The sequence below is a fragment of the Helianthus annuus genome, chromosome 9, assembly GCF_002127325.2.
Source record: "Helianthus annuus cultivar XRQ/B chromosome 9, HanXRQr2.0-SUNRISE, whole genome shotgun sequence".
NCBI lineage: Eukaryota > Viridiplantae > Streptophyta > Magnoliopsida > Asterales > Asteraceae > Helianthus > Helianthus annuus.
In genome coordinates this window covers 126,963,289-127,035,377 of record NC_035441.2, presented here as the reverse complement: position 1 = coordinate 127,035,377, position 72,089 = coordinate 126,963,289, and the positions used below count along the sequence as shown (strand labels likewise).

Here is a 72,089-nt window from a genome sequence, read left to right as displayed (position 1 = left end):
TAATCATGGAGTTTGATTCCTTGACTTCTCCATGGAGAAATCAGACCTGGAATTGCTCCGAAATTGACCAAAAACTTTCTGTTTTGTTACATCCTATGCAAACTTCATCCAACTTGTGTTTAACACAACTCAAGCCAATGTCCTAATGCTTACAACCATTCTTATGGTTGGTTAAGCTTAAAAACGTGGTTGAGACATCTAAATCAGGGGTTAAAACCTCATAAACTTTCTGATTTTAATTAGGGTTTTACCCACAAGTAGTGTTCAAGTATGAAACTTGATGAATGTGTGATGGTTGGACTAGCTTGGGCTATCCTTCATAAGAATCCACTCATTACTTGATGTTTTGCTATAGATTAGTTGTTGTTAATACTATAATACTTGTATGTTCATGACCCTCCTTGTTGTTTGTAACAACAAGTGTAGTGGTGAACAATAGAGGTGCCTAAATGGAGACTTGTTCTTCCTACCTCATGTATGAACTCTATGACACAAAGAGGTGCCTAAATGGAGACATCAATCTCCTACCTCATGCTTGAATCATAAGACTTGTAATCTATATAATATCTAAGCTATCCTATATACATATATACCTAAGTAACTAAACTTGATGATAACTTAATAGTTACTTGTCAAGAATATGTTACATCATCTATGACCATGCTCTTGTTACGACTCTAATGGACCTTTGAATCCATGAAATCATACCAACTCTTTTGAGTTCTAATAGTGTCAAGAACAAGGGTTATGTGTACAAGATGATTATTTTTACTTATGTTATTTTCTATACAAATTAAACTCCGAATCTATAATCTTCCGTAAACGCCAAACTCACACACCTTGTTTGCCTCGTGTAGAAGGACAAGGTGCTCCGAATTAATCCATCCACCAACTCACTCGCGGGATTTCAAGTAGGAAAGCTTGCAACCACCGTGAGTATACTCGTATTCCCCTTTTTACTTTTACCACTTTTGGGGTGTAACATGTTTATCTATCAACAAACTTACACATGAACATTTTGCTTAAACACATGAACATTCCTATAACATGCTTGTATACGTGATGGCTTGATGCTTTAAACTTGGATTAATCTTATTTATTGAATTTATCATTAACTTCGTACGAGCCAAACCGTGACATATGTAGCGCTATAGGATTAACGACCCGCCTCTTTATCTTCGGTTATGTCATGAGCATATTGCGTTTCCTTGGTTTGATATGTTAGATACATACCATGTTTAAATGTTTATCTTGAATCACATGCTTGCTATGAGGAATTGTTCACAACTTACCTTTTGCTATGTATGTATCAAACTTGTATACTCGCCTTTGCTTTTGCATTGAATTGTATTTTTAAACATGTTACAGGTTGATGATGACGATGCTATGAAATGAAGTAGCGTTGATGCCTAGATACACATATAGATGTTTAGGTTTAATATGTTGTATCAATTTTGCTTATGTTGCTATGTATTACTTTTGGAACTTGTTGTCATTTGAGTTTATGTAATGTTGACTATTTGAAGTTATGAAATGAAATTGGGATTATTTAAATACTTGCCACAATTATTAGCGTTATGATGTCTCGAGCAATCTTCACACTTCGTCTCATCCCGATGTTTCCGCCATTGGTTGGGGTGTGACAGATTGGTATCAGAGCCATAACTATAGGGAATTAGGAAAAATGCCATACTTTTGCCCTAGTCTATAGTTTTAGGAACTTTGTCTCTTATTTGTTGTTTAAAACATTTGTACTCTACCTTATATGCTTCCTAGCTACCCTTCTTGTCATTCAATTTATTTGCCTTTCCTAAGGCTAACACGAATACACCTATGCTATTTTATACTCTTGTAACATCAACGAGACAACTTTACCAAAATAGGCGTGAAACCTACAATTTGGTAAACGACTCTCACTCTACCTTTAATCTATTTTTGCACGAAATTTCACCATTAAGCTAGGAGTGACATCCACAACTTAATGGTAATTTCCATTTCAACTCTAGTGGACCCTTGTCAAAGTGTCAAAATTTTATTTTTGGCCGACAAGTACCAACCACATTTAGGGTACGAGATCGTCAAGTTAGGGGTGAAACCCGCATCTTATCGATTAAGTCCCATTCCTTGATTTTTATTCTCGCCAAAGTCCCGAATGTTCCAATCATTTAGAGATGTGTAGTAACCGGAAGGGTAAGATACCGTTAATTGCTTCTCGATGAGAGTATCTTACTTATAGGCCAAAGCACAATATCTCTAAATCGAAAGGACTTTCGACCCACTTTGGAATTGTCGACGTTTCTCTACCCGAAACAATCCTATGTTTTATTGAGCCTCTCTTTTATGTATCTCAATTTATATGTGATTTTATACTTGAACGTTCATTCGTTTCGAAATGTTGTTTTAAACAATTCGCACGTTACCGCAATCACAAACAATAATAATTCTCGTGAACAAACTAAATTTATATTTTTTTTCTCGCAACTTATGTGTTATACTTGTTGAATGCATCTTGGAAACTTATGCTCTATGTGAACTTTACTTGATACATGAACATTTACTTGCTTGTACATACACAAACCTTATTTTCAATTAATGATCAAGTCTCATCCTTTCCTTCTCTTGCAATCTTTTAGATGTCGTCTCGCTCTTCCAAGAAGCAAAAGTCAAAGAAGGGTTCAACTTCCACCGCCATGTCTCAAAAAGATTGCATGAAATTTATGGCCAAGCAATTTGCTAAAGTCCTACCCGACATCGTTAGCAAGATTCAAACCGACTCACTGCATGGCTCTGTTGACTCAAAGGCAGACAAACCCATACCGACCTTCCAGTTTAAGCAATTCATGGCTTGTAAACCCTTAGAGTTTACTGGCAAGAATGGCGCTACCGCCATGATGAACTGGTTTGATGCCATCGAGCTTACCTTCTTGCAAAGTGGTTGCCCTGACGAACTAAGAACCTTGAATGCAACTGAGGTGTTTCGTGAAAAGGCACTCGAGTGGTGGACGACTGAACGCAACAAAAGAGGAAACGAGGTCGCACATGCTATGCCTTGGGATGATCTTAAACAACTTATGAAAGACCACTTTTGTCCCCCTCATGAACTCCAAAAATTGGAGAACGAATTTTGGAACCTCACTCAGAAGGGGAGTGACATGGATGGCCTGATTACGCGCTTTAAGCAACTCAGTGTTCTCTGTCCTGGACAAGTTGAAACCGTACCCAAAACCGTAGCCAAATTCGTCCGTTGTGTTGCACCTTCTCTGACAAACCACCTTGCCTCTGCCAATCCCCAAACCATTGAAGATGCCTTTCGTATAGCCACTGAACTTAACAACAACTGCGTCCTTCATGGAACCTTTGACAAGGTTTCAACAAAGAGTGCACGCCAAGCTACAATTGACTCTCCTGATGAGCCCAAACCCTCCCAGTCGTCTAAGAAAAACCAAGGCAAGAAGCGGAAGGCTTCGAGCCAAAATTGTGCGGTCGTCACTCCGCCAAATCCACAACCCCTTCAAACCGTGCCTGCTTTTGCCAACAATGAACGCAAGGTTTATACTGGAACGCAACCGAAGTGTGGCAAATGCCAGTATCACCACCCTCCAAACGCTCAATGTCGAAAGTGCGACAAGTGTGGCCGAGGTGGGCATACCGCTCCATATTGCCGCTTCCCACCTCATGCCCATCAAAACCAAGCCCTTTTAGCTCCGAATCAAGTCGCCCCTGCGCGAGCATGCTACACGTGTGGTGATACCAACCATATGGCCAACGTGTGCCCTCAACGATACCAACCACAACAACCTCGACAGCAGCAACCGCAGCCTCAACAACAACAGCAGCAACAGGTCCAAGAACCCGCTAGAGGTCGAGCCTTCCTTCTCACCCCTGCTCAGGCTCAAAACGCGAACGACGTCATTACTGGTACGTTTCTCATTAACCATGTCTATGCTTCATGCTTATTTGATACTGGTGCCGATAAAAGTTTTGTGTCGTTAGAATTCGAGTCCTTGCTCAAGTGTAAACGCTCTAAGTTGCCAAAATCTTTCGCTGTCGAAGTCGCTAATGGTAAAACCGTCGTTGTCAATTCTGTTCTCTCCAATTGCTCGTTGATTCTAAACGATCATACGTTTTCAATTGATCTCATACCTATGCAAATGGGTAGTTTCGATGTCATAGTAGGTATGGACTGGCTTAGGCGAGTTCGTGCTGAAGTTGTCTGTTCCGAGAAGTTTATTCGCTTACCTCTTCCAAACGATGACTCTCTACACGTCTATGGTGAAAAGCCTTTGCAAGGCCTTAAGCTTATGTCGTGTATCAAAGCAAACAAATGCTTACGCAAGGGTACGTTCGCCTTTCTCGCCCACATTGTGGAAAAGAAGGACAAAGGCCCAAGCATAAGCGACGTTCCTGTTGTACGCGACTTTCCGGATGTATTTCCCGACGATCTTCCTGGTCCGCCTCCTGCTCGTTCTGTCGATTTTCGCATCGACTTAGTGCCTGGCGCTACGCCTGTCGCTAAGTCTCCCTATCGTTTAGCACCCTCTGAGATGCAAGAGCTCTCGAGCCAACTTCAAGAGCTTCTTGACAAAGGCTTTATACGCCCTAGTACTTCTCCTTGGGGCGCTCCCGTTTTGTTTGTCAAAAAGAAAGATGGATCATTTCGTATGTGTATTGACTATCGTGAGCTCAACAAGCTTACCATCAAAAACCGATACCCCCTTCCTCGCATTGATGACCTCTTCGACCAATTGCAAGGCGCAACCTGCTTTTCAAAGATCGATCTTCGTTCTGGGTATCATCAACTTCGAGTACTCGAAGAAGATGTACCTAAAACCGCTTTCCGTACGCGTTATGGTCATTACGAGTTCGTGGTCATGCCCTTTGGTTTGACCAACACACCTTCTTTTTTCATGGATTTAATGAACCGCGTGTGCAAAGCATACTTGGACCGTTTCGTGATCGTCTTCATCGACAATATTCTCATCTATTCCAAGACGCAAGAAGAGCATAAGCGACACTTGCACCTTATCCTTGAACTCCTTCGTACTGAACGTCTATACGCCAAATTCTCCAAGTGTGAATTTTGGCTAAAAGAGGTTCAATTCCTTGGTCATACTGTCAACGAACTTGGAATTCACGTTGACCCCGCTAAAATCGAAGCTGTGAAAAATTGGATCGCACCTAAATCTCCGTCTGAAATTCGCTCGTTTCTTGGTCTTGCTGGTTACTATCGTCGTTTTATCTCCAACTTTTCAAAAATCGTTGTTCCTTTGACCTCCTTGACTCAAAAAGATAGACCTTTTGTTTGGGGTCCCGAACAAGAGGAGTCTTTTCAAACGCTCAAGGACATGCTTTGCAATGCTCCTATCCTAACGCTTCCTGATGGTAACGATGATTTTGTCGTGTATTGCGACGCTTCAAACCTTGGCCTTGGTTGTGTCCTTATGCAACGTGACAAGGTTATCGCTTACGCATCGAGACAACTCAAAATTCATGAGAAAAACTATACTACCCACGACCTTGAACTTGGTGCAGTCGTTTTTGCATTGAAGATTTGGCGACACTACCTTTACGGTACTAAATGTGTGGTCTTCACCGACCATAAGAGCCTTCAACACATCTTCAACCAAAAGGAACTGAACATGCGTCAACGCCGTTGGGTGGAATTGTTAAACAACTACGATTGCGAAATCAAATACCACCCAGGTAAAGCGAATGTAGTAGCCGACGCTCTTAGTCGTAAAACTCATGTCAAAAGTATCCGTTGTTTCCAACTCGTCCACGATCTTCAAAATCGCATACGTAACGCTCAGTATACATCCGTTAATGAGGGTAACCTCTACAACGAGATGCAATGTGGTGCTGAAAATGGTCTCGTGTCCAAACCTGATGGCATTTTATACTATCTCAATCGTATCTGGATTCCCAACCGTGATGATCTTCGCAAATTCCTGATGAAGGAAGCCCATAACACGAAGTATTCTATTCACCCTGGTGCCGACAAGATGTACCATATATGCGTACATCCTATTGGTGGCCTGGAATGAAGAAGGATATAGCCACTTTCGTCTCAAAATGTCTCACATGTTCCAAAGTGAAAGCTGGACATCAACGTCCCTCTGGCTTACTCAAACAACCAAGAATTCCTATCTGGAAATGGGAGAGCATTGCCATGGATTTTATAACTAAGCTTCCTCGCACTACTGCTGGCCATGACAGCATTTGGGTAATCGTTGATCGATTGACCAAGTCAGCTCACTTCCTCCCTATTCGTGAAGATTTCAAAATCGAGAAATTGGCTAAGGTCTACATGAAGGAGATAATCTGTCGTCATGGTATTCCCATCGACATCATTTCTTATCGTGATGCTCGTTTTACGTCTCGTCTCTGGCAAACTTTTCAATCTGCTATGGGTACTAAACTCAACCTTAGCACTGCCTTCCATCCTCAGACTGACGGTCAAACCGAGCGTACTATCCAAACCTTAGAGGATATGCTTCGTTCATGCGTAATAGATTTTGGTGGCAACTGGGATTCACACTTGCCCTTGGTCGAATTCTCGTACAATAACAGTTATCACGCGAGTATTCAAATGGCACCTTTCGAAGCATTGTATGGTCGCAAGTGCCGTTCGCCTATTTGTTGGCACGAGATTGGTCAAGCCCAAATCACCAGTCCCGAGCTTATACAAGAGACGACGGACAAGATTTTACAGGTTCGAGACAACTTATTGAAAGCCATGAGCCGACAAAAGAGTTACGCTGACAAAGGACGCAAACCTATGGAATTCGAGATAGGTGACTTCGTGCTTCTCAAGGTATCCCCTTGGAAGGGCGTGGTTCGATTTGGCAAGAAAGGGAAACTCGCACCTCGCTACGTTGGTCCTTTCAAAATTCTCGAGAGGATTGGCGAGGTTGCGTATAGACTGGACCTGCCCGAAGAACTCAGCAATGTACACCCTGTCTTCCACGTGTCCAACTTAAAGAAATGTCTAGCTGACGAAGGACTCCACGTTCCTCTCGAAGACATGCAAGTCAACGAAACGCTTCACTTTGTGGAAAAACCGGTCGAGATCATGGACCAAGGAACCAAGCAATTGAGGCGCAGTCGAATTCCTATTGTCAAAGTTCGATGGGAAGGAAAACGTGGCGCTGAATTTACTTGGGAGCTCGAAAGCGAAATGAAATCGAAATATCCTCATCTTTTCCCTACATCTTCCTAAATTTCAGGACGAAATTTCCTAAAGGAGGGGAGACTGTAACGCCCGGCTATTTTGTACTTTCCCTTTATAGAAGGTTTTGTTCGTAATCTATTTTTGGAAACCTTGTATTCTTGTAATCATTTCCTTTCTTTGTAATCTTTATCAAATCGAGACTTGGATCATTAATGGAACTGGTATTTTGTTATGTATACGTTGTACGCACTCCAATTAAGCTCGTATGTCCAACTTCGGGAATCAATCTATGTTTGATCATTTCTCTTGGAAACTATGTGTGGACTTGCAATTTAACTAAACTTATGCTTTGAACGTGTTTTAAACAAGAACGACACTTGAATTGATACTTATATGCTCGATTATACTTGGTTTATATTCCTCATGCATAAACATACCTTAATCTATGAGTTTGTGACAAGAATGGCCCTTAAAACATCATAAATCATCAACTACACAACTATAGGGGCCAAAATTGTAAAAATGAAACTTATTTGCCAGAACCAGGTGGCGCGCGGCCCGCGTCCACTAGCCTGGATATCCCAGGCAGGCCGCGTGAAGCTCGTATCTGCAGAACCCTTGGACAGTCGCGACCAGCCACCATTTTGAGCGGGATTTTTGAGTTTAAACCGTGTTTTGGCTCTTGTAATCACCTCTAAACAACCCTAATCACCTCCCTATAAATACCCAAGCTCCTCCAAGCACTTGGACACTTTCACCACTCTCAAATCTCACCAAAAAGCTCTCCAATTCAAGCAAGAATCTGCATTTTCGGACAGATTCACACACTTGCACTAAACTTGGTATAACTTGCTCATTTCTTGATGAAAACACTTGATTCTTCTTCCTATTTGCTTGGTTAATCATGGAGTTTGATTCCTTGACTTCTCCATGGAGAAATCAGACCTGGAATTGCTCCGAAATTGACCAAAAACTTTCTGTTTTGTTACATCCTATGCAAACTTCATCCAACTTGTGTTTAACACAACTCAAGCCAATGTCCTAATGCTTACAACCCCTCTTATGGTTGGTTAAGCTTAAAAACATGGTTGAGACATCTAAATCAGGGGTTAAAACCTCATAAACTTTCTATTTTTAATTAGGGTTTTACCCACAAGTAGTGTTCAAGTATGAAACTTGATGAATGTGTGATGGTTGGACTAGCTTGGGCTATCCTTCATAAGAATCCACTCATTACTTGATGTTTTGCTATAGATTAGTTGTTGTTAATACTATAATACTTGTAGGTTCATGACCCTCCTTGTTGTTTGTAACAACAAGTGTAGTGGTGAACAATAGAGGTGCCTAAATGGAGACTTGTTCTTCCTACCTCATGTATGAACTCTATGACACAAAGAGGTGCCTAAATGGAGACATCAATCTCCTACCTCATGCTTGAATCATAAGACTTGTAATCTATATAATATCTAAGCTATCCTATATACATATATACCTAAGTAACTAAACTTGATGATAACTTAATAGTTACTTGTCAAGAATATGTTACATCATCTATGACCATGCTCTTGTTACGACTCTAATGGACCTTTGAATCCATGAAATCATACCAATTCTTTTGAGTTCTAATAGTGTCAAGAACAAGGGTTATGTGTACAAGATGATTATTTTTACTTATGTTATTTTCTATACAAATTAAACTCCGAATCTATAATCTTCCGTAAACGCCAAACTCACACACCTTGTTTGCCTCGTGTAGAAGGACAATGTGCTCCGAATTAATCCATCCACCAACTCACTCGCGGGATTTCAAGTAGGAAAGCTTGCAACCACCATGAGTATACTCGTATTCCCCTTTTTACTTTTACCACTTTTGGGGTGTAACATGTTTATCTATCAACAAACTTACACATGAACATTTTGCTTAAACACATGAACATTCCTATAACATGCTTGTATACGTGATGGCTTGATGCTTTAAACTTGGATTAATCTTATGTGTTGAATTTATCATTAACTTCGTACGAGCCAAACCGTGACATATGTAGCGCTATAGGATTAACGACCCGCCTCTTTATCTTCGGTTATGTCATGAGCATATTGCGTTTCCTTGGTTTGATATGTTAGACACATACCATGTTTAAATGTTTATCTTGAATCACATGCTTGCTATGAGGAATTGTTCACAACTTACCTTTTGCTATGTATGTATCAAACTTGTATACTCGCCTTTGCTTTTGCATTGAATTGTATTTTTAAACATGTTACAGGTTGATGATGACGATGCTATGAAATGAAGTAGCGTTGATGCCTAGATACACATATAGACGTATAGGTTTAATATGTTGTATCAATTTTGCTTATGTTGCTATGTATTACTTTTGGAACTTGTTGTCATTTGAGTTTATGTAATGTTGACTATTTGAAGTTATGGAATGAAATTGGGATTATTTAAATACTTGCCACAATTATTAGCGTTATGATGTCTCGAGCAATCTTCACACTTCGTCTCATCCCGATGTTTCCGCCATTGGTTGGGGTGTGACACGACATGTCGTCCTTATAGGAGAAAATGACATTTTTTTTATTTATATAAGAAAAAGCTATAGAGACGACGTGTCGTTGTTATTATAGAGCTTAAATATTTATTATTATTTTTTTAAACAAAACCTTAAAATGACATGTTGTCTCTATAGGTGAATATATATATATATATATATATATTTTTATTTTTTTGAAATAAAAACTATAGAGACGACATGTCGTCTCTATAGGGCTTAAAAATATTTTAATAAATGTTTTTTTATTTAGTAAATATTAATTTATTTTTTAATTATTTTTTATCATAGACTTGTAGAGAGGACATGTCCTATAGGGACGACTTTTGTGACTTATAGGGACGGGGTTATGGAGACAAATCTTATAGAGACGACATGTCCTCTCTACAGACCTTAAAAATTTCGTCTCTATAAGGTTAATTTCTTGTAGTGTGTCCCGACTCAATGCTTTTACACCAAGCCGATATTGAGACCATTCTGATTATATAGTGTAATTTGAAACATCTTCTATGATCGATCAACTCTATAGTCTATACGGTCATATTGCAACCTTGTACCCGGACCCTTAAGGTTTTATTATTATTATTTTTTTTGTCATTTCCATCCAAATCATTAACTTAGTGTAAATATATCGTTAACTCAGGGAAGATTTTGGTAATTCTCAAAGGTTACAGACGATTTTGACAATTCGCCCATTGTTAATTTTTTAATTTTATTATATTTAAATTAAAAAGCAATAAAAATAATTATAAATATATGATATATATACATGCATATGCACACATATTTATATTTATATACATACATACACATTTATATATACACACTTACTTTTTTTAAATTTTTTTACCTTTAAATAATAATAAATTAATTATAATATATATACATAGGAGAAGGTTTATTTGAGAAGAAATTTAATGTGAGAAGAAAAAGAAGAAAGTGCATATTAGTAAAATACTATTTCATTTATAACTCATATCATTAATTTTTCTCTCTTTAATTAATTAGTCAACTAATCATTAATTATCCTACATATAATCTATAAAACCTACACGTATCAAAATTTTTCTACATATAGGCTACACATTATAGAATTTTATCCTATACATTCGAAATTTATCCTACACACCTCGAAATATATCCTAAACAACTCTTAATTTATCCTACACAACTAGTAATTTATTCTACACTTTAAATTAAGTTGTTTTTTTTTTAATTTGGAAAAAGTATATATTTTGAAAAGAAATTACAAATTTAATTTAGTTAGTTATTAAAGGGGAAGAATACAACTTAATCATTTATGTAAGTTTACTAATATACCCTTATATTAAAATTAAATGGAAATATTAAATGAAGTAAAATGAAGCATACTTATTGGTTGAAACCTCTTCTTTTTTCTTCTTACAAAAAAATTCTTCTCATTTGAACCCTCCACTATATACATATACACACCATTTATATATATATATATATATATATATACACATACATACACCATACACACTTTCTCTTTTCTATCCTTCTATATTCTCCACCTCCTTCGCCACCATCGCCGCCGCCACCACCACCACCACTTCCGCCGGCACAACCACCTCGCCTATCTCGGCCCTCGTACCTCGTCTCTCCTCGTCGACCTGTCGTACCAAACATTAGTACCACCCGTCTCCCGCCATACCAATCATTATTAGTTTATTATTATCTTTTTATTTAAAGGTAAAAAAGAAATTTAAAAAAATAAGTGTGTATATATATAAATGTGTCTCTCTCTCTCTCTCTATATATATATATATATATATATATATTATATTAACAATTATTTTTATTGTTTTTTTGTTTAAAAATATAAAACAATAAAATTAAAAAAATTAAAAACAAAAGAATAAATGGGCAAATTGTTAAAATCGTCCTTAAGGTTTGGAAATTGACAAAATCGCCCCCAGTTAACAATACATTTTAATTAAATTAGTGATTTGAAAGAAAATAAAAAAAATGAAATCTCAGAAGTACACTTTAAGTGTTAGGATATGATAGGAAGTTTATTTGGGTAGGAAGACTAGGAAGTAATCTTGACCATCCGTTTATTTAATCAAGGGCTAAGATTAAATGAGTGAAATTGAAGGAAAAAAAGAAGGCGCGTGAGTTTATCTTGGGGCATTCTAGTCAATACAAGGCAATAGTTTATCTCTCCTACAATTCCCCCCATTTTTTAAACGTTAATAACTCTTTCATACGATATTATTTTTTTATAAAAATTGCACCAAAAAACGAGCGTTTTTTATCTTTAAAACGAGTATACTATTGCTATATTTTCGATTTTTTTTTGAAAACTCAGTTGCGTAAAACGCAATGGAAAAAAAACCTAAAAAATGACATTTTTCTAAAACGCAATGCACCAAAAACACAAAGAAATGTCTTATTTGTAAAACGCAATTGCCAGAAAACACAAAGAAATGTCTTATTTTTAAAACGCAATAGCCTAAAAACACAAAATAAATTATACTTTCTAAAATGCAATGGACGGAAAACACATAAAAATGTGTTTTACCTAAAACGCAATGCACCAAAAACACAAAGAAATGTCTTATTTCTAAAACGCAATGGCCAGAAAACACTTAAAATGTCTGTTTTCTAAAACGCAACGGATTGAAAACACATAAAAATATGTTTTACCTAAAACGCAATTCACAAAAAACACAAAAAATGTCTTATCTATAAAATGCAATTGCCAGAAAACACTTAAAAATGTCTCATTTCTAAAACGCAATGGCCTAAATAAAACAAAAGAAAGTATTCTCTCTAAAACGCAATGGACTGAAAACACCTAAAAAAGTATTTTTACCTAAAACGCAATGACTGAAAACACTTCAAAAATGTGTTTTTTTCTAAAATGCAATGGCTAGAAAACTCATAAAAATGTCTTAGTTCTAAAACGCAATAGCCTAAAAACACCAAAGAAAGTGTTCTCTCTCTAAAACGCATTAAACCAGGACAATAGTTTTGTCTGTGAATTGTCTGAACCAGGAAGTAGGAGATCAAAAGCTGTCTATGAATGCAGTTTTCCAGAGGCAATTTACAGAAAATTAAATTTTCTGATGCATTTTTATTAAAGCAATTTAATCGGAAAAAAAATTCGGCTCTGCCTCTTGGACCCCGCCAGGGGCTGCCGCCCCTTGGACCCTGCTACCAAGGGCGCTGGCCCCGGACCCCCGCCAAGACCGTAAAACGCAATGACTAAATCAAAAACCCAGATCGTAAAAATGAAATTAAAGAATTTCTTACATGGATGGAAGCCGATTTCTTCAACGATTGACGAAATTTGAATGATTGAAACACTTATCAGCGATCGAATCGCATGGATCGAGTGATTATCTTAAAAATAACCGGAAAAAACGAGATTTTGTATGAAATTAAATTGGGTTTCTTCAAAAAAGCTGAAGAACACGTTGATCGGGTGTTTGAATCATTGATTGGTGACGAAAATCACACTATAATGTAATGATTATTGAGATAGTAAGTGAAGAAAAGGTTGAAGATGGTGGGTTTTGAAAATGGTGGGTGTTGAAGTTATTGGGGAGAAGAAGGAAGAAGAAAGGATACGATTGACTAAAATACTCTTTCTCTTTATTTTAAATTTTGCCACAAATCATAATCCTATTGCTTCCTATCATTCGTAGCCAAAATAAACTTACTATTTGATCCTCACCCTACACTTTAAAAAAAATAGAGTAAACTGCCATTTTGGTCCCTGTGGTTTAGGCACTTTTGCTATTTTAGTCCAAATCCCAAATTTTTTACATCTGGGTCCCTGTGGTTTGCATTTTGTTGCCATTTTAGTCCAAAATCCAAAAACCCCCTTTTTTGACTGTTGAAAACTGCCTATTTTTTCCTTTAGTGCAGGGACATTTTGGTCATTTTTTAAAGATTATATTATATAATAATAATAAAAGTATATTATATATAATAATAAAGGTATTTTCACTAGTTTCCAAAACTTCAATCCATATTCAAGAATCAAATCAAATTCCTAGAACTTCAATCAAAATTCAAGAATCAAAATCAAATTCCAAATTACATCTTCTAAACTAAATTGTATGAAATCCACGTGCAAGAAAAGTCATGTTTATTCTTTATTCTTTATCAATATTAGTTCATCTCCCAAATACCATAACCTTTCTAGATCCAGATCTAGATCCATCTTCATCTTTTCCCACTTATCACCCACCGCCATTCTTCGCCGCACACCCACCATCACTATCAACCGTCTTCATCGAACCCACCACCAACCACCGTTTCATGACCACATCCTATCCAGATTTGATGTTTTTTGTGATGGTAGAGAGAGAGAGAGAGAAAAGAGAGGGTAGAGAGAGAGGAGAGATGATCAGATGGGCTTTATTATATAATATAATCTTTATTTGTATTTTACTAAAATACTCTTAGTCCAAAAATGACTAAAATGCCCCTGTACTAAAAGACAAAATAGGCAGCTTTCAACAGTCAAACTTTGGATTTTGGACTAAAATGGCAACAAAATGCAAACCACAGGAACCCAGATGTAAAAAATTTGAGATTTGAAGTAAAAAGTCAAAAATGCCCAAATCACAAGAACCAAAATAACAGTTTACTAAAAAAAATATTTTAAATGAAACACGTAAAATGTCTAAACCTAATCAGTTATAAATCTAGAAACCAACCCGATTATGGAGCATTGACGTTGACTTGTTGGATAACCAAGCTTCTCTCTCATCTATATATGCAAGATCTCACTCAACATTGTAATTATCATCTTCATCATAAGAGTTTTATTATTCTATCTACCCACTAAAAATGGCTTCTGGTGACTACACCCCACCTCCTTCCTTCTCATCAGGAAATTTCATAAGCATGGAACCTCAGTTCTCGGCATCTTATCTACCCGCAGATGGTCAACTCACGGTGGCTAGTGAACCTTACGTCCCAGGTCCATCTCTCTCAGGTTATCAACATGGCCAAGGAAACTCGATTACAGGTGTGGATCGTGACCATTTGCAGGCTCAAACCGCTTACGTTCCAGGTCCATCTCTCTCAGGCTATCAACATGGCTCAGGAAACTCGATTACTGGTGCGGATGTTGACCGTTGGTTGGGTCAAACCGGTTATGGTGCCCCAGCACCGGATCTTGATGCTACAGGGCACGTGAACACGTCTGAGATTGGTCTCAACCATGATAGTGGTTATGTTGCTGGGCCGTCGCAGTCCGCAATGGTTCATCAAAATCAATCGAAACCGGGTGATGTATCCACTGCATATGATCCGCTAAACAACGTTCAACACAGTATCCCCGGAAGGCACTTTCCCCGTGGAAATCTGACTGGACCCTACTATTTATAATTAAGGTTGGATCAAATAAATATGTGTATTGCTTCGATTATCATATGTGTTTATGGAGACTTAAGTTTGGGTTTGTTTGTGTTTGTGTTTGGGGAAAGCTGTTTGCAAATCAATGAATAAAGTTATAAATTATTCATTTATGGTATTAAATAATAAGTCGTTGTTAAGTCTTGCTTCGGTAGGTGAGTTTTACAGACACTTTACAAAGTTTGACCAAGTTGACCATTCCTGCCAATTCCGTCGAGTCATGCCGGAGTTTGACTGAGTCGGCTGCCCGAGTTTGATCAAGTTCGATATTAGAAGATAAACTAAACTTATGATATTATTATTATTATTGTTGTAAGTTAATCTATGTATTCTAATGATTATTAGGACTTGACATGATGTGTCGGGTGGCCTTAATATATGATTAGGCTGCAGTTACTCAATACAGTTATAAACTGTTGTGTAATGGCGCTAAACCGTCATAACAGTTGGAAGAAAGTCACTCGCCATATGTGTGTGTGACATTGTATTAAATGGTGTTCTTTACAACGGTTAATCCATTTCGTTCACAATAATCTTCTTTGTTTCGTGTTTGAGGAACTGAGTTATGGGCCAACATATGGTATCAGAGCGAGGTTTTCAAACAATCAAACATATCACACACGAAAAATCATTAGAAACAATATCACAACATAAAATGACGGGAAACACGAAATTCATACACAAGACACAAGATCGACGAACTTGTTATTACTGTGACGAACCAAGGCACAAGATACAACGATGCAAAGTGAAGGAAAGAGATGAGGCGGCTTCACTCATTCCACAAGCGATCACACCGGAACAAGAGGAATGCGAGAAAGCGACAATTATGCGTAGGAATACATCATTAGCGAAACCAAATTTGGATGTTCGAATGATATATGGTATGTTAATACTAAGTTTCAAAATCATTTTGCTGGTATTCTTAGTCACTTTCATAAGATTAAGAAATCTTTTGGTGTTGAAACCCGATAATCTGAAAACATTTTATCTATTAGAGGGATTGAGGTGATTAGATTACAATTGCAAGAAAATTGTTTGATCCCTAGTGTTTATTATACCCCGAATATTGATAGGAACGTGTTGACACTAGTACATATTTGATCAAAAGATGCGGTTAAATTAGCTATGTGATGCGGTTTTAGACCCGCATCTTATGGCAAGGCATCTTTTGGCTATATATCAAATAATGCGGGTCCAAGAGATGCCGTTTTTTAACCGCATCTTTTGATATATTAACAAAAACTACTTTTTTCCTAATATACTCAAAAGATGCGGTTTTAGAACCGCATCTATTGGTGTTTAGAGTAAAATTATATATATATATATTGTTAATTTCCAATAAATTCTATTACAAATTTCCAATAAATTCCCATGATTAACAAATTGTCTGAAAATTAAAATAAAATATACAAAAAAACAAATGTATATTAGAACCAGTATAATATAACCCAAGAATATAAAATACAAAGGTTTCAAAGTAACATAATATTACAAAAGTTTCAAGTAACACAACAATACATAAAACTCTAAAGATGAAAGTGGTATACAGTAACTTCCTGAACCGACCGATGTCTTCATACTTTCAACCCAAACCAACGTCTTCAATCCATACTTGCAACTAGAATCGTAGAGAAGAAAAAGTTCGTTAAACTAACCAAAACAATGTTGAAATAACCTAAACAATGTTGAGGTTGTAGATGGCCATATGAAAATCAAATTCCAACTCTATAGCGGCACGAACTGCATTACAAAAACATGTCATTAAGAGACTGATACTTGCAACCCCAACCTTTGTCTTCAATTAATACTTGCAACAGGAACCGAAGAAATTGCCTAACAAAACATAATGTTAAATTATTAAAAATGAAGCTTAAAAATTGTCTAAAAGTGTATATATGTATAAGATAAGATGGAATCTTTAATTGAATGATAAAGCCCATGTAATAAGAAGTAATCAGAGTGAATCTATAAACTTTCAAATTAAAGAAACAGAAAAAGAAAAATGATAGGAATCACTCCCTTATTCCAGCGTCAACAAATATATCTAAAAAATAAGAGCTATGTTTTGCTTGAATATATAAGAACTTACAGTGGCAGACCATATGAGTGGACGCTGCTTTAAAGACGTACTGATTCTTAGTTCAAAAATTACACAAGTATGATGCTTATGCAAGAGACGCCCAACCCAAGTGAGTTCTTTCTCATGAAGGATCACTAATAACCGTTCAAAGTAACATATTAACTCAACGCTGTCAAACTCGTACATACTGTACCGATCTTTAGCTTGATGATCAACCATACTGTTGTTATTCATGTCAAGATCAAGTTCCTCTTTAGAGGATCCATTTCTATCCGCGTCTCTCTCTAGGGGTGTATGTAGGTGAAAAAATAGTAGATTATGTACTAGAATCTGTGTTAGAGAAAGAGATTACCTTGAACTGGGACTCCATCCTTGTGAAAATAGCATAGTATCTCACAGTAAGCTTGCATGAACTGATCAGAGCCGGATCTTGTCCAACAATGGTGGAACTCATACCTCCATAAACTACATAATCCCAATTTCCTAAACAATAAAACTCACCCACCATACCAACCAAATTACTGTATAACCTACCCAAAGGACATCCTAGTGGTAAGGGTGTAAACGAGCCGAGCCGAGCCCGAGCTCGGCTCGTTATGTTTTTATGAAGCTTGAGCTCGAGCTCGGCTCGGTGCGAGCCTACTTCTCTGAGCTCGAGCTCGGCTCACAAGTAAAACCCAAAGCTCAAGCTCGGCTCGAATCGGCTCAAGCTATTTCAAGAACAACCTCAAATGAGCTAAAAGCTCGGCTCGAGCTCGTTTCAACAGCGATTAAGCGAGCCAAAGCTCGGCTCACCAATGTTATCATCATCATTATTATATTATACATATAAAAACTAAAATTTTGTTTAGGCTCGTTTGGGCTCGCAAGCCTAAACGAGCTTTGTATTTTAGGCTCAAGCTCAGGCTCGATAACTAAACGAGCTCTATTTCAGGCTCGAGCTCGGGCTCGTTAAGGCTCGACTCATTCGAGCTTTTAACCGAGCCGACCACGAGTAGCTCTCGAGCCTCTGGCCTTGTTAACACCCCTACCTAGTGGTAAGGTGCCTCTCCTATATCCAAATCCTGCAAAATGTGGGTATCAAAGCTTAGCCGAAACACCTAAGCAAAGACTATCAAAGCTACAGCAAGTTGAAGAATATGATTTTGGAAGGTGTCAAGAAATCACAGGTAGATCAACAATGCTTGAAACTGAACAAACTCTGCCATATAAGTCAAATAAAAATTATTTTATTTCAATTCGTGTTATATTTTTTGTAAACCAGTTTTCATTTTTTTAAACCAACCGACTATACGATTAGACTTATTAAACCACAGACCCAACCAACTTCCATCAGTTTGACCAGGTTTTTTGGCTTCCATACACACAACTACAAAATAAAAGATTTCAACCCAATCCCTTATCGATCCATTTCCCAACTTACCAGGCCTGCAAAATCTGTCATCTTTAAAGTTTAAACTATAAATCCCCAAAACACTCAACAAAAACCAATGATGAATCTAGGTCAAAAAGAGGAGAGATTACCGAGAGAAAAAAAGACTGATTCCGAGACCAGGACAATGATAGCCACCCATGGTTGTGCCCTCGCATCTTCTACGGGGTCTCTTCAACATGAAATATCTGGATACTAACAAACCGATTTAAAAACACAATTATTCTTTCAAAGATTTTCAAATCCCCGATAATCTTGACTACATATATATAGCACATATATAAAACAGGATATACACACCACGATAATCGGACAATATAAAGATAAAAGAAGGTTGGGGTTTCCATCACCTCTTCAAATGTGTTCAAGACCCGTGATGTTCGATTAAGACCGTCATCAAGATGAAGGAAGATTGAGGCGGTTGTCTATTGCGTTCGATCTTCGATGGATGGTGGATGACTTCGAGATATTTAATTTTTTGGGAGCAGATGGTGGAGACCGGAGAGGAGAAGTTTCTGGGAGATGGAATGGTTTTTGGTGTTTAATTTTTTTGGAGAGGGAGGGAAATGAATTCTTGTGGGGGTAGGGGAGGTTTTTAGGGTTTAAATTTTTTTGAAGACGGAGGGAAGTGAAATTTTGTGGGGGAAAATTAGGAGCAAAAGCTGCGGGTCAACAACTTCCGCATCCAATGGTGCGTGTGAAACCAAAGAAACACTCAAAAGAGCAAAGAACCACTCAAAAGATGCGGTTTGAAGGGTGAACCGCACCTTTTAGCAATTGTTATTCGCATCCATTGCTCACTTTTGTACTAGTGTGAGTCTTAACCAATTAAGACAACAAGGCTTTGTAGTGAAATTAGAGGTAGACAAATGTACCATAACCCTATTTTTTTTTTTTACAAGATTTTGAAGTAGGGAACATGAAGAGTTTAAACAAAGTTATTTAGAAACCTATTGAATTATATGCTTAAAGATTGTATAAGACTCTTAGATCTAATAGAGGAAATAAATGAACCATGGACATTTAGAGATCAAATAAAAGAGAGGTTTCTTCAAATGGTAGATTGGTTCTTACACTTTTATCTAAGAATTTTGGGCAGACCAATACCACCATTGTATGAGAAAGGGAAGAGGGTAGAATTGTATGATTTGTATGGGATAGTTAAAAAAGAGGGAGGACACATAGGAGAGTATCTTAGTATAATCTATGGGTGGTTGTGGCAACAGATCACGGGTTAGATTCTGAAGATGGGGATGTGGTTCCAAAATATATATGCACGATACCTAGATGTCCTCGAAATGGTCTTTGAAAGCTTTCATGACATATTGGGAATTAATATTCACACACCCCTCCTCTCTATCTCTATCTATACATACATAGATATATAGAGAGAGAGAGAGAGAGTGAAAAATAATGTGGGAATAAGATTTAGAGATGTGGGATTAGTGAGAGCCATATTAAAATCATATGTTGCCTCGAAAACGTCTTTGATGATTTATGTATATCGTGCTTTGATTACCTTTTCTCGCTTCCACTCCCTATTTCACTTATATTTGGTTTAAACTCTCGTCAAAGGAGGATTTTGTGCAATTTAAACCGTTAAAAAATGTGTTAATATCAAGAACTCAAGAAGTTTATTAGTCAATTAAGAAAAGGTAAATTATAAAATATACCTTCCATAAACATAATACTAATTTTGATTTATCAGCATGATTTACGTTTGTTTTGATAAATGCTTCACGACTCTCTATTTTCTATTATTATCTATATGAATTTAAAGTGATGATGGATAGTGAATGATAGTTTTTAGATTTTTGTTTTTTTTTAGCTATATATTAATTATTAATCTTTTGGTAAGTATATTTAGTAATAATAAATAGGCAACTGATGGTTTTTTACGTATTTGGTTTTTTTTTTTTTTGTTATTAACAATATTTTGTTGTTATTCAATTTTTTTTAGTAATAACTAGGTTATGACCCCGTGTATTACACGGATCGAATAAATTAATTTTATATACTAAATAATAAAAAAATATATCTTTAAGGACCTCTTTTATTGCACAGATTGAATACATATAATTTTATATATTAAATAATAAAAGGTTATATCTATAAGAACCATATTGTACGGTTGAATAAATATAATATTATATACCAAATAAAAAAGTTATATCTTTAAAACCACGTGTATTACACGGGTTAAATAAATGTAATATTGTTTACCAAATAATAAAATAACACAGCTTTAAAAAAATCATTTATTACACGGGTTGAATAAATGTAATTTTATATAACAAATAATAAAAAATTATCTTTAAAAATATGTGTATTACGCAGGTTGAATAAATGTAATTTTCTATACTAAATATAAAAATTATATATCCTTAAAAACCCCGTGTATTGTACGAATTGAATAAATCTAATTTTATATATCAAATAATAACAGGTTATATATTAAAAAACCTCATGTATTATACGGGTCGAATAAATGTAATTTTGTATAGTAAATAATAAAAAAGGTATATCTTTAAAAAAAACCACGTGTATTACATGGGTTTAATAAATCTAATTTTATATACCAATAATAAAAAAAATCATATCTTTCAATATACAAATGGATAATACTCGATACGCGATAGTTAATATCAAGAGTAAATTACGATTTTGGCCCCTATGGTTATATCACTTTTACGCTTTTAGCCCTGAATATTTTAACATCTGAATCCCCAACGTTTTTTTTTTTCTAACCCTTTTGGCCCCTAACACTAACCCTATCCATTTACTTTTAGGGGCCAAAAGTGTTAGAAAAAAAGCCGTTGGGTTCCAAAAGGGTTAGAAAAAAACGTTGAAGGCTCAGATGTTAAAAAATTCTTTTTTGAGCTAAAAGGATAAAAGTGATATAACCACAGGGGTCAAAATCGTAATTTACTATAATATCAAATTAGATAACTAAGTTTGAATTTGAAGTAAATGGATAAATATAGAAGTAATAATTAAACTAAATAATATTTAGTAGAAGGATTATCTATAATTAAATAGAAAAGATTAAACTAAAATAATAATTATCTATAAGACATGGCCTAATATGATGACAGGTGTCCCAAAGTGGTTTCTTTTATTATATAGTTTAGATTTAGATTGGGTTCAATAACTTTATAGAAAAATCTAGGGTAAATTACTTTTTGAGTCCCTGTGTTTTGTGGGTTTTAACCACTTGAATCCAAAAGCAAAAAGTTTAACGACCTGAGTCCCCATAAGCATTTTCTTTAACCATTTGAGTCCAAATTTCTAACACAGTTAGAATTTTTTTGTTAAATTTTGTTAAAAGACCAAACTACCCCTATAATTAAAAAAATAAAAATAAAAACTAATTTATCATCCCCACACATCACAGATTTATCTATCTCCTTATCTCTCTCTCTAAATCTACATCTCTCTCTCTCTCTCTCTCTCTCTCTCTCTCTCCCTCATCTCTTCCTTTCTCCCTCTAAACTACCTGCATCCCCCTTTTAATCCCCCAACAGATCTGAGCTCCGTCAATACCAAATCAAAACCGACAACAAGGCTGATTGCTACTACACTGCCTGTGTTTGCCGGGGAGGTGAAGGTGGTGTTTGGTGTTGATTTAGTGGAGGGTTTACAGGCGGGTTGGTGGTTCGTGTAGGGGGAGAGGCGTGGTTGGAGACGGTGGAGATACGGTTGGGTCTGGTGGAGGAGAGGAACCGCCTGATGGCGGTGGCGGAGACAAAACTGTTGCAGCTGGGGGAGTGGCGGTGACAGGAGGTGGTAATGGCGGAGGGGCATTTGCGGTGGTGATGCGGGAGGAGAGTTGGGTAATACTGGTAGTGGCGGCGATGGATCTGGCGAAAGTGGTGGCGATGCATCTGGTAATGGCGGTGGTGGTGATGCATCCGGTACTGGTGGTGGTGGGGATGCATCCGGTGGTGGTTTAATGCTTCTGGTGGTGGAGGTGAGGTAGTGGTGGAGATGGTGGCGCTTCGGTGGTGTATAGAGACAGAGAAAGAGTGCTGCTGTGTCTGTGTGTGCTGGTGTCAGTGGTGTGTGTTATATATATTTAATTTATTTTTATATATATGTTAAATATTAAAGCTTTATGCATTAAAGACTTGTTCCTTGTATTCATGTGCATATAAGACTTGTACTTTGTGTGTAAATGACCAAACTACCCTCATAGTTAACAGACTTAGTGGATGGAGTTAGAAATTTGGACTCAAATGGTTAAAGAAAATGCTTATGGGGACTCAGGTCGTTAAATTTTTTGCTTTTGGACTCAAGTGGTTAAAACCTATAAAACACAGGGACTCAAAAAGTAATTATACATTTTTATTTATTATTTTTATATATAATACATATATAACTTTTATTAGGCTATACTATAAATTATTTTCAATTTTCTTTCCAAGTATTAAAATTACTCATTACCAAACTCACTATAAGGCCCATAACTAAAACCTAAGTAACAATCTATCAATAGATTTCTAAGCGTAAAAATATTAACTTGTAATGTGGAGTGGTTATTCCGCACTTCTCATTTTGAATTTTAGACTTGTGGTACTTTATTTGGAACCTTTTAATGTGATATCGTGTTTTATGGCTGCTTTAACATTTATGTTTCATTTTGAAAGTTTTTTATATGTTTTTAAAGAATCTGAATTAAATCGAATTCGAATTTTTAATCGAATTGGGTTTTTATTCGAATACGAATTCAAATTGAATTCGGTAGGTTTTAATCGAATACGAATTCAAGGAAAAATAAAAATTATTCGAACAATTTGATTCGAATAATTCGAAAATTTGATATTCGATTCGATGAACACCCCTAATCGAAACATAGGGAAAAAACAAATATTCACAACTCGGTTTCAATCAAATTTATATCGAGACATAGATAAAAATAACAATGTCATAATAGGGTACTCAAAATGCAGAAAACTTTAAATTTTTAAAGTTGTAAGAAAAAACAAAGTATTTTCAAAGTTAATTAAATTAATTAAATAATCTTAAAAAACACTAATTTACCTAATCTTAAAGTTGTAAGAAAAAACAAAGTAATTTTTTTTTTCTAATTTACGAACCAAATTTTATCAGCGAAAAATATTATTTGAATAAACTATCGGCTAATTGAAAGAACATAATTTACCTATACTTAGCTGAGTGCCTTTCCATATAATTTTACTAGGTTATTACCCGTGATTGCTTTCCGGGCTCGGGAAACTTACTTATATTAATTATTATATATTATTAATACAACCTCATTACATCAAGCATCTCATTGGATTCAACAACAATTTCTTCACATCACCGGATTAGATCATAAACCCATATTACAGGTCAAACAAAAACACAACAGGACCACATGAATAATTCGCGTATGTACTATTATCTGCATATAAAATGAAAACATCGGGTTTAGGCAAGAAAAAACACATCACGACTAAAGTTAATGCACAACCAAAGATTAGCATATCTCATGCCAATGTGCGCACAACTGAATAGACATAACAATAAATGTATAACGCACTTACAAAAATGGCGACTTTCGAGATTTTCTCATATAATATCTTAATATAATTATATTATATTAATAATAATATTTCCTAATAGACTTTTAACACATCTCAGCAGGATAGTTGATATATTTTAGGGCTTCAATTCCATAATTCCATAGCTGGCCCAATTGTATTTGTAATTGCAACACTCCAATAACTCTACCAGGGAGCTTGACCACCCTAGCGGTGAGCAAATTAACCACCATAACCGATAACCGAACCTTGCCCCACTTACGGTGTGCACATATATAGTATAGATATATGTAGACGCTCGGGGGGCGAAAGTGAAATGGTACTAACTTTAACGTTATTTTACTAATTTCGTGAAAATAACGTTAAAAGCGGCGGATGGTTAATCATGCATCAGGTGGTGACGTTGATAGTTGAAAGACACGGGAGGTACATGCACCAATCAATCTCTGTCCTGATTGTTTGAGTGTTATATGTCTTAGGTCCAAGGCTTGATACAAAACTACAATCGAGCCGGGGGGTCTCACTAGAAGCAACCTCTCTATTCCTACGGGGTAGAGGTAAGGCTGTCTACATCTACCCTCCTCAGACCCTACCTTAGCTTTGCTATCTGTGGGATTTACTGAGTATGATGATGATGATGAACCGATAACCGAACCATAACCGACATAACCGAACCACTAATAACCGATAACCAATATAACCAATGGTTATGGTTATGAAACTTTGTATAACCGCTCAATCAGTTATGGTTATGGTTATGAAGCTTTGGTTAACCGAATATAACCGAAAACGAACCGAAGTTGTGATGTTAACTTTATATAATAGATTTGTGTTTTACAAAACCATATAGAGGGTTTTTACTAAGATAAAAGTATGTTAGTAACAAAATGATCTTGATGTAGATGTCGTTTATTTTGATAAAAAAAACTAAGGTATTATGGCCATAATTGTTTTTGTTTGAGAATTAGCTTATTAAAAAGAACTCTAAATCGGTAGTTTAACCAAAAAGTTTAGTAATCGTTATCTTATAAAATAGGCTCAAGCTAAGTTCAAATCATGCACAACCCTATTTATTTCAAACCTTGCTTGGTTACTTAACCGAAATTAACCATAACCGACTTCATAACCGATTAACCGTAACCGAAGTTTGGTTATGGTTATGGTTACCAAAACTCCATAACCGAACTAGCGGTTATGGTTATGGTTAATAGTAAAAACCAACCCAAACCGACCCATGCACACCCCTAGACCACCCTTATGATTTCCCCAACGCTTTATCACTATTTAATAAGCAAAAACTGCCAGTATATGTATCATCTAAAATTCAATAGCGATCAATATTTGCAACTCATATGGGAATTTATATAGGCAAGAGATAAGCATAATGGTTATAAAGTATATTAAAAACTATATATCATGAGAAAGTAAACCATAATGAATACTAAAGATAGTAAAATACTCACTCATGAATGACCACTGTAAAAAACAACACTTTGTGAAAGTGCTAGATTTAAGAATGCCTAATGTTCATTAGTCTTTGTGAAAGTGCTAGATTTAAGAAGGCCTAATGTTCAAATCTCGCTGTTAGGGACAATTTTTTTAGTAGACCTGAATATCAAGATAAAATAACCTCCTTAAATTTGTTCAAGAACTGTAAATATGTTTAACTTTAAAATACAAAATGAAACAATTTAGTGTTCGGATCTACAATCACACTAACTTTTCTTTTAAAAAAGTGCACCTCGTGTGCACGAATTGCATTTTACATTTGCTTTGCTTTAACTATGCCCCAAACTGAGTTACGCTTTCTCCAAATCACTACCCTGTATAAGTTTCAGATGAATTCAGGATGACTAAATACATACTGCAAATGAGTACAAACTCGAAAAAAATAATAATTAGCAAAAACAAAAACTAAATAACAAAGAATACATCGTGATTATAAACAAAACTCAGAGTAGTATGGAGTCAGCACAGAGAAGATGATTAGGGATAGTGTTTTGGTTGTATAGAGTCGGCAGAGAGAAAATGTTGATCCTAGTGGTACTCCTTGATAGTATCATTATCCCAGCAAGCGAAGTTACAGAAACCAACTGTATATAACAAAATAGAACAACAAATTAGTTATAAAAAGATACATAATATGATTATCTGATTCAAACTGTTGATATGATAATAAGTTACTTACTGCAAGTTCATTGGTATAAAAATATGAAGTGCTAATACTGATCTATTTGAAAAGAACTCATTACAAACCATGAAACCACTCCAAGTTTCTCAACGCCTATAAATAATTAAAGCATTACAAACCATGAAACCACTCCAAGTTTCTCAACGCCTATAAATAATTAAAGAAGTCAATGGCCAGGTTTGCACCTGACGCAGACCCAGTTGGCACCGAAACTTTTTCTGATGCAACTGTTAGGACAGAAAAATTCCCAAATGGTTCATCTTCTCAGATAACCTGCCAGGACAAATAGTAGGGTTGAGCATACGAAAACCGATAACTGAACTGAAAATAATCGAAACTGACTTAACCGATCGGTTACAGTTAAGATATGCCCAAAACTGAATCATTCGGTTACGGTTTACCCTTCTTCCATAACCGAAATAACCGAAACTGAATCGATAGTATATACTTCTGTGCTTTTCATGTATATCCATGTATTTGAAACATGTTTTCATGTATTTCATGTATTTTCCATGTATTTTAAACATATTTTCATGTATTTCATAGGTATTTTATTTATTTTTCATGTGTTTTCGTGTATTTGTATGCTTGAAAGTGGTTCAAAACATTGACTAACTAACTTAAGTTTAAAATTTTGCACAAGTTTCGTTTTTAGTAATTAACCGAACCAATAACCGACATATTAACAGAATTAGCTGAACCTATTTAACCGATCGGTTTCGGTTATGGTTTTTCTTAAAACCGAACTTTGGTTATCGGTTTTGGTTATGTGTAAAAACCAAACCGAACCGACATTTGCTCACCCTTACCAAATAGTGGTGAAGTCCAGATTGCTGAAAATTCTTCATTAGGATTACTGGTAGACTGGATAAGAAAGTATACATTAGCAAGTCACGGGCAAAGGTAGCAAAATGGGTGGTTCATGCAAGCTGGGTAACAAGTTAAAACACTTCTGTTGATTGAACAACTTTGACCAGGAATGAAATTGTAGTATTTAAAAGCCAACAATTTAAAATATTACCTATAAATAATTCTTTAGTAGTTTTTTAGTAACGAACACCTCACATACATGATGTGCATGCATCAAGCATCGCGCAACAGCTTTTTAAATAGAAAAGCATAAAATAACACGCAAGATGTTAAAGTGTAATAAAGATAAAAGATTGAGCAAAATTTACCAGCAAAAAATTCCCGAAACCACTGTTTCAATTTACCATCAGCATACATTGACTTCAGATTCTCCTTATTTGATGAAAGAGCCCTTTGATAATGACTTGAAGACCTGTACAGATGTGGTTGTCTCCCACCATTTAATTTTATTGTTGCAACAAATTTTCCATAATCTATGGTACCACTGTTTTAACCAAACAGTGGTTTGAAACCACTGTTTCAAACACTGTTTTAAAAGAACAGTGGTTTGTCCACTGTTTGACTGCAAAAATATGATTGTTAGTGGTTCAAAAGTTTGTTTGACCAAAGTCAAACAACTGTTGTTAAAACACTTTTGGGTTAAAACAGTGTTTGAAACCACTGTTAGGGTAAAACAGTGTTGTTAAAACAGTGTTTTCAAACCACTTTTGGGTTAACAGTGTTTGAAACCACTGTTGGGTTAAAACAGTGTTTTGAAACCACTTTTGGGTTAAAACAGTGGTTTCACATCATATGAACTAGGAGTGTAGGTCCTATGTTGTTCAAACAACGATTATTGATGCTCTAGATACTTTAGAAACATTAGATATAATAAAATCAATGAGTAAAATGTCATTTTCGTCCTTAAGGTTTGGTCATTTTTGCGATTTTAGTCCAAAGGTTGGTTTTTTTGCATCTGGATCCAAAAGGTTTGAAATCTTGGCATTTTCGTCCTTGAAGGCCAAACCTCGAGGGACAAAAGTCGCAATAAATTGCCAAACCTCGGGGACGAAAATGGCAAGATTTTGAACCTGTTGGATCCAGATGCGAAAAAACAAACATTTGGACGAAAGTCACAAAAATGACCGAACCTCAGGGATGAAAATGGCATTTAACTCAAAATTAATTCTTAATGTTAACTAAAGTTACCAAAATGATAACTTTACCTCAAGAAAATCACAGTTAGAGATGTATCGGCATTCAACCAAGCATTGCACGCCGCCAATGTTGACCCGTATAGGCTGCTTGAACCCTTTTGAGGGGTTTTCATCTTCAACATTATTGTCAAATACTTACTGTTAGGATTCTAAGCCACAATAATATACATAGGGAAACATACTTTGACTTTTAAGGTCAACCTATCAGCTTTTCAAATAAAAAACTGATATGCAAATGTCTACAATGAACAACTTTGAATCCAACTACTTTCTTGGTAATTTAAGCTTGTGTTAAATATTAAAAAAAAAACCAGATTCGTATCATTTTAGAAGCTGAAAACTGGTTGACTTTGAAAAGTCAAAACTTTCATACTATATTAGAGCATGGGATCATACCAGTTATGCAAGCAACATAATACCCTGCTCCCCCTACTCCCTTTTCCCATTTTGAAAGCCGCAATCATAAGAAATATCCCGCACCCTAACGCCATTTTTCGATTACCAAAGCACTCATAACGCCGCACCTTCACGTGCTTTTTATTGACACGTATTAAGACTTCACCACTATGCTATGTGGCATCATGCAAATTGGTGACTCACACCTGTATAATAATAGAATTATTTTACATTTTAACCATTAAAAATGTACAAAAAACATCTAGACTTTTACAAAAAATGAACAGAAGCTATACATACCACACCCTTTAAAAGAATATCAGTTTCAGTATCACTGCTGCCACAAACAACACCAGAGAAAGTAATAAAGAATATCTTCTTTGTAAGGTTAATGTATTACCAAACTTTAGTCTTTCTGGAAATTGGAGCCACCTTGCAGACCTTTGCATTAGAAAAATGTTAGCCAAAAAAGTATGGTTTCAAGTTCATTATATTGTCAATTATAAAATCAAAAGATAACAACATTAACCACAGATATCACAAAATAACATCACATTGTGACTTCTATACACTAAAATAATAAACTTACATTTTTGGTAAGTAGCGTGTTGATTACTAATGACTTGCCAAATCATGTACCGTACCATATCGATCATTTTTTGATCAGTACTTTTTCCCATTTTTCAGGACGGAACCGGTTCAGTACGGTACCGGTATTTTGGTTAATTTACCTTCAAATACCGGTAATGTACCGTACCGATTATTTTCGATAACGGTACCCACTTCCAATTCTACCCTTTTCAGGACCGGGACATTCGGTGCGGTTCGGTACCGAGTTCATCCCAACATTAAATAAGTATCATATAGCTGATTAATAGGCCAACATCCATTTTAAAAGATGCTCCCACAACCGCACTAAGTAAAATCATCCATTTAATTACTATCACACATTAGTATTACCAGTGGAACAAATACAGGTGGAACAAAAAAAAAAACAAATTCTAAAAAGGTGAACCAAAATGTTATATTTTGATTTCACATACTAAGAAATGAGTGAATCATAGGAATCATCCTCCTTTTTGGTTGTGGAACAAAAATACTAACTCTAGTAAGGTGAACCATACGATGTCTTCGACATACCATATATATTGTTTTCTTTGTTAGAGATTATAACATAATAATGCCAAAAGAATCTATACCAACGGAGCTAAATCTTGAAACGATTCCTTGTTCATTAAATCATGTTCATACTTATAAGCCTATTCTTTGACAACAATATCACCAGCGAGTTTGTAAATTTGGTTAGTTATGCCATTAAAGGAATAAAAACATCGAGTTCTCTAATAATCATTTCAAGCAAATAGAAATATATACAATTTCGATTATATTAAAAAATATATCACCTTTAGCCCCGATTGTCGTCCATAATTTCCAAATTAAAACTGAAATTGATCAAATCCACACAAACATACTTCAAAAATCACAAATTCAAATAAGATTTTCACGTTCCTAAGTTGTGAAACCACATAATTAAACTCTGCATCATCGAACTGACACCGCAAGAGACTGAATAAAAGGATCACCAGTACACATACCTTGGAGATTTCAAGAAGCGCGTTTTCGTGGAGATCGGGGCTACTAAGATCAAGTACCATAAATTTTGAGGACTTCATTTTCGAATTGTTCTTCTAAGTTATGGGCTAAAATCATAAATCACAAACAATAAAAAAAACAGGTCGTCAACAATAAAGGCAAATCGCCAATCACAATCAACAAACAAACAATTCAAACATTAATAGGAACCACTTACCAAAACATAGCAGATTCCGTCAGAAACGAAGCAGCGTGGAGATCGAATGAGACGTGTAAAATATCTATAAGAAATATGCGAGATGGCTGAAACACAAATCTGGAAATAGCGGGGGGGATTAACGAAACCAATTAGGTTTAAAAGAAATTTGAATCCAACATACATACATACCTCTTGATTGAATAGTCGGAGGAAACACAATAATCACTACAGGGAAACTGAGAGCAGTGCCAATCAATAACTATCTTGAATATCCTTAAACCTGAATCGCTTCCATTATAATCAGTATTTAACAAATATACACAAACAACCATCAAATAATTATTATCATTATCATTATCAATCTATTAAATATCAAAGCCTGGGAATAGTAACTTCAGCCACGTGTCAGTCCGCGATTTGTCTTCTTTTTTTTTTGCTTTTCTACGTTTGTTATAGTGTTTGTATATTTATTGATGTTGAATTTATGCTTTCTATAGAACCAGCGCGTTGCGCCGGGATTCCCCGCGCCACACGGTGAAAATTTGGTGGCTATCTGTTTCTTTCGTTAGGGTACCGACACTCGTTATGAAAACCGAAAAAGGAAAAATAAATAGATAAAATGATGAATATGATCAAGAGAATATCAAAACATGATTCACATCATTTAAAAACCCTTGTTCGGTAGGAAATGGTTTGGTTCGTTAGGAAAGGGCATATATACTTCTTTGCTCGAACCATACACTTTCATAGTTTTGATAATCACCTTTTGTTTGTCTAAAGCATTTATAGCTTGTAATTTATAGCTGATTTATTAGATGAATGTAAAAGTATACCCAAACTTGAATATAGAAACGGAACAAAACTACATAATTTTATTAAAACTATGAAAGCACATGTACCATTTCAGTTCCAAATGTGATAAGTCTTCTCTTGCATTTCTGTCGAGAACATATTTCTCGAGTACATAATTCATGGTTTGCCAAGGGTGCAAGTTGGTTAATTAAATTAGATATAAAACTATCAAGAGCTAGACAAAACTTAATGATACAAAAAGGATAAAGAGAAATTAACAACATTGTTCACATCTTTAACACAATTATGCATAAAAAAAACTTACAGCCATAAGCAATCCTAGGAGTTACTCTGCTCAACTTTGCCATGTAAAGAATCGGTCTTTTTTGGCATCTTTTTCTTTGCTTTGACCGCGACTTTGTTTGGTCTTCCTCTTTCCTTCGGCCCATGTTTCAAAGCTAGCAAAAAGTTACAATCTCCACCAACGACGATGGAATCGCATCACTATCAAATATCGTCTCTCAAAGATTCCCCGCCGCCTGCGTCTACATGATCCGCCACTGTAGTGGCGACGACGATGGCTGATCTGACAGTCCACCAGTACCGTCTCGTGATGTCATTCTTCAATTTCAAAAACAACTCAAACACAGCAACCGCGCTGCACTGTCAAAACTACAAATCTACTTAAAAAGCATATAATTCAATAATATATACCATGACAAGTCATAGCCTACTTTCATATTTATCGCATCAGTCTGAAAAAGTTGTTATAAGATTAAATTCGCAATCCATCCAAACCTGGTGTAGTACCTTAAGCAAACTGTTGTAACATCCCGAAAATATAAACTCTTAAATTTCAATTAAGTTGCAAATAAATTAGTAACATAAACTAACTAGGAATAACATTAACCTAGTTAGATGATGACTTGTTAGTAGTTAAGGAGCTAGAACAAAATAGAAACGAAAGTTGAGGGGCCTATGTTGCTAAATTTGAAACTTTATTTCATAAAACAAAATTAAAACACACCAAACACACACTTTGGGTGTGTCTGTTCGATCAAGAAGCAGGGGGCGACAAGGGTTCTCCACCAAACCCTAACTCTCACTAAAATTGATCAATTGAAGGTTTAATTCAGCCCCAAATCTAATTCTAAACACGAATTAGTGATCACCTCACTGAAAGGATCACAAGGTATGTGAAATTCTAGTATTTCGATTCATCTCAAATTCTAGGTTAATGATGAAAAATTGAAATTTAGCTTGATTGTATCTTGCATGAATGTAATTAGAAGAGATATGGTGTCTAGGGAGAAACCCTAGGTGAAAACTTATTAAAGGATTGCATGATAATTATAGAGTTCAAATCACCATTGTAGGTGATTAAGAAGTTTGAAGAAAACTTGATAAACTCTAGAATTTATGATCTTGTTATAGCACAACCTGAATTTAGGAGTAATTTTGGAAATATTGATGTTAAGACATGTATGGAATTGACTAATTGAAGTTAGTTTAGATGATAATTACAAGTCATGAACTTGGTTTTGTTTATATAAAAATCTGACCCACTAGGTGTTCGATGGAACGCCTAAGTGAGGATTAAAATGTTAAAAGTTGAGTAAAAACGCAGATTTGATCATTTTAGAGAAATATGCGTTAAAGTTTATGAAAGAGTTCTAAACTTGTTGTGAGTTGAACTCTTTAGGCAAAGAATCCGGAACGTCAAGCGGACACGCCGGGGGAGATACGCGCTTGAAGGGTGTGCTCTAAAGGTATGTAACTTGATTCGTTACATTGGGTGAATTTTGATAATTAGCATATGTATAGTAGAATTGTAGAACAAAAGTTGTGTCGATTTAAAGCGATGATGTTCGCTATATTGAATAATAGGTCAAGAATTGGTTAGGTCTCGTTGGTAGTCATCATAAAGAAGGATTCCGTAGATGAGCCAAACGGGTCGAATAATCAAATAATGCATGGCTAATACTTCGTAATATGGTTAATTGGTCTTTTGAGATTGTTGCTAAATGACATATTAGAATACGAGAATTTAGCGTGTTGGTTCGTTAGAATGATGTAGTCCCTAAGGGTGAACTAAACGGGTCACTAAAAGAGGGCATGGATCGAATAACGGTAGTACCTTACTCGTGGATTTTGAGCCCGAGCGACGGGTAGCGAAATACTAAACACGCAAACCTGTGATGGGAACGTGGGCGTTAAAAATGAGGAAATCCAAGATTTGGGTTTTTGGTGAAATAAACAAAATCAAACAAAACATAAACTTTCAGAGTCTACCGTAAGTTACGGTAGCTACCGTAACTTACGGTAGAAATAAAAAGGTTACGGCAGTTCTTTACTGCCTTATGGCATACCAAAGTTATCCAGCGACTACCGTAACTTACAGTAGATACCGTAAGTTACGGTGGAGCCCAGACACGTTTGTTTAATCTTGCATATTATAGTTAATCGAATCCGTTTCTAAGCGTAGTTTCGATTAAGCAATAATTCTAAGAATTCTAACACTAATTTTGGTTAAAAATCTCCAGTTTTCAGGTATTGCAAGTATGTGGACGATGGTCAAGTTGATGCTTCAAGAACCGAACACGAAATGTTGGACGCTTCCTCACTAAATGAATCTACTTAAATTATGTAGTTTTGTAAACATTACTGAATGATCTATGTTTGAAACTAGTTAAACGACTATGTTAATTACTATGATGAAGTATAACTTAGTTTACCAACTAAGTTTTTTTGTTAGATAAAATTTTGTTTTCTTAATTCCACGTTTCATATGATTAAAATAATGAAATAAATGGTCGGGTGTTACAACTGTGCAGCCCCCAAGGATTGTTATTTTCTCTATTTTATAAGTCGCATAGATAAATTAAAAATGCAAAAATCTTTTTCAATAAATAGATTCCTTAATGTACAAAAAAGAAATCAATACCTTAGCAGCTACTTGCTTCTTAATTAGCCAACAACCTTAAACCCTGAGAAAATGGCCATTATCAAACTTCTGCAAAGGTCATCAAAAAATAATATAACTTAAAAGACACATTTCTAATTACTTATCATGCTCATTTTGGTGGAAATCATGAAAGAAAATTAGTGGGAATACAATATAATGTGAGTGATGCCCAACAAAAAAAAGATGATGCTGCTTTAGTCAAGTTCTGGTCAAGATAACAAAAAAAAAAAAAAGACAGACCTTGACAACCGGGGGTACAATCGGAGCTGATTTCAAGATCAGCATTAGCAAACACCCTAAGCGCATCAACGACATCATCATAACAGTAGCTAGGGCATCCACATGTGACCTTCGCATACCCATCACCGCTAATCTTAAACCCATACATCATCCTCACTTCTTCCTCGCTATACATCTCCTTCAATGCCACCACCTTTTCCGCCATCTCTCTCTTTCTCTGTTCACCATAACCATATATATAACATATAATGAGAATTATTATTTCAATTTCATACAACAATTGATTATGAAAAAGAAACTTACTCTTCAAGAAATCGAGGTCTCCGGTAACTGCAGCGTTCAACAACTGTTGGATCTTCAAGAAATCGAGGTCTCCATAAGCATATCCAAGTTTAAGTTATCCGGAGCACCTGCTATTGCCAAAAAACATGAAAACCGCACATGCTAGAAAAAAAAACATGAAAACAACTGTTGGTGTTGTAACTTTTGCCTATATATTTAAGCAAACTAATTACAAGAAAATATGAGCATAAGATACCTGTTGCGCCTCCTGTTTGACCTGCATCCCTGCATAACAGAAACGGCCATTTCATATCAGTTATTAACCAATAAACAATACTGACCGACCAATTGGAGAAGGCTTAACATATATTAAATAATGGAGCTTTATAAACTCGTTGTCAATACACTTCAAAACTGATTAGTAAATATATATATTTCGGAGTATTGTATTTAGAGAAATTGCTCTTCATCAATCCAATCCAATCCAATCGTACCAAAACGTATCAGCTGCGAGTCAAAGTTACTATTATGACATCAATGGCTCTTCATCAATCCAATCCAGATTACATGTATCTGCAAATTAACTTAATCCAGAAATTTCACCATTAATTTTTTTTTTCAATTTGACTCTTTATATCTTTAAATTGTTTGATTTTTTTCTTCTTTTTTTAATTCCAAATCTTCTAACAATGGTGTCAATAAGTCACTAACCCTAACTTAACAAATAGCACATTTTTTGACATCTAATCCAAAAAAATGATAATCGGAAACCTAAACTAACAAATAAAAAAGCCTAAAAACAGAGGCGATTCAATCAGAATCAGAATCAACACTTTAACGAACAAATTTAACCTAATTTTTTAAACAAAAATATGTGCAAATAAATCCAACCATAACATACCTCTCAAACAAATGGCCGTAATTATTGAATCTGAGATGAGGGTTTTCAAATGGCACTAATTGACATAACCAATGATTCACCAATCTTCATCATTCTATAAAACGGAATGATTGATAAAGAAGAGGAAGACAAATCGAATCTATAATATACCTTTACTTTTAGGGCTCAGATCTAAAAGAAAATAAATGAACGAAAACACGTTACGAAGAGAATCAATGAATGAAAAAATTAAGAAGAAACAAAATCATATAAACATTAAAAAATCATATAAAAGATGATCAAACTTACTTCGATTTCGTGTGGCCGTAACAGGAAGATTATGAGAAGCAAGATTTTCTGGTTGGGAGAAAAAGAAACAGCGGATGAATATTTAGGGTTTGTGAAACAAAGAAAGATAAAGAAAAAAGGGGATGGTACTATTGGGCGGGAAAAGGGAAGAATAGATGCCCTAATCAAGTGACACGTGGTCCAAATCACTTTCATTTATTATATATAACTAGCGGTAAGACCCGTGTGCAAACACGGGTCGTTTCTTAGAAAACCATGCATAGCCCATATTGACAGAGAGTAAAAAAATAATTAGTGCAGACTTATAAAATTGATATACACTAATGGTCAATAGATTTATTCAACAGCAATTCCATTATGTTGATAGCAAACTACTGTTGTCTATTAACTGTTAGAAACTTATGTTGCTTTCCAACAGACTTTCCTAAAAAATGTTATCCATTATCTCCAACAGAGCTTGCCAGATGGATAGATAGTAAACAGATATGCATGTTAGTCAACATATGTTAAAAAGGTCAGTCAACAGAAATTACAAAGGTTAGTAAACAGATGTTAAGAGAATGATGTTATTAAGAAAGAATTTAGTACTCTCATTAAAAATGAGAGCTGCAAACACGAATCGTTTCTTAGACAAACATGCATAACACATATTAATAGAACATATAGATACGTGCATAGATATTGTACCAAAACGTAATGTTATCTATTATAGCTAAAAGACAACTATAAACATAGAATATCGGTTAATATATCAATTACATACAATTTAACTGTTTACCCAAAAAGACAATATAAACTGTTTATAGACATACGTACTTCATAGAATTTGAATACAACTTAAAGTTCAACAAACGTTAACTACAAAAACACAATCACCTGCCTCAATAACTTTCAGCAAAACTAAATCAAGGAATCAACAGATTTTAGAAATCAGCAAATCTTTATTCTCTCATCAACATTTCCCGGATTTGCCCTTTGAATTGGAGCTCAAAATCCAAGGAATCAGTATCATCTTCATCCCTATCAAGCTGAAGGTAAAAAAGATCTTGGAGGTCAACTGGATTCAGACCAAGTGCATTCTCCCTTGATATCTTTTCAACACTACCATCAGACTTGATCAAAGTCAATTCATGGGTCTGTTTGTCAGACTTCCACCTTAGTATTTTTGGGTCTGATGGGTTTCTTGGGAGAAGTTTTATTTGAGAGGAGTTTGGCGATTGAGGCCTGCTTGCCAACTTCTGAAGTGTTTGAGCAACTTGAGCTTGTAATTGCAACGAAGCATCATCCAATCCATATCGTAACTGATTTCTGATAGACTCTTTTCTGTACTCAGCATACGTATTTTCATCTTCCTCATCCATCAGTTGTTGTCTTTTTCTTTGGTTCAAGGCAGCAATGGATACATCTGCTGATGAGAACAACTTTTTAGATGTAACGGTCTGCCGACATATAACAGTCGTTTCATCTTTGTATACTGGCTTTTTAGGAAGGGATGGATCTGTCTTTCTTCGCTCTTCTAACCTACTGTAAGCTAGATCAATAGACTGCTTAGTCCATTTTCCAATTTGTCTAGCAGTCCCAACCTTAGCTGCTACAAGTTCTGCCTTCATTCTCTTATACTTCAACACTTCATCCACTTCAACCTTTTTGTATTGTTTCCAGTTGGGAGCAGATTTCGGCATTTGAGGATCTTTATTCATCTTTTCAATTCTATTAACTTGCTCATTAAGAGCCTCAAGGGGCCAGTCTTTGAAATCAGATCTGTAGGCTTCGTAGGGCTTGGTTTCCATGATAGTGTTCAAAAACTCATTTCTTAATGTCTTTTCTAGCTCAGCATTTGGTGACAGATTTGACATATTCTTACTCAGGTCTCTAGCAAAATCTTCCAACTTCTTGACTTCACCAAGCCAATGTTGCATGCTGTCACACCCCGATTTCCGCGTGTATCACCGGTGGGCCCGGTGGGGGATTACCGTGACGTAGTTGGCAACAATATAGTCAAACCACACAATATATAAATGCAAAGCGGAAGCATAAAGATAAATATAATTCAACTATTGAATGTAATATCCAAGTATCACAATCGTCGAAATATAATCCACAGGGGATCAAAATAAGATAGAAAAATAATTGTTCAACATATATTGGCATCCAAAGCTTGCGAGACTCTAACGATGCTAAGGAGTGGCCAGCCTATTACGAGTAGAACCTGCATTAATCTTTTTGGGAAAAATACGTCAGTTTACACTGGTAAATACATTCAACCGACACTTTTGTAAAATGTTTAATAAAATTGATTTGAATGCACAAGGCACAAACTCTTTATAACTTGGGATAATTTATAATTAAATCTTGTAAAAGAATTACATGTTTACTATGCGTTCGGTCGCCCGGGTCGTGCCGGGTTTAAGGTTAATAGACACGCCACAAAGCATAAAGCCGTGGCGGGAAAACCAACGGTTATACCTTTAATAACATAGACACATTGTCGGGTGTACGCCTACACCCGCGTGTCGAGGTCGTGGCCATTTCGTAAAATGATGCCAAGCATATCCGGGACATGGTCATTAAGCTCCCAAAGGCGTAAAGCCAACAAAACCAATTTTTAAACGGGTCACATTGAAAGCACCCGACTACTAATGAGTCGGGGTCAATTGCCCGACCAAGCGGTATTTTAAATACCGTAACCCAAGCCCGTATGACGGAAAATAAGTTAAAAGTATTTACCTCTGCAAGTAATATCCTTAATAAACAAATGCAAGTTTCTTTTACTGGTCTCCTATTCTGGAACGAAGGTTTAAACAACCTATTAGAATCCTATCGGGTCTTTAATTTAGCCTTAGCTTAGACTGGTCAGTTTCAAAGGATATATACGGTTTAGTCGTGTGAAAGGCGAAAACCGGGAATGGAATGTGGTTTGGACCCAACAAGTTTGAAGACCTGTTTTATATGGGTATAATAACCACACTCTGGATTTTGAGGTTAAAACAATAAGGTTTGACTCGTTTCGGCTAGTTTATGTAAACTAGTTACATAAACCGGACCGTGCGCGCAAAAGGCATAACGGGTAACCGTAAGAGTCCTACACAAGTTTCCTAAGTTAATATGCTTTAAAGAGGTTATGGTATCAGTAGGATACTGATGACGGGGGTAGCTCAAACCTTAATAAACTGATTAGAGACACAACAGCTTAAAAGGTTAAAAGGTTCGGAAATGGTCCAACGGTCATGAACAGTAAAAAGGACAAGCACAGTGTCCGGTCACATCAACACTTAACATGTGAAACCTTCTGCCCAGCCGCAACCAGAACATGTTGGAGAGCACACCCTTTTGTCCGCAGGTCCAAACCCTTCAACCCCCAAAATGGGCAAACCCCTCACTGCAAGCACAGATTCACTAGTCACGGGTTTCTCCTTTGAGAAACACCTTCCCCTATAAAATGCAGGCCATTCCACCATGCCATTCACTTCAGGATCAGCAGATGTCACTCTAACTCTCTGATTCTCCTTCTCCCTCTTGAGAACTAGCTTCATGCTTGTTTCTCTTCTTCACACTAAATAATTCATCTTCTCCAACGATCGCTTTCTGGGCTGATTTCTAATCAGCTCAAGATCTAAGGAAGATAAAAACAATACTAGTGAATCTCTCTCCACGTCTTGCAAACGTGGGGGGACCCCACGACCTGCGTTAGGCTAATCGAACCCCTGAACCCTTTTACCCCAGAGATATCGCTACAGGACTTGGTCTATTATTTGTTGTATCAACAAGTTGGCGCCCATTGTGGGGCTACACCGCTTACTTTATCTTAAAGACCAGTTGTGTAGCTCCATTTTCTCTTTACATCATGTCTGAAAGCGAGTCTCTCGGTCAGGTAAATCAGGTGCCTAACAGCACCGATTTAACACCAAATTCGGGTCGGATCTCACCGGTCCTATTTACACCTCTTTCTACTCCCGGAAGTACTCCACCGGGATATGTTCCCGGAGTTCACTTCTTTTCAAACACCAACCCCATCTCGGTCAGGGGTTGCACCTACTCAAATCGATGCAATGCATACACCGGAATGTATAGATCTAACACTTGAGGGAGTAGCTAGAAATTTCTTACATGAGAGATTTCTTCTCAACTAGCATGTGAGCTTAGAAAGGAAAAAAGGGTGAGAATAAGACTAAATTATGAGGAGTCTAAACCCTCATTATCACCTGGCCCTCCATCTCTTCCTTTTAGCAGCTCACGTTCAGCCACATCTTACCTTGAAGTTGGTCCTAGTGTAACAGACCAACCACTCAAGCCTTTAAGCTTTTGGGAGGCCAAGTCCAACCGCTTTTCCCTTATTTACCTACCAACCTGTTACAACCGGTGCACCTATTGGGCATGCAACCACTTTTGATCAGTTATGGCAGTCACCAGCTTCAAGTGTTCCCCCCTCCCATTGCTACTTCGTGAAAACAAGCCATGGCCACCCTGCCTTCGGCTCAAGATAGGGTCATGAGCACATCCATGGGAATGCCTTATACAGTTCCATCAGAAAGCCTTCAAGGCTTTAACCTTATGCCCCAGCAGAAGACACAGATGAGGGCATCTTTTATGAGTACCATCAGAAAGCCTTTAAGGCTTTAACCTTATGCCCTAGCTACTGACACAGATGATGGCACAATTTCCTTTGCAGCACATGAAAGCTGGATGATAACACAGAAAGCCTTCAAGGCTTTAACCTTAATTTCATCAACCAAGTGCCAACCACTCACCAGGGTATCTCAAACGGTAACCCAGCCTCAAGGGTAGTAAAATACCTCTGAAAACCTTACAAGCCCAACAACTTGTCTTGCTTCTCCCAACAAATTGTTGAGTACGAGTTCCAAACCTAGATAAAGATGCCATCACGGTACTAAAGACTACCTCCAAATCTTCGTCGGGACTGCAAGAATTGAAAAATGACCCAACTCCGAATGTTGTCTCATGTTCATGCAAACCCTTGAAGGGTTTTCACGCATATGGTTCAATGACCATCCTGGACGAAGCGTTCAGACCTTTGGCGATCTTAGCAAAAGTTCCCTATAACAACAGAGGTATGTCAATGATGCCACGGTAATCTTCCAGACCGAACAACGTGATGATGAACGTCTCAGAGACTTCATCGAAAGTTACAAGAAGAAAGATTTAACTTACGCCAATGAAAAGATTAGGGTTGCAGGGTTCATGAAGGCTAAGTTCCAAATATTTCACAAGATACTTCAATAAATGTCTGCCCAAAACCCTTGAAGAAACACTCAAAAGGGCTGAAGCCCACATTCGAGGAGAATAAGCTGTAGACATCAAAGAAAAAAAAGAGAGAACTCTTAACTGGTATGGCCCTTATGACAAATGGTTCAAAGGTTCGGATTCCTGAAGGCCTAAAGGCCGGAACCCTCCAAGCCGAGAAAAAACCATGAACTTTACAGCCTTAACCAAGGCTCCATAAGAGATCTTGGCCACCGAAGAGGTAAAACACAGCTTCCGCTCTCCTCAACCTTTGCCAAAAAACAAAAGATTGGAAAAATCAAACCAGTATTGTGAGCTTCACGAATAGAAAGGTCACCATACTAATGATTGCTCCCAATTCAAAAATAGAATAAAAAAAGCCATCAAGTCCGAACTGGCTCACTTGGTTAAAGGGGTTAAGGACAAGATGATTGAAAAAAAAAGTAGGAAGTGAACATGGTCGACCTTGAAAACAAAGCTTCCCACAAACGCCATCATTTCAAGGCATGGGAACATCAATATGTTTGCTTCCCAACACTAAAAGGAGAGTTGCTTTCAAACCCTCTCGTGATGAAATCCAACATAGGAACCATCTAGATACAAAATGCTTACATTGACACTGGTGTAACCACCAAAATCATGATTGAGAAATGCTTTAACCCTCTCAGCTGATGAAAAGCTTGAAACGCTTTAACCCTCTCAGCGACGATGAGTGTTCAAAGCTTCAACAGTCTAAATCCTCCATCAAAGGTATCGCAGACATACCTATCAAGCCTTTAGGCCAAATAACCCCTAATGTTTGTTCAGCGAAAGAACAAAGGGACGAACCGAACAACTCACTTTTGTGGTTATCAATATCCCTTCCAACTATGATATCATCATAGGAAGGCCAGGGCAAATTGTGTTCGGAATGGCAGTTTCAGTTGGTCAAGGTACTGTGAAGTTTCCCACTGAAAAAGGGATAGCAACCCTTCAACCTACCCAAGAAGCTTTTGTGGTTGAAAGGGAAAGCTCAAGAAAGGACGAAAACGATGAACAAGGGTTGGACATAAACCCAAACTATCCTCAACAGGGGATAAGGGTAAACACTAACCTTTCCAATGAAACCCTCTCATACCTTGAAAAGCTGCTATTGCACTATGTATTCGCTTGATGCCCCGAAGATATGACCGGCATCCCTCATAGCATTGTTGAAACATGAGTTATGGATCCCATCTGATAATAAGCCCATTATACAAAAGATGGAAAAGCTTGTTCTAGCCGGCATCCTTCGAGAGGTCAAGTATCAATCATGGGTGGCCAATCCCGTAATGGTTCGAAAACCCGACAAGTCTCGGGGAACGTATATCGATTTTAAAGACTAAAAAAAGCATTGCTACTCGCTGCCCGAGATAGACCTCAAGGGTAACTCGCTCACAGGCTTCCCATTCAAGTGTTTTCTTGACGCCTAAAAGGATTACCATCAGATCCTAACAATAATAAAAAAAAGATGAAGAAAAAACCACATTTCACACTGATAAAGGTATATCTTGCTATCAAAAAATCCCTTTTGGTTTTAGAAATGCAGGTGCCACTTATCAACGTCTGGTTAACAAAGCGTTTGCAGGACAAATCGGCAAGAACATTAAAGCTTATGTTGAAGATTTGATAATCAAGAGCAAAACGGAATACCAAATGCTCAATCACATACAACAAAACCTTCCAAACCTCGAGAAAGATAAACATGAAAGCTTAATCCAGTCAAGTGCTCATTTCTAGGGCACATCATGGGGAAACAAAGCATAAAAGCCAACCCTCAAAGGATGAGCTAACAAGAAAGACTTTCAATAGAAAGCTTACAGCTTTGAAGTGTTTTACCTCAAAAGGAAGCCTTCAACCAAATGAAGCAACACTTGGCTTCACTCCCAGCCATTTCGGCTCCAGAAACAGGAGGAACGACCTCTATCTACATTTCGATTGCTGAAAATACCATAAGTACGGCTCTAATCATTGAACGAAACAAAGTTCAGATACCCGTTTACTTTTTCAAAACTTCAAAATTAGCAGAAATCAAATATTCTTCTTTGAAAAAAAAACTTGCTCTAGCCCTAGTCCAAACGGCTAGAAGGCTTCGAAGGTACTTTCAGTCACACCCGATACAAGTGATCATTGACTAACCAATTAAGAATGTGCTTGAAAAACAAGAAACTTCCGGACAATTAGCCAAATGAGTTGTGAAACTAAGTGAACACAAAATCACCTATGTCCTGAGAAAAGTTGTCAAAACTCAAATCTTGGTTGACTTCATCTTGTAAGTCCCTAAAGAAGCCATAACAGAAGTTAATACAACTGCAGCTGAACCCTCCAACCCTGATACCTGGAAGCTCTTTACCGACGAAGCTTCCAGCATTGAAGGGTCAGGAGCAGGGCTAGTTCTAATTGATCCTAACGAATTGTAATTCACGTATGCCCTTCGTCTTGAATTTCAGACTACAAACAACAAAGCTGAGTATGAAGCATTGATTGTTGGGCTCAAGCTTGTAAAAAATATGGGTGTCAAAAGGCTTCAAGTCTTCACAGACTCGTTGCTTGTTTCATACCAAGTAAGTGACAACTACATAGCCAAAGAAATAGGGATTCAAAAGCTTCAAGTCCTCACAGACTCTCTCAAGCTAAGACAATAACAGCTACATAGAAAAAGAACCCAACATGTATTAGTACCGAGAGAAATCAAAGGAATTGTAGAACACATTTCAAACATTTTCCATCAAAAAAGTTTCAAGATCTCAAAACAAGAGAACTAATGCACTAAGCAAACTTGTATCTCCTACATTTTCCCACCTCACCAAGAAGGTACTAATTGAGGTGTTAAAAACCTCATCCATCCAAAGACTTGAAGTTCAAGATGTGATCACGAAAAAAGGGCCAAATTGGATGACTCCCATCGAAAGGTTCCTGAAAATGGTGAATTACCTAATGACCAGACTAAGGCTAAAAGGGTTCGTATCAAGTCAAGGCAATATGTGTTACAAGGAGATATCCTTTACAAAAAGGATACCTTGCACCACTACTTCGATGCGTTGGCCCAGAACAAAGCCAATATCTGATCAAAGAGGTTCACGAAGGGATATGTGGAGCTCATTGTGGCCCAAAATCGGTAGTGTCAAAATTGATGAACCTCGAACACTTTTAGCCTTCCATGCATCGAGATACCTCCGAACAATTGCAAAAGTATGAAGCTTGTCAGTTACATGCTCCGGTACCCAAAAGCCTCAGATATGACCCCGTTCCCATCTCCTCGGCTTGGCTATTTCACAAGTGGGGAATCAACATCGTTAGTCCATCCCCACTAGCCAAATGAGGAGTCAAGCTCTTATTGGTAGCCGTGAACTACTTCACCAAGTGGCCAAAAGTAAAACTATTGGCAAAAATCTCAGGGAAACAGGTCATTGATTTTGTTTACGAAAACATAATCTGTCGTTTTGGGCTCCAGGGGTACTAGTCACGGATAACGAGAAGTAGTTCGCCGAGAAGCCTTCTAGCTCCTGGTGCAAGGAGCTCAGAATAACTCAAGTATTCAGCTCGGTAGCTTACCCACAATCCGATGGCCAGGTTGATAGGACAAACCACAACATTGTTGAAGGGATTAAATCTCGATTGAGAAGATACGACAACAACTGGCTCGAATAGCTTCCCAATGTGTTATTGGAAATTCAAACAACCGAGAAAACGAGCCACAAAAAAATACCCTACAGCCTAGTATTTGGATCAGAGGTTGTAATTCTAGCTGAAATCGGAGCAACAACACAAAGAACAATTAACATCGACCTCAAGCCAAATAAGAAAGAGACGATGTTGAATTTGGAACTCCTCGAAGAGGCTCGTGATCAAGCAGCCATACGAAAAGCAAGGTACAAGCAAAACATGGAATTGTATTACAATACACGAGTGAAGCATGAACGCTTCAAGCCTGAGGACCTTGTGCTTCGAAATAATGATGCCTGCAAGAAAGAAAGCCAAGGAAAGCTTGGCCCTAAGTAGGAAGGGCCATACATTATCCTTAAAGCCTACAAAGGGGGATCATACAAGCTGGCAGGCCTACAAGGCAAAAAGCTTCCCCGCCATTGGGATGGCAAAAACCTTAAAAGGTTCCATGTTTAACCAAAACGTGTTACAAATAGTTCCAAAAAGTTGTTATCTTCCCCTAGTAATCAAAGTACTTTGAAATGAATGAACAATGAATCAAAATTTGTCTTTCTATCCTATAATCAGGTTGAGAACCTAGCAAGAAACTCCATGGCAAGGGCCATGTAAGGGGATGAGCTCCCAGGCCACATCGCTCAATAGGTTCAAGGGTTGAATGGACTTATATAAGGGGTGAGTTCCTAAATCAATACAACTCCATGAGACTCATAGAAATCTTAAAAGTCATGTCTCATAGACGGGTTGAACAGCCTACACCAAATGTTCCTTAAGCCCTAACATTGGCTTACGAACCAAAAATACTCTAAGTGAATGTCATGCATAGGATAGAGGTTGTATCTTCTTGTTAAAAATATCCTAAGGCTAAGTGACTGCTGCACTGAACCCTTTAAGGTATGAGTAACATAAGATGCACCGCCTAAAACAAAGACAACATACAAAACCAATGAAAACTCAAGGGAGTAAATAGAACAACACATCAAGATAAACAAAGCAAACATAACAAGTTAAGCATAGCAAGCTAGACATAGCAAAGGCCATACTGGCCATCAAACATAAAACATTGTCCACAAGCCTTCCAGGCTTTAACCACCAAGTGACCTAAACGGTTCCCTTAAAATAAAAGGATGTTCAAACAAACAATCTATAACATTGTTCGACAAGCTAAGAATGCTACAAATCAAAGTTTCTTCTTCACTTATCAGCATCAGAGATGGTAGACGTTGCTGCATCATCCTTATTCGAAACCCCATCATCTTGGGTGTTTTTAGCCATCCTCTTTTTCCTCCCTACGACACCCGTTGTCTTGGAGGCTTCAAGGCTTGAACCCTTTGAGCCCTCACCACCTTCAGAACACGTTTCCTCGCTATATCCGGAGCAAGGACGTTTCTTCGAGAGGGACTTCAACACTTCGTTACAAACAGCCTCATTAAGGCCCTCGGGTTTTAGCTCCTGCAAGACAGGCAAAGGTTTACCAAAACACTTGGAGACTTCACCCACATAAGGGTAAATAATATGCCCTACCATCAAAACAGTTTCCTTGAAGGCTTCGAAGGCTTTAGGTTGAAAAAGAGAAGACTTTTCCTAAGGCTCCCCAGACTCACAAAGCTTTGTAACCAGCAAACAAACCTTGGTGTCTCCCATGAGCAAGAAGCTCGGTGTACACATCACCCAAGACCTTTTTGAACTCCGATGAATGGAGAAGATACTTAACCACTTGCTGGAATCCATACTCAATGAGCCATTTATTATCCCTAGTTGCCTGGGCAAATGAAGCCTTTAACCCTTCTTTCTCCTCTAATAAAGCCTTTTTCTGAACCTCCAAGGCAGCCTTATCGATCCTGACTTAAACCCTGTCAGCTTCCAAGCGTTTTTCCAATTCAACCACCTTAGTCTTGTGCTGGGAAGAAAGCTCATCAATACTCAACATCAGCTTTTCTCACTCTCAGCATAACCCTCTGCCTCCTTCTTTAGAGTAGCTAGTAAAGCCTTCATCTCATCCCTCTTCTTCGAGAAGACATCATATTCTCGCATCCTCTTGCGAAATCGGGATACACCCTCTGAAAGCAAGGCAACAAGGTTACAAGCACCCATTACCATTTTTCGAAATCATCAGGTCATCAACCATAGATGAGCAAGAACCTCGAACAACAGGAGAATCAAAATGGGTAAGAACATCCTCACAAACGAATGAATGCTTGAAGCTGTCACCAACTGTGACCTTCCAATCCGGCACATAAACCTCTTCGGGATTAACATTGGTGGAACCTTCACCACCTTTCCCGAAACCCTTCAAGCTTACAACCTTCTTACCCGCTGCTTTACTCTCCTTACCAATCACCAAGGGCAACTCCTTGTCATTTTTATTTTCCTCAACCCAACTTCTAAATCATCTAAAGCCTCTATGTCATCGCTCAGTTCCACTGGCTCAGAAGCCGATGGTTGGTCGGCAGCCTTTATCAAACGACGGTCTGAACGACGAGTAGAGACTTTGTAAGCAGCAACCTTGGTAAAACCCTTGACGTTTGGGACAATCATGTAGCCTGAACCCTCGAACCTATGTTCAGTGTTCCTGGAAACAACATCTTCACCGGGCATGGCCTCAGCATCCCCAAACACAACATCAAAGGTACCATCACTCCTGATAAAGCAAAACATCATACCCTGATCATCCCTCATGAGCACAGGGTCACGATCTAGCTTAGCCCACAAGGTACTCACACCCATCAATACTAAAAGGTGTTCAGGAAAGGGACGAAGCCTCGAAGGACATTTCCTAATGCCTTTTAACAACTAACTATCTAGTTCAGACTCAAATGGCTCAAGCTTGTTTAACACAGCATCAGGGTGCCTCCAAACAAGCTTTAAAGGAACAATGGACTCAGAAATAAAGAAAAATCGGTCCTTCCAAGAACCAAAGGTAGTAACCATTGAGGAAATCAAATAAATATCAACTTGAATGCCCAGCGGAAGCATAAAGATAAATATAATTCAACTATTGAATGTAATATCCAAGTATCACAATCGTCGAAATATAATCCACAGGGGATCAAAATAAGATAGAAAAATATTTGTTCAACAGAAATTGGCATCCAAAGCTTGCGAGACTCTAACGATGCTAAGGAGTGGCCAGCCTATTACGAGTAGAACCTGCATTAATCTTTTTGAGGAAAATACGTCAGTTTACACTGGTAAATACATTCAACCGACACTTTTGTAAAATGTTTAATAAAATTGATTTGAATGCACAAGGCACAAACTCTTTATAACTTGGGATAATTTATAATTAAATCTTGTAAAAGAATTACATGTTTACTATGCGTTCGGTCGCCCGGGTCATGCCGAGTTTAAGGTTAATAGACACGCCACAAAGCATAAAGCCATGGCGGGAAAACCAACGGTTATACCTTTAATAATATAGACACATTGTCGGGTGTACGCCTACACCCGCGTATCGAGGTCGTGGCCATTTCGTAAAATGATGCCAAGGATATCCGGGACATGGTCATTAAGCTCCCAAAGGCGTAAAGCCAACAAAACCAATTTTTAGACGGGTCACATTGAAAGCACCCGACTACTAATGAGTCGGGGTCAATTGCCCGACCAAGCGGTATTTTAAATACCGTAACCCAAGCCCGTATAACGTAAAATAAGTTAAAAGTATTTACCTGAGCAAGTAATATCCTTAATAAACAAATGCAAGTTTCTTTTACTGGTCTCCTATTCTAGAACGAAGGTTTAAACAACCTATTAGAATCCTATCGGGTCTTTAATTTAGCCTTAGCTTAGACCGGTCAGTTTCAAAGGATATATACGGTTTAGTCGTGTGAAAGGCGAAAACCGGGAATGGAATGTGGTTTGGACCCAACAAGTTTGAAGACCTGTTTTATATGGGTATAATAACCACACTCTGGATTTTGAGGTTAAAACAATAAGGTTTGACCCGTTTCGGCTAGTTTATGTAAACTAGTTACACAAACCGGACGTGCGCGCAAAAGGCGTAACGGGTAACCGTAAGAGTCCTACACAAGTTTCGTAAGTTAATATGCTTTAAAGAGGTTGTGGTATCAGTAGGATACCTTCCATAATGCCCGTAACGAGTTTAAATCCATTTTATGCCCCGTAGGGGTATTTTGGTCATTTTAAAAATTATAAAAGGGGTTTCTGAGTTCTACAGGAAATCTGAGTTTTCCGAACAGTTTATAAAGTCCAAAATACTCTATTTATTATTTAAAATCAGTAGCAACTGGAATCGGGTCAAAACACCTTGTAGAACTCAAGTTATGTCCAAAAAGGGCATATTCGGTATTTACCGAACCGATGCCATAACCGCAGGTTATGAGCAGGTTAAAAATCTTTAAAAATCCCAAAATATTATTTTTCATCAGTGTGTAAAAGGTTTGGTGTCGAAATCTGGGTTTAGATAGGCTTTATGCTAAATGCGCCGTTTAATTACTAAAGTTTCCGTAATTGCGCTAATTAGCATAACTCCCATTCTAGACCTCGAATTGGCGTGAAATTTTGGAGACATGTTTAGAAATCAGTAACTAAGGTTATTGTCCTTTCACGTGTCCAAAATTCTCTTTTTAAAGTAAAAAGGGCGTTACGGTCAACTTTTAAGCTTTTAACGGAAATGTGCTAAAGACTTGGACAACCCACGAACCGGTCACAGAGGGTTATACCATCATGTAACCTGGTCCTAAGAGAGTCCTAAGAGCATTCACATCCTGGGAATCAAAATCTGTGGGTGGGGTTTTTAAAATATAAATAGTATAAAAAGTGGTTGTGAGTGGAGGAGAGAGAAAATGTTACTGTTCATCTGTATATTTGGAGGACACTGTTCACCCACTATAATTTTTTAATATATATTAAAAGTGGTTGTGAGTGAAGGAGAGAGAAAAATGTAATAATAAAGGTATAAAAATATTACTTAATTGAAAAGGAGAGAGAAAAAGTATTTGTTTTTAGTGAAAATATATTGATATATGAGTTGTTTTTTAGTGGAATGTATGTATATTTTTAGGGAGCTGGATGTGAATGCTCTAAGGCATATTTAACTCATACCATAACGGGTCAGAACTTAAGTCAAAGCAAAAGTCAAAGTTTTGCGACTTTCGGCTCCGAACCGGGTCAAAACAGTAAATGGTCGGATCAAACAAGCTTAGACTAGTTAATATACTTATTATCATGTTATATGAGTGTTAAAACAGGTTACACGCCATCTACATTACTGATTATGCATAAAATCGCAAAATAGCATTCTGTTGACTTTTTCTAAGCAAGTTTGACTCGACATTTGGACTAGTTAGAGTGGTAATCAGAGGGTGCCCTTTTTGGGGTTTAAAGCCCACATGATTACCAACATATAACTACCTTTGATTCGACAAACCACTGGACCATTTGTGATTTATCATAAAGTCAATCGTTAATTACGACGGATTGACTTTCAAGCTATAACTATGTAAAAACTAAACCACAAAGGGTTAGGCATACTTACAGAAGCTTGGTACACGACCAGAGATGTTAGAAGAGTGCTCCTGAGCTCCAGAGGTGATCAAGAAAGCAGGTTTGAGGTGTGTTTACTAAGTGCACAACTCATGGCCTTTTATAGTGAAAATGGAAGCACAAGATCATCACAACTAAGGCTACAGGGGTTCCTTGATCATCAACATGTGTCCCTGGGTGCTAGGGGTCGTTTAGGGGGCGCCCATGCTCTCATAATGGCATTCTAAGGCGGTTAAAATAGCAAACAGTGAACCTGTCCCCGTATTCTGCATCTGGCGGTCTGACGCGACCCGCGTTAAGGATCAGGCTACCTTTACGCGGGTCGCTTGAATCCTAATGTCAGGAACCGGATCTGCACTGCCCGCGCGGCCCGCGTAAGCTTCTTGGCTTCTTCGACGCGGCCCGCCTGAGGCCTGTATTTCAAGATTTTCAAATCTTTTGCCATTATTGCCCTGGCCTTTCGGTTTCGGAGGGGTAACTTTGCGTTTTGGGCCTCGTTTATTTACGAATAAGGGCCTCGTGACTTTTACCCGCGCCGTTAAGTCCCCGGTTAGTTTAATTACTATCCGAAAAGCCCCAACTTTCATTGTTGACGCTTCTAACCCCTCGCATACGAAATCGATCATAACTTTCTCGTTTTAAAACGGAACTTCGCGAAATTTATATCGTATATTCTAGTGAGCGTAATTTACTGTTACAAAGTCTCGGGTTTGTCAAAGGGTCACTCAGAGGTATAAATTAAACATGTTGGCACCTTTGACCCCTGCAGTTTGTAATCCCTCACTTTCTTCCACCTTTTGTTCCGTACGATCCATGATTCATTCGTTTGAAGGTACGAGCATCATTTAGGGTTACTGTACGGTATATTTATCCCTCGTTGACATTTTTAACCCTTGAATTTACATACTTTCAATGTTTGTCAACTTTAGTCCTTTATTTAGCATTTAATACCACGTGTAAACCTAAGACACGTGTCAATACATTATTGGACCCAAAATTTCGAGGTGTTACATCCTCACCCCCTTAAAAGAAATCTCGACCTCAAGATTTATTGGAATAGATGAGGGTACTTCTCCTTCATCGTGGACTCTACCTCCCACGTGTACTCGGGACCTCTACGGGCGTCCCATTTCACCTTCACAATCGGTATATACTTCCTGCGAAGTTTCTTAACCTGTCGATCCTCGATCGACACAGGTTTCTCAATGAATTTTAAGCTCTCGTCGATGTGTACATCTGTATGCGGTATAACCAGTGATTCATCGGCGAAACACTTCTTTAAGTTACAGATGTGGAACACATTGTGGATACCACTGAGCTCCTCTGGTAAGTTTAATTTGTAGGCAACCGATCCGACTCGTTCGATTACCTCGAAAGGTCCAATATATCTCGGACTTAGCTTGCCTTTCTTACCGAATCGCATCACCCCCTTCCAGGGTGATACTTTAAGCAAAACCTTGTCGCCTACTTCGAAATTGAAAGGCTTACGCTTCAAATCTGCATAGCTTTTCTGCCTATCACGGGCAGCTTTCAATCGATCGCGAATTTGGACAATTTTGTCCGTTGTCTCAAATATTATATCAGGTCCTGTCATCTGGACATCTCCAACTTCTGCCCAACAAACGGGCGTTCTACATTTTCTACCATATAGAGCTTCAAAAGGTGCAGCCTTAATGCTCGTATGGTAGCTGTTGTTATAGGAGAATTCGGCTAATGGTAGGTGGTTATCCCAACTGCCACTTAAGTCGATCGCACATGCACGAAGCATGTCTTCTAACGTTTGGATCGTACGCTCACTCTGTCCATCTGTCTGAGGGTGGTAAGCCATACTGAAATTCAAACGTGTACCCAAAGATTGCTGGAAGCTCTTCCAAAAGTGTGACGTGTATCTAGTATCTCTATCGGAGATGATAGACACAGGCACGCCATGAAGGGCTACAATCTTGTCTACAAACAACCGGGCTAATATATCGGAGCTATGAGTCTCCTTTATGGGTAGGAAATGTGCTGACTTAGTCAGTCTATCGACTATTACCCATATTGTATCGTTTCCCTTCTTTGTCTTTGGCAACTTGGTGATGAAATCCATCGTCACCATTTCCCATTTCCATTCGGGAAGTTCAGGCTGTTGTAGCAAGCCTGACGGTTTTTGATGTTCAGCCTTTACTTGCGCACAAGTCAAGCACTTTGCTACATAGGTGGCTATAGACTTTTTCAAGCCTATCCACCAAAAGTTTGCCTTCAAGTCCTGGTACATTTTATCAGTACCAGGATGAACGGAATATCGGGAACTGTGGGCTTCCTGAAAAATAACGTCACGAAGACCTCCATAAACAGGAACCCATATCCTCCCATTCAATCTCATAATTCCGTCTTTGCCATAAGATAACTGCTCTTCAGTTACCCCTAGCTTTTCGTTTGGATAGTTAGCTTCCAACACAGCTTCTTTCTGTGCAGCTAACAATCGTTCATTCAGGCTGTTCTTGATTTCAATGCTCTTGGCATTGATCCTTATTGGCCTCACTCTTTCTTTCCTGCTCAAGGCATCTGCGACTACATTGGCCTTGCCTGGATGGTATCTTATTTCACAGTCATAGTCGTTCAGAGTTTCCATCCAACGTCGCTGCCTCATATTCAGATCTTTCTGATTGAACAGATGCTGAAGGCTTTTGTGATCAGAATAGATCACAAATTTAATGCCATAAAGGTAATGCCTCCAAAGCTTTAGTGCAAATACAAACATCACCCAACTCCAAATCATGGGTGGTGTAGTTCTTTTCATGCACTTTCAATTGTCGCGAAGCATAGGCAATCACCTTGCCTCTCTGCATAAGCACACAACCCATTCCGGTGTGCGATGCATCACAATATACGACAAATTCTTCCATTCCTTCCGGCAATGTCAACACTGGAGCATTGCTCAGCTTTTGTTTGAGGATATCAAAAGCTTTTTGCTGCTTAGGGCCCCAATTGAACTTTATACTCTTCCTAGTTAAGGAAGTTAGGGGTGCAGCAATTCTTGAAAAGTTTTCGATGAAGCGTCTGAAGTATCCTGCTAGACCTAGGAAACTACGAATCTCCGTAGGTGTCTTCGGCTCCTGCCAATTCATGACGGCTTCAACTTTAGCAGGATCCACCTGGATACCACGCTCGCTGACTACATGTCCAAGGAACTGGACTTTTCGTAGCCAAAATTCACATTTAGAGAACTTGGCATAAAGCTTTTCTTGATGAAGTAGTTTGAGAATACATCGGAGATGCTTCTCATGGTCAGCTTGACTTTTTGAATAGATGAGGATGTCATCGATGAAGACAATGACAAATTTATCCAAATAAGGCTTACAAACGCGATTCATGAGATCCATGAATGCGGCAGGCGCATTAGTGAGCCCAAAAGGCATCACTAGGAACTCGAAATGACCATAACGAGTCCTAAATGCAGTTTTATGCACGTCTTCGTCCTTGACCTTCAATTGATGGTAGCCTGACCGTAGGTCAATCTTGGAGAAGTAGCTCGCTCCTTGCAACTGATCGAACAAATCGTCGATCCTGGGCAAAGGATACCTATTCTTGATTGTAACTTTATTCAGCTCACGGTAATCGATGCATAGACGCATCGAACCATCTTTCTTCTTGACGAATAGGATTAGCGCTCCCCAAGGAGATGAACTTGGTCTAACAAAACCTTTGGCTAGCAGATCATCTAGCTGCGTCCACAATTCTTTCATTTCCGTGGGTGCCAATCTATAGGGCGCTCTTGAGATAGGCGCGGCTCCTGGGATGATGGCTATACTGAATTCCACTTGCCTATTTGGTGGCAAACCAGGCAGTTCTTCTAGGAACACTTCAGGATAGTCAGAGATGACTGGGATGTCTTCAATCTTGGGTTTCTCCTCCCCAATAGTCACCTGTGCCATATATATGACACATCCTTTCTTCAAACATCTGGATGCCTTTAGCATAGATACATGTGCAGGCAATCCATGTCGAGTATCTCCTTGGATGGTAAGTGGTTCTCCAGACGGAGTCTGGATTACCACTTGCTTCTGGTTGCACACGATTTGGGCTTGGTTATGCGATAACCAATCCATACCCAATACTACGTCGAAACCAGCGAGTTTAAAGGGTTACAGGGATAAAGGAAATGAGTGATTCCTAATGGATATAACACATCCATCTAAGACAGTTGAAACTGTCCCCATAGTCCCATCAGCTAGTTCTACTTCATATTTCACATTCAAGGCTTTAACAGGCAATCTTAACAATTCGCAGAACTTATCATCCACAAAGGATTTATCTGCTCCAGAATCAAACAACACTCTTGCGAATACATCATTAATAAGAAACGTACCGGTTATGACGTTGTCGTTCTGGATAGCCTCTTTAACATCCATCTGAAAGACCCTCGCATTGGTCTTTTTCCCATCTTCAGCCTTCTTCACTATCTTCGGGCAGTTAGTCTTGATGTGCCCTTTCTCGTTGCAACTATAGCAAGTTGCATCCTTGAGTTTCTTGCACTCAAGAGTCCTATGCTAAGAGGACTTGCATATCCCACAGGCCTTCGGCTGGGATTTCTTTTCAAATCTGCACCTTCCGAAGTGGTGCTTCTGACAAACCTTGCACAAGGGCTTATCGCCCGACTGTCAATCATTCTTCTTGTTCTCTGACCCCCTCTTGTGTTCACGATTTCCCCGGTGCTTCTTGTTGGATTTTCGTGAATCATCATCTTCACGCTTCCTCTTCTCACTGTCGGCATTTCTCAGAGATCTCTGTCTCACTGCATCTAGTGTGAGAGACAGAGATATATCTGCCACGGATCTGAAGGTAGCAGGCCTAGAAGCCTTCACGCTAGCTTTTATCTCTGGGGCCAAACCCCCAATGAAGCGCGCGATCCGTTTGGGTTCCGGTGTTACAAGATACGGAACCAATCTCGACAGAGTGTTGAAAGTCGTGAGATATGCCTGGCAATCCAGGTTCTTCATGACCAATGATAAGAAGTCAGACTCTATCTTCTCAACCTCGTGCTGAGGGCAGTAATTATCTTTGATGAGAGCAATAAATTCCTCCCATGCCATGCTATGCAAAACAGCCTTCCTAGAGGCTTGAACCAGAGATCTCCACCATGCTAGGGCTTCACCTTTGAACGACTGTGAAACAAACTTCACCACGTCTCTCTCAGCACAACCACTGATGTCCACAACAGTGTCCATCTCGTCTAACCAGGTCATACAATCTACAGCGCCCTTCTCCCCCGTAAAGTCTCGGGGTTTGCAGGAAACAATGTACTTATACGTGCAACCCCTGGCGTGAGGTGCATCATCGACCACTTTCTTCTTAGGGTGGACGCTATTCTCATTGGATGAGTGCCTATCGTCGTCCTTCTTAGGCTTAGACGGAGTCGATGGTGGTTTGCTGTGAGATTTAGAGTGGGTTTTTGGCTTTGAGTGTGGTGTAGATAGGGTTCTGCTTCAGGACTCGGTGTATTCTTCGTACTGTCGATCCAAGGCTGCCTTAACAGCGCCGTCTACAAGAGCTTTCAATTCTGCACCCGTTATATGAATTTGGGCGTTATCATTTTCATCCTCTTTTGATTGACTATTAACTCCACTTGGGTCAGCCATTGTAAACTTGAATCTGCTACAGAAGATAATGACAATGTTTTATTTAGGAGTTTATTATGGAATTGTCTTTTATGGCAATTCATTAACCATGGTAAACATAGACCATATCTGGTTAATTTGTTACTCACTTTTATTTAGGATTTGAATATAACTTATCCTAATTACAAATAATATTGTTAGTGGCACATAAGCCTAGTCACCAGGACGTTTTTATAATATAATGCCGGGATTATAGAGAATCAAGGCATGAAGGTTTGAACCGTAGTCCTTTTACCTTTTCTGACAGGGAGTCATAGACTACAACTGCCTTTTGTCTTATATGACAATAAGTATGGCCCGTAGGCACTTCATCACTAATGGATGTTTAAATAAATGATCATCTTTATTGACGACTTAACCCATGATTTACAAATCATTAATTTGGGTTTTGGAATCCTTTGAGGGATTCTTATATAGGAATGACGCGTGCGATTTTAACGAATCACATCTGCCAAGAACGTTAACATGTTTACAGAGGCTAATAGGAATCTGAACCTTTTAATCAGGTCTTACCATCTTGGCCGGGTCTTATAATGACGCCAGGCTAGGTTTCACCATTAAGATTCTTTATTTAAGAAGCTTAATTTAAAAGGAATGATTTTTGATTTATTTATTTCATATATAATGACAAAAATGAAATTTATAAGCTTAACATTCCATTAATCATAATAATGATTACACACTGCCCTAAACGGGACTTTTAATTAGACCAAATACCTACGCAGAGGTTTACAGAAAACAAGTCCACGCAGGGACCAAATACAAGGATAGATGTCCGCATAGGGACAAAAAGATAAGTCCACACAAGGACTGAAATGCAATTGTCCACGCAGGGACTAAACACGATAAATGTCCACGCAGGGACTAAAATACTCAAAACAAATGTCCTCACAGGGACTTGATTGTAATGGTAAATACTATAGTACACAAAGAGACTAATGATCTCGTTTCTTCCTCCCTTTTAGTAGGTTTGCTAGGCCTTTAAGGAATCCACGATTACTTTTACGTTCTTGCTCAAAGTCTCGTTCCACTCGGTTTAGACGGTGGAGGATTTCTTCTTGCTCCGGTGGAGAAAAACGTGGCTGTTGCGACAGTTGCTGAACCGGAGGTCTAGGTGGTGCTGGATACCCATGAGCTGAGTAATCTAGTCCCCAAAGGTTTCCATAAGGTCTGTCGGGATGGAGGGCATTGTAATTGGCCGCTACCACGTATGGGTCGGCATCATAATTATAGTTGTAGTGCGTGTGAGTCGGCTGCTCAAACGGGTTGTACTCGGTGGAACTGGCGTACGTTGGTATCGGATTGTCATAGCCGAATGGTGGCGGAGGTGGTGCAACTGGTGCAGAATTCACCTCTGCAGGGTGACCAGAAGGTTCCCCTAACTGTGGTTCTTCAGGTACTGGCGGAAAGTGACTTGCACTCGAGTGGCGAGGGGTGCTAAAGTGGAATTCCCCTCCTCGGGTAGACATCCGCGCGCCTGATCTCCTGCACCTTGGCGGATCAGGAGGTGCTGGTTGAACTGGTGGCGGTGGAGGCGGTGGCGTAACTGCCACGAAACGCGAATCCTCGGAGGGATCCTGTTGCTGCTGCTGCTCATGAGGCGAGAAGTGGTGAGAAGGTGTGAAGTACCAATCACACTGGTTAAACCTCGCCTGGTAACTATCGGGACCTTGATAGGGCGTTCCATGGAAGGATGAGCCATCAGAGATCTCGATAGGGTGATTGGGAGTACCTCGTGCAGGTTCTATGGGATCCGTGTCTTCATCCATATCTACCGCATTATCTTCGGAGAAATGGTCTTCGGGTCCTAAAGGGTTATAACCTATTGGTTCTTGGACGTAATTAGCCGGGTTAAATCGACCCTGGAAGAAAGGAGTAGGATCGCCATAGGAACGGTGCGAAGCAGATCGCTGGAGAGGTATAAACGAAGGTTGAGGGTTACTGGGATTGTTTTCCGAATCTGGTCCAAAAGAGTGACGGTATGAAGGTGTCGAACTGTGTGAGGTAGACCGTCTTGCTGGCTCAAAGAGGTTTCTTCTACGTCTCTGAGGTTCTTCGCTCCTCGTGCTGGAAGGAGCTCGCATGTTCGAAGGTCCGGCCTCGTGATCATTATGGGTAGTGATCGGCCCTTTGCCTCTTCCTCCTCTTCTAATTGCTGGTGGCATATTTCCTGCTTAACAAACTTTTAAATCACAATAAACAATAAAAGACAAACTAGAATAACAATTCGAATTTGTCCTATGTTCTTGTCTAGACTCAAGTATGTGCAATTGTGTCATTGAGATTAAACACATAAGGATAGTGTTTAATTCACTCAACGTTGGCTCTGATACCAATCTGTCACACCCCGATTTCCGCATGTATCACCGGTGGGCCCGGTGGGGGATTACCGTGACGTAGTTGGCAACAATATAGTCAAACCACACAATATATAAATGCACAGCGGAAGCATAAAGATAAATATAATTCAACTATTGAATGTAATATCCAAGTATCACAATCGTTGAAATATAATCCACAGGGGATCAAAATAAGATAGAAAAATAATCTTTCAACAGATATTGGCATCCAAAGCTTGCGAGACTCTAACGATGCTAAGGAGTGGCCAGCCTATTACGAGTAGAACCTGGCTTAATCTTTTTGGGGAAAATACGTCAGTTTACACTGGTAAATACATTCAACCGACACTTTTGTAAAATGTTTAATAAAATTGATTTGAATGCACAAGGCACAAACTCTTTATAACTTGGGATAATTTATAATTAAATCTTGTAAAAGAATTACATGTTTACTATGCGTTCGGTCGCCCGGGTCGTGCCGGGTTTAAGGTTAATAGAGACGTCACAAAGCATAAAGCCGTGGCGGGAAAACCAACGGTTATACCTTTAATAATATAGACACATTGTCGGGTGTACGCCTACACCCGCGTGTCGAGGTCGTGGCCATTTCGTAAAATGATGCCAAGGATGTCCGGGACATGGTCATTAAGCTCCCAAAGGCGTAAAGCCAACAAAACCAATTTTTAAACAGGTCACATTGAAAGCACCCGACTACTAATGAGTCGGGGTCAATTGCCCGACCAAGCGGTATTTTAAATATCGTAACCCAAGCTTGTATAAAGGAAAATAAGTTAAAAGTATTTACCTGAGCAAGTAATATCCTTAATAAACAAATGCAAGTTTCTTTTACTGGTCTCCTATTCTGGAACGAAGGTTTAAACAACCTATTAGAATCCTATCGGGTCTTTAATTTAGCCTTAGCTTAGACCGGTCAGTTTCAAAGGATATATACGGTTTAGTCGTGTGAAAGGCGAAAACCGGGAATGGAATGTGGTTTGGACCCAACAATATGGGTATAATAACCACACTCTGGATTTTGAGGTTAAAACAATAAGGTTTGACCCGTTTCGGCTAGTTTATGTAAACTAGTTACATAAACCGGACCGTGCGCGCAAAAGGCGTAACGGGTAACCGTAAGAGTCCTACACAAGTTTCCTAAGTTAATATGCTTTAAAGAGGTTGTGGTATCAGTAGGATACCTTCCATAATGCCCGTAACGAGTTTAATCCATTTTATGCCCCGTAGGGGTATTTTGGTCATTTTAAAGATTATAAAAGGGGTTTCTGAGTTCTACAAGAAATCTGAGTTTTCCGAACAGTTTATAAAGTCCAAAATACTCTATTTATTATTTAAAATCAGTAGCAACTGGAATCGGGTCAAAACACCTTGTAGAACTCAAGTTATGTCCAAAAAGGGCATATTCGGTATTTACCGAACCGATGCCATAACCGCAGGTTATGAGCAGGTTAAAAATAATTAAAAATATTTAAAAATCCCAAAATATTATTTTACATCAGTGTGTAAAAGGTTTGGTGTCGAAATTTGGGTTTAGATAGGCTTTATGCTAAATGCGCCGTTTAATAACTAAAGTTTTCGTAATTGCGCTAATTAGCATAACTCCCATTCTAGACCTCGGATTGGCGTGAAATTTTGGGGACATGTTTAGAAATCAGTAACTAAGGTTATTGTCCTTTCACGTATCCAAAATTCTCTTTTTAAAGTAAAAAGGGCGTTACGGTCAACTTTTAAGCTTTTAACGGAAATGTGCTAAAGACTCGGACAACCCACGAACCGGTCACAGAGGGTTATACCATCATGTAACCTGGTCCTAAAAGAGTCCTAAGGCATATCTAACTCATACCATAATGGGTCAGAACTGAAGTCAAAGCAAAAGTCAAAGTTTTGCGACTTTCGGCTCCGAACCGGGTCAAAACAGTAAATGGTCGGATCAAACAAGATTAGACTAGTTAATATACTTATTATCATGTTATATGAGTGTTAAAACAGGTTACATGCCATCTACATTACTGATTATGCATAAAATCGCAAAATAGCATTCTGTTGACTTTTTCTAAGCAAGTTTGACTCGACATTTGGACTAGTTAGAGTGGTAATCAGAGGGTGCCCTTTTTGGGGTTTAAAGCCCACATGATTACCAACATATAACTACCTTTGATTCGACAAACCACTGGACCATTTGTGATTTATCGTAAAGTCAATCGTTAATTACGACGGATTGACTTTCAAGCTATAACTATGTAAAAACTAAACCACAAAGGGTTAGGCATACTTACAGAAGCTTGGTACATGACCAGAGATGTTAGAAGAGTGCTCCTGAGCTCCAGAGGTGATCAAGAAAGCAGGTTTGAGGTGTGTTTACTAAGTGCACAACTCATGGCCTTTTATAGTGAAAATGGAAGCACAAGATCATCACAACTAAGGCTATAAGGGTTCCTTGATCATCAACATGTGTCCCTGAGTGCTAGGGGTCGTTTAGGGGGCGCCCATGCTCTCATAATGGCATTCTAAGGCGGTTAAAATAGCAAACAGTGAACCTGTCCCCGTATTCTGCATCTGGCGGTCTGACGCGGCCCGCGTTAAGGATCAGGCTACCTTTACGCGGGTCGCCTGAATCCTAATGTCAGGAACCGGATCTGCACTGCCCGCGCGGCCCGCGTAAGCTTCTTGGCTTCTTCGACGCGGCCCGCCTGAAGCCTGTATTTCAAGATTTTCAAATCTTTTGCCATTATTGCCCTGGCCTTTCGGTTTCGAAGGGGTAACTTTGCGTTTTGGGCCTCGTTTATTTACCAATAAGGGCCTCATGACTTTTACCCGCGCCGTTAAGTCCCTGGTTAGTTTAATTACTATCCGAAAAGCCCCAACTTTCATTGTTGACGCTTCTAACCCCTCGCATACGAAATTGATCATAACTTTCTCATTTTAAAATGGAACTTCGCGAAATTTATATCGTATATTCTAGTGAGCGTAATTTACTGTTACAAAGTCCCGGGTTTGTCAAAGGGTCACTCAGAGGTATAAATTAAACATGTTGGCACCTTTGACCCCTGCAGTTTGTAATCCCTCACTTTCTTCCACCTTTTGTTCCGTATGATCCATGATTCATTCGTTTGAAGGTACGAGCATCATTTAGGGTTACTGTACAGTATATTTATCTCTCATTGACATTTTTAACCCTCGAATTTACATACTTTCAATGTTTGTCAACTTTAGTCCTTTATTTAGCATTTAATACCACGTGTAAACCTAAGATACGTGTCAATACATTATTGGACCCAAAATTTCGAGGTGTTACACATGCGAGCTGATAAATTAATGTCTCCTAGCCCTTTACACTCTTCATTTGCCTTATCTTCTGCTTGCTTGCCCTTTAGCTTCAGATATTCATAAATATTCTTTGGAGTTTCAAATCCTTGAAGAGATGAGAAGGTTCTTTTCGATGGATCATCCTCTGTGTAAAATTGAGTCATTTCATCTTGAACTGCAAGCAGTTCCAGAGGGAAAATTACTGCCAATGGGTTGATCTTTGTTGATGGAAGTGGGACGAATAGTTTAGGTGAAGTTTGAATGAACGGAGTAGCTGATAACGGAATTGGTGTAGGTATATCTTTTTCTTCCTTCTTTTCTTCATGCACCATGAATTTTCTCTTTCTTGTGTAAACAGATTTTGGAGAAGGAGGAGTTAAGGAAGAAAAAGGTGCCATGACTGTAAGGGTTGATTGTGATGGAAATTGAAATTGAGTAGAATCAATGGATTGACTAACAGCTGTTGAAACAACTGGTGTCTCAACCGCTGTTGTCTTAACATATGTTGAAACATTTGTTGCATCAACAATTGTTTCAGTCGAGGTTGGCAGTGGTGATGAGGATTTTGTATTCTGCTTTTTGACAGGTGGTTTTTCTAGTGAGAGTTTTGTTTTAGGTGTATCAGAATCTAACTTCTTAGGTTCAGCAGTGGTTTTGAGTTTCGCAGCAGTGGTTGGTTTTTCTGGTGGTGATTCGTTATCTTTCTATGATTTTCTACTATTTGAAGTTCCAATGTGGAGCACTTCATCTTCCTCTTTTGTATGCTTCCTCTTCTGTTTTCGTTCAATCTCCTTATCTGTCTGTTTGTTAATGGAATCATCAATTCCCTTTTTCTTACCAGTATCAGATTTTCCAGGAGATTTTGCAGAAGTTTGCTTGGCAGGCTTTGGATTTTGTTTTGGCTGATTCCTTGGTGTTGGTTTCCCAAAGTTTTTCATGGAATCCTTTTCCCTCTTTTCAGCATCATCTTCATCATCTTTTTCAAACACAGGTGTAGGGGTAGTACCAGTTAACTTTGCAATGCATTCTTTTATGCCCTTTATGTCAGCCTGTGTATCTTTGTATCTTGCTTCAACCATAACTCTAATTAGCTTCATGTGGAAATTAAGTTGAATCTCAGCCAGTTCCCTTTGAGCTGCAAGAATGGGTTGTACCGAATTCCAAAGCTCTTGGCATAATTGCTGATGAGAAGGTCGACTTTTGAAAGCATCCACCAACTACTTCAATTGATCTTTCATATCAGCAACAGTTGTTTCCAAGTTAGATATCCTGTCCGTCAAATCCTGGTATTTTAATCCATCACCTAACTTAATAGGATCATCTGAATTCCCACCAGAGGTGGTTGTATCTGCTTTTGAAAGAGGAGGTATCTCCAAATTTTCATTAGCAGATGCCCCTTGTTCTTGGTTCTGGGGACTTCCCTCTGCATCAGTGGTTACCTTAGTGATCTCACCCGTGGTTAACTTGAACTCACCAGTGGATACCTTGATAGACACAGCAGTGGTTACCTTCAAGGGAGTCTGACTGATGAAACTACTATCCAAATGTAAATCAGCGGATTTGACATTTGTAGTAGCTGCTCCACTTGAAATACCATCAAGAATTTGCTGAAATTCAAGAGGTGTAGCCTCCTCAACTATTTCTAGGTTAGGTAATTGAAAAGGTTCAGACATAGCTATTTTTGAAGTTAAACTCTCAGTAAAGTGTTCGTGAGAAGGATTGCTATCACTCTGAATGTCAATAGCTTGAATCAGTGTTACAAACTTTGGTGGAATGGAAGACGAAGGGATTGCTGTCGAAAGAGAGACATTGCCGCGGGAGAAGGGCTTTTAAGTATACTCTCATATGAGGGTATGACATCATATTGAGGTGTCCCTGTGAATACAACATGTTCCTTTTGTGAGGAATCATGAGGAGTTTGGTTTATGGGTTGAGATCTTTCCACATGTTGTGAGGAAGTAGTAACAGTGGTTTGTAGTGACATCTGTGTTGTCACGGGGTTAACCACTGGGATCTCATCTTCCAGAGGACCCGTTTTGCTAGTTTCGGTGGGCTTTTTGGATTTTGTTTTGGTCTTTTTGAGTTTTGTTGGTGGGGGTTTCACAACAGTGGTTGTAGTGCTGTGATCACCAAGAGCAGTGGGCTCAGCAACAGACGTTTGAGGAGGAGTTGTAGACTCATCTAAAATTTCCTCATTCCCCTTTGCTTCAGTTTTGAAAACATCTGACTCTTTAGCCATAAGGCGAGTAAAAGTTAGACTATTCATTTTAGTACCTTCACCTTTTTCAAAAGCTTTTTGATAAACATGTTTTTGCAGATAGTAGCTTAATAGTCTAGGAAACATAAGAAAACCAGCAGTTTTCCCCTTTTTAATAGCAGCAGCTTTCCTCTTTTTAATAGCAGCAGTTTTGCCCTTTTTAATAGCTGCAATTTTGCCCTTTTTAATGTTATTTAAATTTGCAACCAAATCAGAAAACAGTGCTTGGGAGTAGTTAAAATCAGTATTTGTCAAAATTGCATACCCCAATGACTGAATTTTCAAAGGTATTTCATTAAAAAAAAGTAGTTTTATTTGAGAGACATATTAAGAGAGTATGGAACAGGAATTTCATTGGCGGTGGAAAATTACCTTTAAACATAGTTGCCTTATTCAACTCTCCATCATATCCCCTCCCCATCAAGTATGTTTGAATCTCATTTTTCGGCAAAGAGGTCTTACCTGCCAAGTCGTATACCTCAAATGTTGTTGATATGGTACTCGGGGTAATAGCAACCGATTCACCTCCGACTTTTGAAGTTATACTTACGGCCACATTGTTTCGTTCTTCAATATTCACATTAGCCCAAAAATCGCGAAGCGTCTCTTGGAAAATGGGTGTGTCGGCATTAAGAATGACCTTATATTTTGATGATGTAAGAACATCAATCATCGAATGATAGAGAGTATTGTTCTCGGTTTTCTCAAAAATAGCAACGTAGTTATGTGATTTTTTCATCACCAAAGTCATGATCGGAATTGAAAGTTGCGAGAGGTTGACGAAGAAGTGTTGAAGAAGAAGGTGGAAACCGCTCTGCTAAATTTTAAACTCCAGATGAAAGTAAAACCTCTGTTTGGGGATGAAACAACGGTTTATAAAGTGAAAAGGTGAATGCTGACGTGTCAGAAGTTAGAAAGATCTGATGGCTAACATCTGTCCACGTCACAACCTCTGCTCTGATAATGGATGACAGTTGTTGCGAAAACCACTGTTGGCCAACAACAGATGTTAGGCAACATTAGTAACTCAGCAGTCCTCAGATTAAACAGAATCTATGAGAACAGACAATACCCTTCAGCAATATTTGGAAACCACTGTTGGGCAACAAAAAAATCTCATACAACAATAGTAAGTTAGTAGTCCTTTCAACAGACTTTTAATATAAACGAATAAATACAGATCTTATACAACAATAGTAAGTTAGTAGTCCTTTCAACAGACTTTTAATATAAACGAATAAATTGATATTAAATATCAGCAGCCATTTAATGCAAAACATTTAAAAAATAAATTTTTATGGGAAAACTATATAATTAAATATCAAGAAACTGAAAGGACAAATTTTAAACCTCTGCCAAAAAAAAATATAAAAAAAAAACCTTTTCATTTAAAGACCAACAATAATCTACATGGCAAATAAAGGCTACTACCACTTCATCGGATGCAAATGTTGTAAACAGTGATAAATCAACAGTTGAGCAATAACAGATGTTCAGAACTGTTGAGCAGTGGTAAATCAACAACAGTAAAAAAACTCTTCATTTAAAGACGTTGAGCAATAACAGATGTTCAAAACTTCTATTGTGCTAATCATTGACAATTCTTTGGAAACTGTTGTTGGGAATAACAGATGTTCGCACCAGTAGCAACTCAACAGTCGTTACAAAAAAACATGAATTGTTGAGCAATAACAGATGTTCAGAACTGTTGAGCAGTGGTAAATCAACAGCAGTAAAAAACTTCTTCATTTAAAGACGTTGAGCAATAACAGATGTTCAGAACTTCTATTGTGTTAATCATTGACAATTCTTTGGAAACTACTGTTGGGAATAACAGATGTTCGCACCAGTAGCAACTCAACAATCGTTACAAAAAACAGGAATTGTTGAGCAATAACTGTTGAGCAATAACAGATGTTCAGAACTGTTGAGCAGTGGTAAATCAACAGCAGTAAAAAACCTCTTCATTTAAAGACGTTGAGCAATAACAGATGTTCAGAACTTCTATTATGTTAATCATTGACAATTCTTTGGAAACTGCTGTTGGGAATTACATATGTTCGCACCAGTAGCAACTCAACAGTCGTTACAAAAAAATAGGAACTATGAGAAGAGACAATACCTTTAAACAGTAGATGAATCTTTTGCCAAACAGATGTTTTAAAAACAGTTGTTTTCAACAGACTTTTAAAGAGTTTTTGTCAAATTTTTTCAAAATACCTATTTTTTTAAGAATGTTCAGAACTTCTATTGGGTTCATGGTTGACAATCCTTTAGAAACCATTGTTGGGAATAACAGATGTTGGCAACAGTAGCAACTCAACAGTCCTTACGAAAAACATGAATTATGAGAACAGACAATACCTTTAAACAGTGGATAAATCTTTTGCCAAACAGATGTTGGCAACAATAGCAACTCAACATTTACAATAGCAGGTATCAACACTAACAACTGTTGATGCTCAAATCAGTAAAAATAAAATGCTCTACAAAGATTAATAGAATTAAAATTTACATATCACATATGACGATAGATCAACAATTACATTAAGAACTGAACAACGAAATTTAATAATCTTCAGCTCTTGAACAGTAGCCCTATCCTCATATACTTGATCCTCAACTTCCTTGATAAAGCGATACTTTAAATCATAAGAACCTACAGAAGGATATGATTACATTTTTAACTTGTATATTTCTTCAACTCTGATGTAAAAGAAGGATATAATGGTAGTAAAATGTGATGAAAAGCTTCTGCACTGTTTTTGAATTCCGAAGTGCAGAAAGACATCACCAAAACACATCTTCAGCTCTTCAGCTCTTGAACAGTAGCCCTATCCTCATATACTTGATCCTCAACTTGCTTGATAAACCGATACTTTAAATCATAAGAACCTACAGAAGGGTATGCTGACATTTTTAACTCTTGAATGTGGAGCGAAATTCATATATGTTATTTAGCTTGTATATTTCTTCAAGTCTCAAGTAAAAGAAGGATATAATAATCGTAGTAAAAAGTTAAATATCAATAAACCGAAAGAACAAAAATAAAATTACAAAAAAGCAGATTCTCATAATTACCATTAACTTCTTCATTTATCATAAAGAAGTACTTCACTTTGTGCACTTCAAACTTCAAAAACAGTGCAGAAGAACTCTCCACTGCTCGCTCGGAAAAAAAAAAAGCTGAAATATATCAACACCTTAAAATAAATATTATCAACATATATCAACAGTTTAAAAGAATCCACAAACCTAAAATAACCCGTAAAGCCAAGGTCAAAGGAGGAGCGTGTGAAACAGAGCTTCCATGAAACAACGATGTTCGAACAATGATATTGGAACAAAGAACTGTATATGAAGATTAACCGGCTCAATCATGAGAGATATGATCGCAAATATAAATGAGAGAGATAAATTGAAATTTGAATGTGGAGCCAAATTCATATGTAGATATGAGCGAGAGAGATTTAAATGTGGAGCCAGATAATTATATCTTATTTATAGGATTACAATATATATGGTTTGAATTTTGAATTTTGAATGTGGAGCCAGAATTTTGAATTTTGAACGTGAGAAGGGGTTTTTTGAATTTTCAATAAACATCAGTACTTTAAATTATGAATGAAGGCAGACCTTTGAGTATAAGGGTTTATACAAATGGGCAGACCTTTGAAAAGGTGGATGTGGACCAACTTTGAATTTTAAAGTTTTTTAATATTAGGCATTATGATGTAATAATGACATAAGAAAAGCCTTGTTGGACATGCTCTCCTGCTGACACATCACCTTTTCTTATGTCACTTGTATTTCTTCTTTTATAGAAAGTAGAGACAGATAATACATTTAGTAATTATTCAATAATTTTACTTTGTTAATCATATTTTAAAAAGTAAAATTTTTTCATGGAAATCGATAAGCAATCCGACCAATTAAGTTTTTTTTTTATTTTTTTTAACATAATGTAATACTAGCTTACAACCCCGTGTATTACACGGGTTAAATGACAAAAAAGTAAATTATAAACTTGTATATAATCCTTATTAATGAAACGACTTATTTAGATAAAATAGTAAAACAAAAGAACAGTTATATTTTCGCTATTCAAAATAATTTTCTAAATTTTCACTTCTCTTTTGAGATACTACAACCCATTTTATTATATGTCTTAAAAAGAAGTAACGCTAAAAAAACCAATGATCATAAAATTGTAAGTATTTTTAAAAATAATTATCAGTTATGAGGTTATGGTAAATGAATTTTAATTAAATTCTACTATGTATATTACTGATATAACAAATTCTTTGATATAAATACTATTTTTAGATATATGGATCATGAGACAAGATACGAATATCATCATTGTATAGAAAATATTACATTTAAAAAAATCATACTAAAAATAAAGTACATGTTTAAAAAAATAGGACTAAAGTTTTTTAAACTATAAATTTGAGCGTCTACAATAACTTTTTTAATTAGTAGTCGACATTTAAATATTCAAATTAAAATTTTTATATTAGAGTAAACTGCCATTTTGGTCCCTGTGGTTTGGTCAGTTTTGCCACTTTAGTCCAAATCTCAAACTTATTACATCTGGGTCCTTGTGGTTTGCATTTTGTTGCCATTTTAGTCCAAAATCCAAAAAACCCCATTTTTTACTGTTGAGAGCTGCCTATTTTGTCCTTTAATGCAGGGGTATTTTGGTCATTTATGTTTTGTTTAAAGCAATTCATTTAATAAAAAACCCCAAAATATAAAAAAACCCTAGATAATCATCATCTTCAACCTCAACCCCTGATCATCATAATCTTCAATCTCATCATGTTCAACCTCATCATCTTCAACCACCACCACCCCCCTCTCGCCGCCAAGCACCACCACCTGCCACCACCCTCTCGCACCCCCTGTAACCACCGCCCAACTACCCACCCCCACCCTCATCATCTTCAACCTCATCATCTTCCTTCCCTAAACTGAAAGAACAGCAGCCGCACTTTAACAAAATTCACTCTTCTTCTTCAATGCAATACACAACAAACCTATAGTTTTGATTCAACTTTGATTTATGTTGAACACACAAACTTCAATCTTAGATTCATAAACACCACGAATTTACAACCTGCAACTTAATCAGATTCAGTCGTTACAATATCAATTTGCAGCAACAAATCAATGCGAAAACGTAATTTTTGGTTGAGGGTAAAGGCGTAATTTTTTTACCAAGGGCGAAATCGTATTTTTTAGCTCGGGGCAAAAGGGTAAATGTATTTTGAAGGTGGGGCATAACCGTATTTTTTAACTGGGGGCAAAAACGTAATTTTAAAGTACGTATAAAATAATAAATTGGTTGGTCCAATGGGTATTACTCTCCGCCCATTTGAACCAATGATAAAGAAACACTATTCAAGGGAAAAACGTAATTTTAAAGTGTTTATAAAATAATAAACTGGTTGGTCTAGTAGAGAGGGCCGGTCGCCCATTTAAACGAATAACAGAGATATACTATTCCCTGCTATGGTAAATGTAAATGTTGAAAATAAAAATGAAAGTTAAAAAAAATAAATAAAAAAGAAAGAGAGAGAGGGGCAGCCGCCCTTTTTAACAAATAGAGGGCAACAATAAGTTAAAAAAAATAAATAAAAAAGAAAGAGAGAGAGGGGCAGCCGCCCTTTTTAACAAATAGGGGGCACCAACTATTGCCCAACAAAAAAACGATTCTTTTACACAACAACAATATCTAGTCGACCTTATCTCAGAACTGAAACATAAATCGTATGTGCTCAGATCTGAAACATAGATCGTATGTGCTCAGAGTGTGTATTCACAGAGAAACCAGAACAAAACCAGAAACGAGATTCACAGAGATGCAGCACAGATTCAAGTAACAAAGTTGTGAGATTCATCACCCTCACCACCGTACCTAGCACCACCACCTCCTCCACCGTCTCTCTCTTTTTCTCTCTCTCTCTCTCCTCCTGCCGCCACAAACCACCACCCCCACCACCACCATCTCTCTGCATCATCCCCACGAAATCAGGTTAGATCTCTCTCTAAACACACTCACCACCACCACAACCACCACTAGCACCACCACAATCCCCATCTTCCACCGTAAACCAATCAAACCTACTAGCATCATCGTTTGGTGCAAACACCGTCAATCCAATCAAAGCTCCAGATTCAATCGATTGATTATCAGCATCCTCCGTGGAAGCTTGTGAGAAGGAGGGTTTAAGGGTTTTCTTGATTCTTTTGTTCACCATTTTTGTCTGGTGTTCTTGATTTTGCCTCTGCTCACCGTTAGGGTTTCCACTTTCCATCGGTGCAAACACCGTCAATCAAACCCACTGGCAAACACCATCAATCCTTTCTCCTCCATCGTTTGCATAAAAAGATTCAAGCTTCTGTTTAAGGTTTCTGGTTTGGTTTTTGATGTGTTTAAGGAATTTGATTTGGGGGTGGAGAGATGATGAGGATGATGATTTTGGGTTGGGTGGCGATGGTGGTGTTGGTGTTGGCGGCGACGGTGGTATTGGTAGTTTAGAGAGAGAGAGCAGAGTGAGAAAGATGAGAGAGAGATTGAGAGTTCTGTATGTGTAGGTATATAATATATATATATATATATATATAATTGTTTTAGGGTATTTTATATACATAATTCAGTTATAATAATTACAAAATGCCCAAAATGCCCCTGAGAATAAAGACAAAATAGAAGGGTTTAAGTAGGAGAATCTGGTCAAATTTGAAATTTGGACCAAAATGGCAACAAAAACCAAACCACAGGGCCCTGGATGTAATAAGTTTGAGATTTGGACTAAAGTGGCAAAACTGGCCAAACCACAGGGACCAAAATGGCAGTTTACTCTTTATATTATTATATAATGTCTTTATTTAGCATGATGATAATGTTTTTAGTTGCGTAATATGATTGAAACTACGTTTAATATTTAAAACTCAATGTTATTAGGAAGTTCGACCATTTTTTAAGATGAAAACATATTGATATTAACATAAATTTAAAATTGGAAGAAAATATTGAACACGTGTATTACACGGCTTAAGTAATATAATGTTATATACTTAATAGCAAAAAAAAATATGCCTTTTAAAACCATTTAGTGTTCGCTTTAAAGACAATTTGGTACTTTATTTAGATAACCCGCTTGTAATTTTAGTCTTCTAAGTTATATATTATAAGTAGTTGTACATGTGATTTGATACTTTATTAGTAATTATTGTTTATATCCAAATAATATATTTTATCTTAACAAATATATATGGTTAGGGTAAAATGAAAATTTCTACAAGTTGTGAAAACTTAGAGGACTCGGCCTTACAAAAAGTTTTTTGAATTTTTTACAGGGGGTGTGAATGAGCGGTTAGAGACTCAGGGCGTTAAACTTTTTGATTTTTGGATTCAAGTGGTTAAAACCACTAAAACATAGGGACTCAAAAAGTAATTTACTATTAATTAAATTTGAAATTATACGTTTGACCTCTAAGTATATTAAATAATATTATACTTATTATATTATTTTATACATTTATATTTGTTATAGATAATTATTAATTAAATTTGAATTTATACGTTTATCTCTAACTATATTAATTAATATTATATTATAATTTGTATATAAAAATTAATATGTAATATTATTATTAAAAGAGAGGAGGTACCAGAGAGTGACACGTGTACAAAAAGATTTTTGTTTATTAGTATAGGAAGATACTATAATCTTTTATAAAAAAAAAGAAAAGAAAAAAGAAAAAAAAAAACACATTGCAATCAAATACCGAGATTAGCAGCTATCTTCGAATTTGTATACACTATTGTCAAACTCATTTATTTTATTGACAAAAATAATGGCAGGGCCGGCTCAACTATTTTGGTGGCCTAAGGCGAAGTAAAATCTTGTGGCCTTTTTCCCAAAAAAATGTATGTGATTGAAAGTTAAACTTGAAGGGCCCAAGTGTAATTATTT

General features: G+C 37.6%; 3 long non-coding RNA genes across 15 annotated transcripts; 1 reads left to right on the top strand and 2 right to left on the bottom strand.

Moving 5' to 3' along the window:
• Positions 1-16,551: 16,551 nt before the first annotated feature.
• On the bottom strand, positions 16,552-19,435 carry LOC110878585. Of its 2 annotated transcripts, XR_004867201.1 has the most exons (3): positions 18,989-19,435; positions 17,559-18,833; positions 16,552-16,959 (listed from the first exon to the last, which is right to left on the bottom strand). It is a non-coding gene; the product is annotated as an uncharacterized LOC110878585 (long non-coding RNA). The 2 variants fall into 2 exon arrangements; XR_004867200.1 differs by having other exon boundaries at positions 16,552-18,833.
• Positions 19,436-25,796: 6,361 nt separating this feature from the next.
• On the bottom strand, positions 25,797-36,186 carry LOC110878586. Of its 12 annotated transcripts, none has more exons than XR_004867190.1 (18): positions 36,095-36,186; positions 35,807-35,977; positions 35,400-35,489; positions 35,162-35,190; positions 34,927-35,033; positions 34,624-34,840; positions 34,363-34,405; positions 31,744-33,611; positions 30,816-30,906; positions 30,645-30,743; positions 30,430-30,534; positions 29,135-29,275; positions 28,835-29,040; positions 28,448-28,551; positions 27,551-27,654; positions 27,182-27,236; positions 26,370-26,645; positions 25,797-26,274 (listed from the first exon to the last, which is right to left on the bottom strand). It is a non-coding gene; the product is annotated as an uncharacterized LOC110878586 (long non-coding RNA). The 12 variants fall into 12 exon arrangements; XR_004867194.1 differs by lacking the exon at positions 35,400-35,489 and having other exon boundaries at positions 31,744-32,090; positions 33,556-33,611; positions 34,363-34,431; XR_002558076.2 differs by lacking the exon at positions 35,400-35,489 and having other exon boundaries at positions 26,370-26,519; positions 26,558-26,645.
• LOC110878587 lies at positions 32,473-34,246 on the top strand. Its single transcript, XR_002558077.2, has 3 exons — positions 32,473-32,610; positions 33,121-33,187; positions 33,962-34,246. It is a non-coding gene; the product is annotated as an uncharacterized LOC110878587 (long non-coding RNA).
• Positions 36,187-72,089: the final 35,903 nt, after the last annotated feature.